The sequence below is a fragment of the Carassius carassius genome, chromosome 31 (assembly GCF_963082965.1).
Source record: "Carassius carassius chromosome 31, fCarCar2.1, whole genome shotgun sequence".
Taxonomy (NCBI): domain Eukaryota; kingdom Metazoa; phylum Chordata; class Actinopteri; order Cypriniformes; family Cyprinidae; genus Carassius; species Carassius carassius.
The window spans coordinates 9,051,217-9,123,305 of record NC_081785.1 but is presented as its reverse complement, the minus strand read 5'-3'; the positions used below and the strand labels follow the sequence as shown (position 1 = coordinate 9,123,305).

Sequence of the window (72,089 nt, the reverse complement as noted above, 5' to 3'; positions counted from 1 at the left end):
ACAAGGCTTTGAGCAGCATTCAACACAAACTATTAGATTTAACTGCTTCATAAGTCAAGAATAAATACACAACATACCAGATCAGACTTGAAGTAACTCATTGAGTTCTGCTCCAGAACAAAGTATCTCCTTTTCCAGTTCTTCATCTGATATAAGATGAAAATAGTAACCTGTAATGATTTCTTTGAACACACACAAACCTAGTTCCACAAGACCTAGTCTAAAAACAGTCTCTCAGACTCACCAGAGCCCCCTGTTTGACACAGTATCCTGCTTTAATAACGGTCTGATCCTGCCCTGCTCTAGTGTGCAAATATGGCGGATGGTTTTGAGGCTTTCTCAAGCCCACCTTCTCTCCTCCAACACTGTGTCCCACCTCTCCATCCTGCTCAAAGAGGGGAACATGGGAAAAATCAGATGCATAAGAACGTGCAGAAAAAGCACAAAGCTCTGCAAGTTCAAAACTAGTTTTATTTATTTGTCCTTTATTTTAATACAACTGCTTACCTAATTGAGAAGAACTGGGAAGCTACATACCATTGTTTTCATTTAATTTGTTAATATTTATAACCATTATTATTAGTAATAGTAGTACTAGTAGTAGTATTACATTTTTAATTTAAAACCATTTCACCATTATCATATTAGTTTTTGATATAGTATTAATATCATATTTCATTGTTTAAATCACTTTGTTAATATTAACATTAATAATAATTATATTGTATTATTATTATTATTATTATTATCATTATTATATTAATACAATTTACGAATATTGAAGTTTTTACATCAACAGCATATCTTTTTCTTGTGGTATTAAAATTACATGTCATTGCTTTAAATTTGTTAATAGTAGCATTTCATAATAATATAATACTGTATTTGTGCATTATCTTCATTATATTTTAATGAAATGTAATAATATCTAATATTTGTTAATATTTAACTTTATAAATAAAAAAGCATTGTTATTAATATTAATATGATATTAAGCATCATTAGTACATTACTGTATCATTAATGTGGTATTAAAATAGTTACAGACAATCATTCAATTTATGGTATTGGTAGAGATTAAAATGTTTGTATCATGACAACCCTAGTCTTGACTGACAGACAGGGATAAAGCAGGTATATATTTTGTGTTTAAGCCTTCATTAGTGAGATTACCTGTGTCTGTGTGACGACAGCCACTCCTGCAATGATCTCGGTCTTGTATGGGACCTGTTTCTTGCTTCCATTTGAAGCCAACCTCTGACTCTCAGAGTGAACAGCATCAGAGGACTTAGGAACCTGGGAGAGACAACAAAAGTTAGAAAAAGAAAATGAGAGGGAGTTTTCAAGAACACGCAAAATCAAGGCAGCAGCAAAAGACTGAAAATTCAAAGCAATGCAACAAAAATATGGAGGGAAAAAAACGTGAATGGAGCACAGACGAATTAACCATCAATTGTGAGACTCACAGGATAACTCAACAACGGCTTATTGTGTACCCCTTCAATCCTTCAGCCCACGCTCCAAGAGTGTCTGGCCTACAGTGAGAGCTTTTCCTGCCATTGCATGTGGAAGTGTGATATATTAGTGATACAGAGAGAGTGAAAAAGTGTAGAAGAGAGACAGAGACATTGTAGGGTACATGTGTGTGTGAGGGCATTCTAAAGCTATGATGACTCAGAAGTGAGGGTCGTTCAAACAATACAACTTCCCATTAGTCAGCCAAGTGACTCGCAAACGGAAAACGCCATCAGGATGAGGAACGCAGAGCTTAAACAGAATAGAGGGTGTTTTTTTTTTACTTTCAGTTTCCCGTGTGTATGCACGTATGAGAGGCACATGTACTCAGAGAGGGGAAGATGATCACAGTTAGGAAAGTTGATGTTTATTGCACTGATGCGCTTTCTTCCTGAAATATGCCTGTAAATGCTTGAACTTTGTTATTTGGGTTACCTTTAATAGATAAACTCCCAGACAAAACTAACCAGATTTTTTCTCAGAGTGAAGAAGTCTGTAATGTTGACAGAACCACTGACACTGACTGAATGAACTCGTTGAATGCTGTCATTGTTTTTTTGACTGTTCCTGTGCGCAGGAGTCTGGGATATCCGATTAGCATGTGAGTTTGTTTAAAAGCTAGATAACTTAAGGCGGGCGTACACGGTGCGATTTTTGCTGTCGTACGAGTTCGCATGCGATTTTTTTCAATTGTGTGGAAATCGCGTATGCTCGTATGGTCGCGGCTCGTATCATTTGCGATGAATTACGAGCCAAGCAGAGTGGCTTACGAGCACTTCCCGACCTCCCGATCGTTTTTAAACATGTCTAAAAAGTTCGTGAGCTATCGGTTTGAATTCGTGACATGTGTGCAGTTGAACGAGCCGATTTGTTGATTTATCTGAAGTTGACCAATCACGAACTAGGAAAACCACAGAAGAAGAAACACGAACAGGGCAGCGCCATGGCGAATGTGGACTATTGACCAGGAGGATAAACTCGCTGAAGTCTGACAGGAACAGCGAGCGCTGTATGATGTTTCTAGCAACGTGTACCATGCTTTTTAGTTCTCTCTCTCTCTCGCGCGCGCTCTCTCTCTCTCTCACACACGCATTATGTAGTTTACAGGGACTCTCCATAGACGTAACGGTATTTTATACTGTATATCCCCATACACTACCTCTATCCATTACGGAAAATGCATGTTTAAAATTTCTATTAAACACCGTATAGTATTTTTTTAAAGCCATTTGGTTTACGAGGGCACAGGAATTGTCCTCACAAACCATGTTTACATTGTAATACCTATTTCAGATATTTATAAACCTACAAGAACACACACACACACAGGGTGACCAAACGTCCCGGTTTCCTATTGCTGAAAAATAACATGTACGTGTAGGAAACAGTCACGGCTTGTATCAATATTGTATATGCAGTTATGGGAGAGGGAGAGCAGTTATATTAGGCGCGTTCGACTTGAAGCAGCGCTGCACAGAATGACATCACCTGTATGGCATCAAAGTACCGCGAGAGCGATTCGAATGCATTGGATATGTGTGCTCTCTTAGCGCTCTCGCGGTACTTTAATGTCATACATTCTGTGCGTGCAGCGGTGCTTCAAGTCGAACGCGTCTATCAACTTCGTGCGATTGCTTCTGGAATTCGCAGGTTGTAAAATCGTGTCGTATATCATCTCGTCCGTACGATTTTCAGATAAACTCACTCGTGCCGTGTGCGTGGACATACGATCTTCCGACCATCCGAATTCGCACTGTGTACGCCCGCCTTTATTCAAACAATACAGGACTTTAAAGAAGCTTGAAAGGGAGACAGAATAGCTAATTTAATCTATATTTGCATGCAATGGAAACAGAACACAAGGATGAATAAACTCTATTGTAAAAAAATATATATATATGTATGTATATATATATATGTATATATATATATATATATATATATATATGTATATATATATATGTATATATATATATATATATATATATATATATATATATATATATATATATATATATATATATACACATTTACAGTATGTAGCAAAGACACACAAAAGTCACTGTAAAGACAGCTACGCTGTAAAAAAATAAATATATATATTTCAAATAACCGCTGTTCTTTTCATCTTCCTAATTATCAAAGAATCTTGAAAAATTGATAAATATTTCTTGAGCATCAAATCAGCAAATTAGAATTTCTCAAGGATACTGTGACACTAAAGATTTGGGTAATGACTGGTGAAAATTAAACCTCATGACAGGATTAAATTAAATATTAAAAAAAATATTAAAAGAGAAAACATTTATAATTGTAATAATATTTGTTTTTATTTGTGTTTTTACTGTATTTTTGATTCAACAAATGCAGCCTTGTTGTGCATACAAACATCTATTTCAAGCATTATTATAGTATTTACTTATGTATGGTGTTTATTTATTCTGATGTAAATAAATTATTATATTACAGTAAATTTCAAATGCAATGGAATAAAATTATTTATTATGAGAATTAGGGCAGCACAATTTCAATTATTCCTTTTACTCCCACTTCATAATTCTGTTAAATGTGTGATTGGTTACAATACACAATTCGTGTTATTTGTTAATTGTTTTTAAAAAATAATTAAATTTGGGGGGTTTAGGGTGGTCTATTTTTGTATGGGGTTATTTGCATATAGATGCATATTCATGCTCACACTTGTGGATTTTGTGTGTTTATACTCACTGTGATTTTGGTTGCATTATTGAGTGCGTTGACCCATTCCACAAGATCCTGCTCATCATTAGCCTGCAGAAAGAATTTCCTCATTCCTGCATTGATGACTGTACACAGACAGAGAGAAAGAGCTTAAACCCATTTCCAATAATGTAATAGCCATAACTCTAATTGTGCTGAGTAGTTCTGAGAAATATCAGTGTATCAGAAGGAAAGTCTCAGTGTATTTTTAAAATGTCCATAAATCCCAAAAATCCCACAGATAGCCTGTTTTAGAGCCCAGCTGACTTTATGGATTATCTGCTCATGCTCAGTCAATTAGGTAGAGCCAATCAATTTCAGACTAAAAAGCTACAGCAAAACAGAACTTTTCAATGTTTTCAATGTTTTTCTGGGATGAAAAGTTAAATTCTAGAATTTACTGCATCACATTAAACTCCATTGTGCAAGTGCAATGTTCATTATGCACAGCTGTATTGAAATGTTTTGACTTCTACCAACAGTTCTCACTCATGTTAGTAACACCATTCCATGTCATTGTATGGTTCAAATTTTGCCAATAGCATGAATTTCTAAGTGTTTATATAATTTTTTTTTTCTCACAACGACATTTTAAAAATGACTGCTTTTTGTTTTTTCGTGACTCAACTCAAGATGAAGGTCATGAATCACTGACAATCTTTAACTCAAGTGAGCTGTTGCAGATGGATAATTGAGTGAGTTGAACCCAAGAACAAGACCAGAACGGTTTTGTGAACTGAATCAACTAATTCATCTGACCCAAAAATAAGTTTTTGTCATTTTAGAGTGTCACAGCCACAGAGTAGCGAGGTTTTTTTTTTTTTTTTTTTTTTTCTGTCATTGCGCATTTCATAGAAGAAATATAGCTATATGTGCATGGAAGACAATAAATAAATAACTTATAAGTAACAAATAATGAGTGAACTATTCCTTAAGCTATATCTGGTTAAAAGCAACTGTTAAAAAGTTAGAAGTACTGGTGGTTATTTTTGAAGAACTAAACCAATAAACAGGATTTCAAAAACACTTCAATATGAAGTTCAGGTTACTACAGAAGCATCCTGCAAAGAGCAAGATTCTAGAAGCACATGTGCACACATCTATCAAGTGACCAGACCACTGTTTCCTGTTTCCACTCATGTTGCACAGAAGGTTACCATGTGCACTGCAGTAAGTGAACATGCAAAGCAACACAAATGTTTGCATGTATAAGCTGTGAGAACAAGTATGGGCTCAAAATCATCTCAAAGTGTGTGCGAAACTGAAGAGTAGGAAAACATTTTAGGCTGAGCACCACTGCATCAACATACTACTTTGATCCATTCGCAGAAGCAAAAAAGCAGTGCTTACAGTAAAAAGATGATCTAAAACCAAATTTTTTTGCTTTCTGTACAGCACCTAGCCAGGATTCAAACCACAAACCCTTCAGTCAAGAACCGAGGCTTGAGCTGATATTTTCAATTACTGTTCACATTAAGCGAGATGTACAAAATAACATGAAACTGGTATATGAATAAGATAAGAAGAAAATGTTTTCATATCTTATGTAGTCTGACTGTAATTTTGATTCTCGGAAAGTTGTTCACATTTTCAAGCTATTTTAAAATTGTAAATGTATAAAATATATTAAAAAAAAAAGATATATTATTTGTGTGTATAGAAGTCAGAAAGTCTTACCAAAGCAGTATTCAGCTTTTGGCCTCTGTTTGGTGGCATCACTGACCTAAGAAAAGAATGGAGGCCTTGTAGCAATTTCTCAAAAAGCAATGAAATAGCAGAATGTTTGAAAACTATTGTGAGTGTGAAATGATGGCAGCTTACCTTGGATATGTAGGCGAGACTGAGAGAACCCACGTGTTTGGCACCTACAGGCAGGTTCTAGAAGACCAAGAAACAATATCACTCTCAGATAGTAAAACAGAACCTACATTACCCAATATCCATTTAAATTTTAGACAGATCATACCTGTGGGTTGTCCATGTACCACACCAGACTACCCTGCTGCGTGTCCAAGATGAAATATCGTCGCAGGAACTTGCCACTGTTCTCCAATTCTTCGATGTCCAGGAAACCGCAGATGCGGTTCTGCCGGTCCACGTAAGGCATGTCCCCCTCTCTTCACACCACTCATTCCCCTCTCTCTCTGATATCAGTAACTGTTAAAAACAGAGACAGAGATGGAAAGGGAGGAGCATGAGATAGGATACAAAGATTGGATAGAGTGAGAGAGGTTAGTCAGACTACAGTAAATAAGCTGATGCAGTTATGTGGTTGTAAAAATTCCCCTCCCTCCTTGATGACCCCTCTCTCTTCCTTTCGGTCCCTTTCTTGTGCTTTTTCAGTTGAAAAATATTTTCTTTCTCTGATGTGTCAAAGTCTTCGGCAGAGGATATGAATCACAACACTGCCTTGCATTAGTAACTAACAAGCCCATATATTCTTTTTTTCTTTTTAATTAGGAGGAAGGGACAAAGTACAACCATGGTAAATTACCTAATAAAAACAAAAAAAGTATGAAACAAACTATATATGACAAATTATATAAGAAAATAAGATTTTGGAATAATCACAAAATGTATTTTCAATTAAAAAAATATATATATATTATAAAAAAAAGAAAGTGTGTTATGGATTCCAAAAAAATATTAAGCAGTACAACTGTTTTGAAAAATTGATAATAAGAAATGTTTTTTTGAGTAATACAATAATATAAAAACATTCTGAAGGGTCACATGGCACTGTAATGGCTACTGAAAATTCAGCTTTGCCATCACAGGAATAAATTACATTTTAAAATACAATAAAGTAGAAAACAGGTATTTTACATTGCAATATTATTTCACAGTATTACTGATTTATTGTATTTCTGATAAAAATGTAGTGTACATAACTACATATTTCTGCAATATGCACTTTCATGCGCGTTACATAACATTCAAAAAGATTCTGACAACACATGAATATGGCACATAATATGTTGGACTGACAAAACCAAGAATATATCCACCATTCTCCTCTTGTATTCTGAGGGCAGCAGGGGCATTAATGGCATGAGTGTAAGTCATTAACAGACAAAGGCTGTGAAGGAAGACAAGGCCTGCTGTGTCAATGCCCCGCAGAGGCAACAATGACCATGAGTCACTTGACCAATTAGCATGGAGCTTTGTTCTGCTCCACCCTGGGTCCCAGAGCACAGAATCAGCCTTGTGTTTTGGAATGCTTAGGCCTATAGGTTCTAGAGAAGCCCTGTTCTTCTAGGTTTTAATGTATGCAGGCCTGTACCATCATAAGCAAAACATGATGTATAGAGCATCTGGGTTTGAAGTTTGAACAAAAGCACACATTCTCATTCTGAGCTGTTATCGGCTGATGTGCTGCTTATCAGAGCCTGCAAAAAGAGGGCATCATCTGGAGAGGATTCAGATCTCGTATTCTCACTCTCCTCCTCCTCATTCATTTAAGATTGGGCAGATAGTCTCAAAGACAGGTCTAGTCACGTTCTAGACAGGATTCATTTTGTTTTAGACTAGACCAACCACATTAAAACACACAAAGAAGTTAAGAGTCCAACTTTTGGAGATCTCTTTTGGATCTCTGGATCTTAGACGTGTGTGTGTGTGTGTGTGTGTGTGACAAGGTTAGAATTACATGTTGTGCGCACACACACACACACACACACACACACAGGAAGACACTTACTACAAGTTTAGGTTGGTTTGCATGCATATATCCTTATTTGAATCCCTGATTAGAAAACAAATCTGCCATTTCACTGACAAAGATGAACGTCATAGATAAGGCACATGAAACACCACTTTAACCTGGACTGTGTGTTTGCATGTGCACGGCACAAGACATGATACTCTCTGCAACCTAATTCACTCGTATTATTATTAGACATCAAAAGTTGGCATATTTGTGCAGCGATTCCGGAAAAACATACAAGAATGCACACCTCACACATCGGTTTTGAACCAGGTGAGGTTGTTAGAGAGGTTGCACTAAGCTCTTGCCCTTGAGCTCGTTTCAGCAATTGCAAACTTGCACAGACACATTAAAGTTATTACAGTTTTTACATTTTCAAATTTTGTTATTATTTTAAAGGGTTAGTTTGTCATCAATTACATTCACCATTACCTGTCACCATGTCATTCCAAACCCAAAGGTTTTATGTTTGAAACTCACATGGCGATATTTCTTATAAAACCTGCTAGTTCTGTCCATCCATTAAAAGTCCATCCAACCAAATCTTAGAGATATATATATATATATATATATATATATATTCAGAAGACTTGGATTAAACTGCTAAAACATTTGATGGAACAGACTTTCAGTGGATGGACAGAAACCTCTCAGATTTCATTTAAATATCTTCATTTGTGTTCCGAAGATGGAATGATTTGGAACGACATAAAGTTGAGTAACTGTTGACAGAATAACATTTTTGTGTTAACTATGCCTTCAGCCTTTATTTTCACCATGACTTTACATTTCAGTTTAGTTTTATTTCAATAACAGCTTAGTTTTCCAATATGAATATATAGGCTAATAGCCTACATATAATATGTATATACATGTGTGTGTGTGTGTGTGTGTGTGTGTGTGTAATATATTTCAATTTTATTTCAGTTTATTGTACCAATTGTAGTGAAGGAATCTGGAACTAACATTATTGCTAAAACAAGAAAAATCTGAGTTTTTTAGTTTTCTAGTTGCTTTCATTAATATATATTTTTTCAGTTTATGAATATATATTTTTAAATCTTAGTATTCAATAATGAGCCTGACATAAACATAGAAATGCATATGTAGACTGTGCAAATCTATAAAATATATAGAGATGTTCCATCTGTATTAAACAGATATCTCAAGGACAGAAAAAATGGTCTCTCCCTCTTTCCTTGATTTCTCTGTTTATCAACTAACCATAAGATAAACTCCACCAACATCATGAAATAAAAAGAAGGCTAGAGTCAGGTGGTAAAAATTTTGAAAGCAAAGAATGCTTCTCTCAAATGAATGTAAGGTAAATGCATTAAACAGACCAACTCTCTATGTCAACTAAAATATTTAACAACATCTCTATCTACAAAAACATGATCATGGAATGTGTAAATGAAAGATCATGCTGGATGCGGTCAACATATTGTTAAAACAAATCCAAGTGTTTGCTGACCAATCCATTCATCCGTTTTCAAACACACTAACAAAAAGTGATGTCTTCAAACACCATAGCCTACATTTGAATACATTTTAGGTGAGATGTCCAATTGGTTGGTCTGTGGTAAAAGACAAGCCAAAAACACTGACAATAATACAAAACCATAACTAAGTACAACATCGGAGATGTTGCCACAGCGGTTGGTTTAAATGGTTGAGTTCTCATACCCAACTTCCATAACGTTTCCAGTTGTTTGTGGTTTAAACACCAAGGACTGCACCTCTAATGACCCCTCTGTCAAGCTCCTGATGTTCCCAGATGACACCACACTTATCGCCCTTATCCAGCACAGTGACAAGTCTGCTTAAAGAAAGGTGGATAAAGTGCTGGCTGACTGGTGCAGTTAAAACAACCTGGAGCTTAACACGCTTAAAACTGTGGAGATGATAGTGGACAACTAATAAAGTCCTTCAGGCTTATTTGATAACTACATGGTATGTGTGTTGGTGAAGGGTCAGAACAAAACTCTGTAGGGTCTCGGCCCTTCAGGAATTGAGTTTAACACCCCTGCCTTAAAAGATTGCAGCAGATAGTCTGGACTGCTGAGCGAATCACTGGTACAAACCCTCCCCGCTCTCCAAGAACTACACTCATCCAGACTGTCAAAACCATTCTGGACCCCTCACAACCAGGCCACTTTCTCTTTGAGCTGTTGCCGTCTAGTCGGAGCTACAGAGCACTGAGCCCCAGAATGGCCAGGCATAAGAACAGTTTCTTCCCTCAAGCAATCCATCTAATCAACAATTAACTTGGCAATAATCCTGTAATACACAACTCTATTTATCCTATACATTTATTTACTTAAAACATCATTCTTCTTATTCACATTTCTTTGCATTTGTACATATATATGTACACAAAAAAACCACCTGTTGTCTATTTTTGTATATTGTGTATTTTTGTATATATATTTGCTGTGTATTATATCCTATTTACTTATTCTATTTTTTATTTTATTTCGGTGTCTTGTTGCTGTAACCTGTTTGTGCTTCTGTTACCTAAACAAATTCCTCGTATGTGTAAACGTACCTGGCAATAAAGATCTTTCTGATTGTAAATAGGATCATTCAGAAAAGCCAGATGAGATCAAATCGAAATAAGAACGAAAACTGACAATCAATCCATCAACACATATGAGATTCAAATCGGTCCTTGCTTAAAGAGCTCGACATTTATGATTTGATATTATTATTATGGCGATGGAAGCATGCTCACAGTTACTATCTAGCTCTATAAGATAAACATCATCCTTGATATATGATATATTAAGTATATTTGGATAAACATTGTTATTGTATTACTAGGATGTGCGTCTAAAATCCACGTCTGTCAGTTAGCAACAGCGCGGAAAAGCTCAACCTCGCCCCGTCTCCATTTAATCCTGCCATGAATCTACAGCAGGATCCGTGTTTACAATTTGACAAAACTCCATATCCATAAAATAACTCACACAGAGACAGATGTACGAATAAGGGTCATTTCACAAACTACTCACTCCGTTTATTACCGCTGAAGTGGTTCGGTTCAGCCCATCTCCTGCTCGTGTCCCCGTTCGCAAACTTCACGAGTGTTTTTTTCCTGCAGGAGCGGAAGTGGCTGGATACGTCATTGCGTCAGGTTGAATGGGCTATTTTTTTTTTCTTTTTTTTCTGTTCTCTCATTTTCATTCTCTCATATAGGCACTTTTAAAATAGTAATATTTATATTTTTGATCTCTTCCTTTAGTTGAATAATAAGCGGAGAATCAGGAACGTGGCCCACCCACGAGGTAAAGTTTAAATACACATTTTCGCTTAGTTACTAAAATAAAACTGGTAATTTAAATATAAAAATAGTATATTATGCAGCTCTAAAGCCTTTTTCTTCTTTGCCTAGTTTTGACTATATAAGTGATGAATGAAAGTTTTAAGACAAACATGATCAGAAGAGAAAGATGGAAGCTCTGAATATCCTTCTCTGTCTGCTTCTAACTGCCTTGCAGGGTAAGATTGTTATTTATTGACAATGGAAAATTATTTTAAACTTGTAGAGTTTATGGATAACAACTACTGACTTGCATCAGTGCATCACACATCCTGTGTTTGTTTCAATCAAATAATATATATTTATTTATATAGATGATATTTTCATATGATGTTGAAACTTAAATTCACATGATTCACATATATAAATCGATGACTGTCTGTATTCAACGGGAGATCCTTCATGTAGGATATATATCTGTCCGTCTATCTGTCTGTCTGTCTGTCATCTTTTCTGTCTATCTGTTGGATGGAATAGTGTTACAGGTTTATATTTTATACATAAAAACCAGGTCATCTTGTAAGCAACATTTGGTCAGAGCATTGAACCAAAGTATAACAGCATACAGTTATTATGTCATCACATACCTGTATATCATACTATGAACACAGAAAATTATCCAATTTATGCAAAACAGCTGCTTGTTGGAACATTATGTTTCACTCAAATAATATATAGTTTCTCAGTTCATAAAGCCAACATGAAAAAAATAAAAAATAAAACAATGTAGAACTACTGAAACAATTGTTAATAGAACCATTAGCATCAATTGGAGCCAGAGATCAAATTGTTAAATTCTTACTCATAATAATGGCTAACATCTCTTTCTCTGTTCTCTAGATGCCTATTCATGCAGGTATAACTGTGGATATGACTTTGGCTCTTTTTCATGTGCACACTCTCGACAGTACTATAGAAACTGTTGCTATGACTACGACAGTAATTTTCTCTAGAACCAACACTTAAAAATCAAATGCTATATACACTAATCTGTCTTGTATTCAGCATATGGGTCATTTCCAAAATTGAAATTGATTTCTCTTCCCTTTATACGGCTACTGCTCAGTGAACAGATACAACAGGTGCATCTACATCTTTTTTATCTGTCTGTCAGTTTCAGACCTTTTTCTAGTTTCCTGAGTGTAGCGGTAGGCTGATATTTTTGTTTCTCTCTCTACTAGATTTACCCTCCTGCATGTATAACTGTTGATACAACCTCAGCAGCTGCTCATGCAATTACAACGGTCACTATTATTGCAACTGTTGCTCTGATTAAGACAGTGAGTTGATTAGACACTTCAAGATATAGATAGATGCACATATCTATTGTATTGCATATATTATCCTCTGTGGTTCAAGAAATTAAACTGGATTCTAGAATTTTTCACAAACTTTTATTTCTTCCATTTATACAGGCTACTACTCTAAAACAACTGACTAGCCAGCTACAACAGGTGCACCTACAACTGTCTTATCTGTCTGTCAATTTAAACCTTTCTCTGGTTTGGTAGATTTTGATGGAGGCGGATGTTCCTATAGTAATAAATCACTCACACGTTAATGGCTTTTGTAGTTGTACATGTATTAATATCTTCATTGCTAATATGTTTTTAAGTGACATTTTAAGTGTTTTAAATGACACTAATAACATTAAAAACACAATGTCATATACAAAGGCAGAAATTATTCCAACTTTGCTCTTCTAACAAAATGTATACATTAATCAGTAAATGACTCAGTAATGTGAACATAACACACATACTGATGAAATCTCTCTCCACTAGCTCCCTCCTGCATGTATAACTGTGGATACAATCTTGGCAGCTGCTCATGCACCTAAAATTGTCATTATTATGGCAAATGTTGCCCTGATGAGTTCCTCTTGATTAGACACACTTTAAAATCAATTACTATACACACATTTACAAATCTTTTCTACAGTCAATAGATTTAGCTGAATCTGTTTTCAATTAAGTGGCTTTAATTTTAATTATTAATTTCCTATTGATCAGACAGATGATTTAAGATAAAATACTGTAAACACAAATCTTTCATGTAGTGAGCACATGGGTCATTGAATTTCCCGTGATGAAATGCACTTTGCTGAATCAAAGCAGAATTGTGGCATTACTTTTCTTCCTACATCTGTTTTATCTCTGCTGTTTACACAGACTACTGCTCATCAACAACTGAAATTCCAGTAACCTGGTCAGAAACAACAGGTATTGCTGTAAATTCATTTGAATTTAAGTGGCATTGATGGGATTAATTGCATGAAATTGATCAGAAAAATTTCTGTAAAGGTAGTAATGTGACCTGTTTGGCTTATTTAGCTAAGCATACACACCAATATTTAACACAATAACACACACACATACAGATTCAGTATGTCTCAAACACCCGTTAATGACACTAAGTAAAATCCGTTCCTCTCTTTACTATAGCAGGTCCATTCTGCATATATAACTGTGAATACAATTTCAGCAGCTGCTCATGCAACTATGACTGTCAGTACTAACTGCTGCTATGACTTTCACTGTAAGTTCCTTAAAAACAGGGGAAACAGTCCTTAACCAGTATAATGATACTGGATTATGTTTAATGTAATGTTTATACATAAAGTGAAAGCATACTGTGACCAGGGGCTGATTTTTTTTTTTTTTTTGTAAATTAATATTATAAGACTTAAACATGATTCGTCTGGTTCATTCTCATCCAGTTTTATCTCTTTCTCGTACCTAACAACATGTGCTTTCACTTTTTTTCTAGTAATACCTGAGGCTAAATTAATATAACATTTGTATCTGATTCTGATGACAATTGTTTGTGAAATTTTACACATTTCTTTCTTTGTGATCTCCAGTTTCTCACCCTCATTGTTGAGGACACCTGTATAGTTCTGGTCTGTTATCCAGTCCAAACTACCCAAACTATTACCATGATAATGCCTACTGTGTGTGGTGTGTCTCTGCTCAGCAAGGACAGAGGATCTTCCTGATATTTGCTGACATTTGCTGATGTGCAGTAAGTGAGAGATCAGTGGTGACTGGTGGAATCTATGTTCGCTATCTAAAAATGTTGATGACAATATCATATTTATACTTAATGCAATTCAATGTAATTCATACAATTTAATAAAATTATCATAATACTATAATTTAGTTTTTAAATATATTATTTAATATAACTAAAAATGATTATTAAAATGTTATATGTACTTTAGGAGTAGTTTGATAATTTAGGATTTCTTTTAGTTTTATTCATGCAGTATCACTAAGAACCTGCAGGTGTAACCCTATACAATTTTTGAGATACATATTTACCACACAATATCACCCAATCTCTGTCTCTCTCTTCTTTTAGATGATGAATGGTTATGTGTCCTACACCAACAATGTGCAGGCCTCTCAGTCTCAGTCCGGTGAAATCACTCGTCAGTCATAGTTCCTACTATTACTTATTGAAGTAATATGCTGGATCTGTACGCTGCTTTTGGTACGCTGAACCACCAGATTCTCCTGTCAGCCCTATTGAAAAATGGCATCTCAGGAACTGCACACCAGTGTTTTGAGTCTTACCTCTCAGATTGGTCCTTCAAGGTATCTTGTAGAGGAGAGGTGTCCATGTCGCAACATCTAGCTACTGGTGTGCCTCAGGGTTCAGTTCTTGGACCACTTCTTTTCTCTGTGTACATGGCATCACTAGGTTCTTTCATTCAGAAACATGGCTTTTCATATCCCTGCTATGCTGATAACACTCAACTCTACCTCTCATTCCATTCCAATGATCTGATGATAGCTGCTTGCATCTCAGCATGTCTAACATTGTTGGATGACAGACCATCACTTTCACCTCAACCTGGCTAAGACAGAACTGCTTGTGGTTTCAGCAAACCCATCACTTTATAAAAATTTCACCATCCAGTTAGGCTCATCAACCATAACTCCTTCAAAAACAGCTAGAGACCTTTGAGTTATGATTGATGATAAGCTGAATTTCTCAGACCACGTTCCTAAAACTGTCCGTTCCTGCAGATTTGATTTATACAACATTAGGAAGATCAGGCCCTTTCTTTCAGAAAATGCAACAGAACTATCAAGCTCTTGTTCAATCCAGGCTGGATTATTGCAATGCTCTCTTGGCAGGTCTTCCAGCCACTTCTATCAAACCTCTACAATTAATCCAAAATGCAGCTGCAATATTAATCTTTAATAAACTGAAAAGAATGCACGTCACACCTCTGTTCATCAATTTACACTGGCTAGTAGCTGCTCGCATAAACTTTAAGGCATTAATGTTTGCCTACAAAACCACCATTGGCTCTGCACCCCTTTACCTAAATTCATTACATCAGTTATGTGCCCACTAGAAGCTTGCGTTCTGCAAGTGAACGACACATTATTGTGCCATTTTAAAGAGGGACAATATCACTTTCGCAGACTTTTTCATTAACTGTTCTCTCCTTGTGGAATTGTGCCCAACTCAATCCAAGCAGCTGAGTCCTTAGCCATCTTCAAGAAATGACTAAAACACATCTGTTCCGTCTTTATTTGACCCTCTTACTCTAGCACTTTCTATTACAGTATATTTTAATTCTACGTTATCTATTTATCTTCTTTTTATTTAAAAAACACTAGCTTTCAATATTTCTATTCTATCTACTTGTTTTTCTCTGTTTTATATAAAACCTACGTGCACTGCGTTAGGCTAACTGAGACTTGTCATTTGCACTTATATATTGTTGCTCTTTTACAGTTTTGATTGCTTCTATTGTCCTCATTTTTTAAGTCGCTTTGGATAAAAGTGTCTGCTTAATGACTAAATGTAATGAAAAGTAATATAATTGTGATCAACTTTTATATTGTCTTTTAATTAAACAAAACAACATAGATTCAAACAAACAAAACTGGAAAGGGGAAGCAACAGACACATCAATAATTTTACAACCTGAAAAAATAAAATATATATATATTATGGTCATTCTTTTATGTATTCCAATATCCTGGTAGAAAAACATTGTCATGCATCGATGGTACTAGAGGGCTATGAATCCAAAATGTTTTTGCACACATGTGCGGAGTAAACCAATTTTGTATTATTGTCTTCTTTGCAGCTGTAATACCAGCAAACAACATTCTCTTCTTTAATAAACTTATACAGGAGTTAGAATCAACATTGAGAAGACATAAACCTGGATTAGACATGTAATCAAGAAAAAAAAGGATAAAATAGAATTCACATGTGTCCATAAATTGACAACAATTGGACATTCCTAAAACGTGGAGAATACCTGATGATACCATGTTACAGATATGACAGTTATAGGTCGATTGCAGTCTCATTTTAAATCTCTTGTAAGGAGTTATGTATGTTATATGGATGATGTTGAAATGGATAAGACAATGAGCCAAGTTTTTAGAAGTTAAAGTTAGATTAGATCACACCCTCTCACTGTTGACCGATAAATCATAATCTGTTAATTCATGATTGCAGATAGATTCAATAGAAATAGGCTTTGCAGTGTGGTCATTAAGTTTACTGTATTTTAAAGAAACAGATGGCCAACAGAGGGTGGTGCGATCCAATCCTACATAGGATGAGAGGAAATGGGGGATGCCCAGGGAACTCCATAGGCCTTGAGAGCAGGACATAATGGAAAAAATGTTATACTCCACATGCTGAATCTTGCAGAAACTCTCTACCCACAAGTTATACACTTTTTACTTTCATTGAAAAATGTTTTTGCTACTGTATACCTGGAGTGTTAATTGAGCAGAACTCTTACTCAGTATCCATACTTTCACTGAAGTGTAAAGGCAGTAATTAGTCCAGCTTTGCTCTTCTAACTAAATGTGTACACTAATCAAGTGACCCAATTATGAGTACATTAAACATACACTGATGACATCATGAGTAAAAATTTTTTAGTACTTGTACACCCCTGTGAATGACTTAAAAAATATGGATTGGCCATGGCCCTGCTGCTATTGTTTTTCAAGAATTTGAGAATTTGCTGCCCGTGAAAAAAATAAATAAATCTTACTTTGAAAGATTTTAACAGCTTAAACCATACAGAGGAGGACAGTTAGAAGAGGATATCCTTTTGGTAGATCAATATCCTGGAGCCTGAAACTACATAATTGTGGAAACGACACAACTGGATGCAGTATGAATTTTATATCTGTTGACACAAAGTTTGTGAGTCTGGTGTATAAGAGATTGCAGTACAGATAACGTTCATGTCTACATTTTATGTAGTTCAAACAATACTGTGGGCAGTTCTATGATGCTTCAAAACACTTTTTTTTTGATTGAGGTAACTAAAACCGGTGCTACTGTACTTTCATGCCTCTTGTATCACCACAGACTTGCTCTCTTTTGTTTCATATATTCATCATTTCATATTTTTGTAAAATTGTAACTAACTGTACATTTTGTAAAACCTTTGTTATGTAATGGTGATAACTTTGCATAAGAGTATGTGTTTGATTTAGTTTAATAAACATGATCACTCCATAATTGCAAACTTTGTGTAAACAGACATATTCATAAATTAATACAGAGTCAAGAGTAATAATAAAAGTTGCATAATATGCAGCTGTGTCTTTTCCACGATTTGCTGCTCTATTGATATTCTTCCATCAGAGGATCCAGGATATTGATGTGTCATAAAAATCCTACTTAGGCTGCTTTTGACTATATAAGTGGTAGTTGAATAATTGAAGACAAACTTGATCAGATTAGAGAAAGATGGAAGCTCTGACTCTCCTTCTCTGTCTGCTTCTAACTGCTAAAACGTCTCAGGGTAAGATTGTAATTAACCAGCAAAGGAGAAAATATCTATCTTTTTGCCTGCCTGTCTGTCTGTCAGGTGTGATTTTCTGCATTTACGTTGTTGCTAATGATCATTCTCTGTTTTCTATCTCAATGAGAAGCATCATGTGGTGGCACTATGACAGATTGGATGGGTGAATTTTTCAGTCCTCGGTATCCTCAAAACTACCCTGATAACTCACTGTGCACATGGACCATTCATAGCACAGGGGCGACGACTGTGTTATTGACCTTCACTGATGTTTTGTAGGAAACATATATCACCTCTATCAATTATGTCTCTAAATCTTTTGCAAAGCAATTTAATTAATATAATTTTATTTTATTAATTTAAAAAAAAAAACAATGAAACTTTTTTAAATATTCTGTGACAAAACATGAAGTTGTTTCTCTCTCTTTCTTTCTCTTCTCTTTTTATTAGTTTGGAAACATGCTGTGATTACATCAGAGTATATAATGGTCCGTCTACCCTCTTCCCCTTATTGGGAGAAATACGGGAGAACGAGAACAAACGCTACAACTCAAGCTCCAATGATCTGACTGTGCTTTTCTTCAGCGATGGCAGTGTATCAAGAAGAGGATTTCATGCAAAGTGGGTTTTTGTAGGTAAGCAATTAAATGTAATGAATAGAATAAATGTAATTTTTTAAAACAATTCTGGAATGAAAGTTCGATTCTGGTAATATTTTTTGAACATGCATTTTAGTGACCGGTTCAGTTCATTTCCCTAGAATACATTGTTCTTATGAGGCAATCATTTTTCTAGAGAATCAAAGACACAAGGCAAGACCGAATGCAAGACTCCTATGAGTCGCTTCTTTTTTACTGTATCAGAAACACACCTTACAACTTATTTAAGGCTAACGACTAGTTTATGTAACAATGCAGTGTTGAGTAAGTTACTCTAAAAAAGTAATTAATTACTAGCTATTAATTAAATCTTCATTGGTGTAATAAATTACTGTACTAATTACTGTCTCTAAACATTATTGCAGTACTTATTAATTTCTAAATCCCATATCAGCCTCGACAAGTTAAACAATACAAGGAGAGACATGAACCTACTCTTTTAATTCTTTCAAATAAATTATGTAAAATTGCATAAATTGTTCTTGAGCTGACTGAAGCATTTAAAGAGTGGTTACATTAAAAACATATATTTTAACATTGGATGATCAATTTTGATGTTTAATGCCCTATTGTTTTATGGTTTTATTGTTGTAATTACAGAAAAAGAGTAATCCCTTACCTTACTTTTTCAAGGAAAAGGTCATTAAATTAGGCTGCAGTAATGAAATAATTAATGCTTTACATGCAACACTGCAATGTTTAAAGCTACAAATGAATATTTTTTTTTTTTCCATCATTTATTTATAAACTTTTTAAAGAATTAACAGAAAGTTTCATACAATTTAAGTTATAGCTTTTCCCCCCTTTATAACCCTTTCCGCCAAAATAATTAACCATACATTACATAAAGGTTAAGACAATAATAATACTCATAACATCAATAAAAAAAATTTAAATAAATAAAAAAAAAAATATAATAAAAATAAATAAATAAATAAAAATAATAATAATAATAATAATTAAAAAAAATACAAATACATAGCCAATAATACAATTTCCTAACATATTCGTGGTCCTTACACAATTATAAAGCAAAACTCCAATTGGTTATTAATATTTAACATTGATCAATAAGTGTGAGAGTCTTCATCTTCTCAAAATGTGTAATCATGGGTTGCCAAGTCTTATAAAAAGTTTGGACAGATCCTTTCATTAAATATTTAATTTTTTCTAATTTTAAGTATGACACTAGATCACATAACCACATTGAGGCTTTAGGGGGGCTTGTAGACTTCCACTCCAATAGTATTCTTCTCCTCGCCAGTAAGGTGGCAAAAGCAATAACATTTTTTAATTTATTTGTCAGTGATACTCCATATTCTGGTACTCCAAAAATAGCAATTTCAAAACTGGGTTTTACATTCAAATTAAAGGCCTCATTTAAAGTTTTAAATATGAATGTCCAATAGTCACTCAGCTTTTCACAAGCCCAAAACATATGAAAAAAGTCTACTTTGTCACCTTTACATCGGTCACACAAATCATCAACATTTGGGTAAATTTTTGAAAGTCTATATTTTGTGTAGTAGGCGCGATGAAGGACTTTAAGTTGTATAAGGCTAAGGCGTGCACACGAGGTTGATCCATTTACTCTACTAAGAGCCTCATCCCAAATTTCGTCAGGTATTTCACTCCCTATGTCCTTTACCCACTCACCTCTTGTTCTGTCAATTAAAACATCATTTGAGGACATAACCATCTTATATATTGCTGCAATTTGACCTTTAAGAAAAGTAGGAGATTGTAAAATTTTATCCAATAGTGAAGTAGGTGGCAAGTCAGGAAAAGTTGAGCTCTGAGCTTGAACAAAGTGTCGGACTTGAAAGTAACGGAATAGGTTGGACTGTGACAGCTGGAATTTCTCTGAGAGGTCATTAAAACTGGCAAATGTGCTGTTTATATAAAAATCACTACACCTGGCCAAGCCTACCCTCTGCCATTGTGCATACGTTAAATCTATTTTACCAGCAGGAAACAAATGATTATTACAGAGAGGGCTTAGCATAGAAGAGTTACTGAGTTTATGCCTTTGTCTAAACTGTGACCATATTTTAAGTGTAGAACGTACAACTGGGCTCGATGAGTATTTAGAGGGAGAGAATGGTAGCTTCATTGTTATTAGAGCAGAAAGCGATGTAGAAATACAAGTATTTGCCTCCGCCTTACACCAATCAACCTCAGGGGACGTATACCAACAAATAATTTTTTGAAGATTTGCAGCCCAGTAATAGCCCATAAAATTAGGTAGAGCTAAGCCTCCCTGGGGCCTTTGCTTTTCAAGGAGCTCCTTGCGAATTCTAGGGTTCCTTCCCCCCCACAAGAATGATAGTATGGGTTTATTTACAGAACGGAAGAATGTTTTTGGCAGAAAAACTGGAAGTGACTGAAATAAGTATAAAAATCTAGGTAAGATATTCATTTTTATACAATTTACTCTGCCTGCTAGAGACAAGTGCAATGCATCCCATCTCTGAAGATCAGACTTAATATTACTAATGAGTGGTAAAAATTTTTTTGCATATAAACCTGAGAAAGTACGAGTAATATGGACTCCTAAATATTTAAAACCAGATTGAGAGATGCGAAATGGGAGGGATGCCGCATTGATTTGTAAAGCAAGAGGGTTAATCAGGAAACATTCACTTTTAGAAAGGTTAAGTTTGTATCCTGAAAAACTGCCAAAAATGGATAGTTTCCGCACTATTTTTGGGACGTTTTCAACTGGATTTGAAATGTATAACAGAAGGTCATCCGCATATAAAGAAACCCTGTGCTCCATCCCCATTCGATCAATGCCCTGTATAGACTGCAAGGATTTAAGCATAATGGAAAGTGGCTCTATTGCTAATGCAAAAAGAAGAGGGCTTAAAGGGCAACCCTGTCTCGTACCCCTTAGTATTGGAAAAAATTGTGAACGTATTTTGTTTGTTATAACAGATACTTTAGGATTAGAATACAACAATTGGACCCAGGATATGAATTTTGGACCAAAACCAAATTTCTCCAATACTGCGAATAGATAGCTCCACTCCACTCTATCAAATGCCTTCTCCGCATCCAGGGATACCACCACCTCTGGGACCTCCCTGGATGCAGGAGAATACAGAATACCAAGAAGCCTCCTTAAGTTGGTGAATGAGTGGCGACCCTTAATAAAGCCTGTCTGATCTTGGGATATTATTTCTGGTATAACAGTATCTATTCTAGAGGCCAACAATTTGGCAAGAATTTTAACATCAACATTCAGCAAAGAGATTGGCCTGTAGGAATTGCACTCTAGTGGATCTTTTCCAGTCTTCAAAATGAGTGTAAGAAATGCCTCTGTGAGAGACGGTGGCAATTCTGTATTGTTTAGAGAATTCTCAAACATTCTCAGAAGAAGCGGAGCTAATTTGGGAGCAAAAGCTTTATAAAATTCGACAGGATAACCGTCGGGGCCGGGAGTTTTGCCATTTTGCATTGCTTTAATAGAATCTAAAATTTCTTGCAGCTCAATTGGTTGTTCTAATCTATCTTTATGATCTGGATTAATAGTCTGGGTATTCAGGTCCTTCAAAAAGGTTGACATGCCTGATAAATCCCCACGAAATTCTGAAGTATATAAATTTGAATAAAATGTTTTAAAAGTTTCATTAATTTCTTTAGGATCCACTGTCAGTTGTTGTGATGCGTTGCGAATCTGTGGAATTAACCTGGAAGCTGATTGACACTTTATCTGATGTGATAATAAACGGCCCGCTTTTTCCCCATGTTCATAAAAATTCCCTTTAGACCAAAGCAGATTTTGTTGAGTCTTTTCAATTGATATCTGATCATATTGTGCTTTAATTTCCACTCTCTTTTTAAGCAGTTCATCAGAAGGGGATAGAGAGAGTTGTTGATCTAATTTTTCTATCGAATCAATTAGTTGTTGTAGTTTTGCATTTCTCTTTTTATTACTGGATACAGAATAAGATATAATTTCACCTCTAATGACAACTTTAAATGTCTCCCATAAAGTCAGTGGTGATACCATTTCTGAATCATTTGTGTGCAGGAAGTTATCTATCGCCACTGATATATGTTTGTGGAAATTTTTATCTGCCAACAGAGTAGAGTTTAGTCGCCAAGTAGGGCGCTGTGTAAAATGTTGAATAAAACGAAGGTCAAGAAGTAATGGTGCGTGATCTGATATTATAATTGCTGAATATTGAGTATTTTCCACTAAAGGAAGTATTGTTTTATCTATAAAAAAATAATCTATTCTTGAGTATGAAGAATGGACAGGGGAAAAATAAGAGAATTCTTTCTTTTGCGGGAATAAAAATCTCCACGGATCCAGACAGCCCGTTTGTGCCATGAAAGTAGAGAGAGCTTGGGACATTTTAGACTGGAGCATGGATTTCGGATTCGAACGATCTAGAATTGGGTTAATAACACAATTCAGATCCCCGCCAAAAATTAATCGATGTGAGTTTAAGTTGGGTAAAAGTGAGATAATTTTATGAATGAAATTAACATCGTCCCAATTGGGGGCATAGACACATACCAGGGCAACAGGGGTGTGAAACAAATCACCTGTCACAATAACAAATCGACCCTGAGGATCTGAAACACATTTGGAAGGGTAAAACTGTACTTTCTTATGTATTAAAATCGCTGTTCCTCTTGCTTTACTGTTGAAGTGGGAATGAAAGACTTGCCCAATCCATGTTTTTTTGAGTCTCATATGATCTGATATCTGTAAATGTGTTTCTTGCAGGAATGCTATTTCAGTTTTTAATTTTTTAAGATGAGCAAAGATACGAGCTCTTTTATTTGGCCCATTCATACCTTTAACATTCCAGCTAGTGAACCGAATAGTAGACCCTCCTGTACTATTTGAATCACACATTAATCAATCATTAGGATATAAAGGAATAATGAATAAGACCACGTCTCCATTGCATGCCAGGCAAGTAAAGAAAAAAAAAAAAAAAAAAAAAAAAAAAAAAAAAAAAACCCTTGGCGGTTACCATCCCAACCCAGACGAAACTGAACTTTTCCTATATTTGTCTCAAGAACAAAGACAAATTGCAGGCCCCTATTATCAAACCCCCAGTAGTCCCTCAACTGACTTAAAACCATTCCAACCTATAGGGAGCAACCCGACCGTTACCCTTATGAAGCATTATTAGTGTTTAAAACACTTTTAACTTAACTCGGTGGAGTGTGTCTATGTCACAAAACCATCAGCTTGTTTGAGTTAGGTTTAGAACAACAAACTATTTTCAAAGTCACAAAAAAATTAAAGTATTTATACCTTTTTCAACCGTCTCAAGAAAAATCAAATAATTATCCGTCATCCTTCGCTCAAAAGGGAGACCTTGAGCGTAAGAAAATAATTAAATAAAAAATCCAGGAAATCCTAAACATTGATGCGTTGATCGTAGAACTGTTTCGCCTCCTCCGGTGTGTTGAATATGAAAGTTTCTTCATTAAAAGTCACTCTCAGACGAGCCGGGTAGAGCAATTGAAATCGAATGCTCTTCTGATAGAGTGACTGCTTAATGCCGTTGAAAGACGCGCGTTTCCTTGACAGCATAGCGCTGAGATCTGGGTAGATTCTGACTGGATTCCCCTTGTATTTCGCCTCATGCCGCCTTGACCATCGCAGTAATTGCTCCTTTTCTTGAAACCTGTGAAAGCACACCACAAATGGACGTGGTTTACGGCCATCAGCTGGCTTTTGACCGGGTGATCGATGCGCTCTCTCAAGTGCTGGTGGCTTGTCGAAGACCTCCGTGCCCGTCACCTCTAGCAGCATCTCAGAAATGAACGTAACAGGATCTTGACCGTTTTCGCTCCCTTCTGGAATGTTCACAATCCTCAGGTTTGCCCTTCGCGATCTATTCTCCAAATCTTCAATGCGGTCAATGAGAGATGTGTTCTGCGCTTGCAAAGTTTTTATTGTGTTTTCGGCCACTGTCAGTTTTTCAAAATTCTCCCCAACCAGGGATTCTGTCGCGACCAAACGGCTTTGAAAGCCATCCACAGTCTCTCTCAGTGCATTTACAGAGCTTTGTAAAGGACCAATAGATTCCCGAATCAAGTCAGAAATGTCTTCCCTGATACTGATGCGCTGTTTAGTTAATTCAGAGATCAACTGGTACATGGAGACAGATTCAGAAGTTTCCGTCATGGCCTGTTTTTCGAGATTAGAGGTAGCGGCCATGGTTGCTAACTTACCGGCAATGCTAGCATTAGCTCTCGTGGTCGGTGGGGCTGAGGGGTGCGGTTGCTTCTGCTTAGTGTGACTCATAATTCACCAAGCAATGTTCTAACGCGTATATCAAAAATGACTGACGCTAAATGGTGTGTAACAAGTTTAGTTTGAAAATGTAGGTCGGGAGCCCTTCTTCCTTCGACCTCACGCCTTCATGGCTATACCGGAAGTCCACAAATGAATATTGTAGTACTTTTAAAAAACTTTTTGTAAACCCACTGTGACGAGTGGGGCGGGGCCGAGGGACATGGGAGCGAGGCCGGTGGAGTGATTGGAGATGAGCTACACCTGTTCGACCCACCGGTCTCGAGGCCCACGGAGGAGATGGAAGGATATAAAACTGGAGCGACGACAGTGAAGGACGAGAGAGGACCAGGCCTGGACTTTTAGTTGTGTTTTGGTTTCATTTTATTTGTGCGCACCAGTCGTCCGTGAGGGGCTGGTGCGCTGTTTTGTGTTTATTTTAAATTATTAAAATGTTGTTTGATTGTCCGCCGGTTCCCGCCTCCTTCTTCCCGAAGATTACAAAGCTTAATTCATTACACCCACCTTTTGCAAGAATTTTAAAAAAGCATTTTTCAACGTTAACCCGTCACTTGGAAATGGAACCAGGGAGTTTATTGTGATTCCCATAACTTTGTGATTCCTCTCTGTTTGTTAGATTCCAATTCATGCAGGAATAACTGTGGATACTCCCTTGGCACTTGTTCGTGTGACGACTCCTGTCAGGACAACAGAAACTGTTGCTATAACTACAACCGTGCGTTCCTCTTGATCAGACATTTCAAGATCAATCATTATACACAAATCTCCCTCGTTCTGAGCATGTCTGTAATTTCCTGAATGTAATTAAAATAATTTTCTGATGTTCATATATGTTACATTGAATTTACAATACAAGATTTATATGAAAATGCTCTTCCCTTTATACAGGCTACTGCTCACTGACGACAACTTGGCCAACTACAACAGGTTCACTTGCATCACATCTGTCTATCAGATTCAGAATTATCCCTGGTTTTCCTGGGTGTTTTTGTAGTCATGTATGCATTAATGGCTTCATTGATAATATGCGTTTCTCTCTCTTCTAGATTTCCCCTCTTGCATGTATAACTGTGGATACAACCTCGGAAGCTGCTCATGCACCTCTGAATGTCAGTACTATGACAGCTGTTGCCTCGATTACGTCGGTAAGTTACTCTTGATCAGACAATTTTAAATACAATATAAACAAAAACACAAATCTTTCATGTAGTGAACATATGGGTCATTACATTTCTTGCGATGAAATGGATTTTGCTGAATCAAAGGGAAATTGTAATTTAGTTCTGTCTCTTCTTTTTACACAGACTACTGCTCAACAACAACAGCTGCAACAACAGCAACAACTTACTGGATGAATACTCCTTCATTCTGTGAGCTGAATTTAAGTGACACCAATGAAATTAAACAACCTTTGTAAAGGCAGTAATTAGTCCAGCTTTGCTCTTCTAACTAAATGTGTACACTAATCAAGTGACCCAATTATGTGTACATTAAACATACACTGATGACATCATGAGTAAAAGCTATTCCTCTCTGCTAGCTCCCTCCTGCATGTATAACTGTGGATACCACCTCGGCACCTGCTCATGCACCTCTGACTGTCAGTACTATGGCAACTGTTGCCTTGACTACGACAGTGAGTTCCTCTTGATCAGACACTACAAAATCAATTACTATACACAAATCTCTATTGTATTTTAAGCATATGGGTAATTTCCAGAATTTTAATTGAGTTTTTGAGGTTTATGTATGTAATTTTCATTTAAAAATCCTAAATGTAAAACAAAATGCAGTTTTATCTCTTCACGTTATGCAGGCTACTGCTCACAGACGACGACTGAGCCAACTACAACAGGTTCATTTACATCTTAATTGTCCGTCAAATTCAAAACTCTTCCTGGTTTCCTAGATGTTAAGGGAGGCTGATGGCTTCATGGGTAATATGTGTTGTTCTCTCTTCTAGATTTCCCCTCCTGCATGTATAACTGTGGATACGACTTCGGCAGCTGCTCATGCAACCCCAACTGTCATTATTATGGCAACTGTTGCCCTGACTATGACAGTGAGTTTGTCTTCATCAGAGAGACAGTTTTAAATAAAATACTATAAACAAAAATACAAAATACAAAAATACATATATTTTATGTAGTGAACAAATGGTTTGTTATATTTCTATATGAAATAGTTTTTTTTTTACTGAATCAATGGAAAATTGTTGCATTACTTTTCTTCAGTTTAATTTTTTCTTGTTTCAGGCTACTGCTCAACAACAGCAACTACTTACTGGCCAGATACAACAGGTGATGAATTTAAGTGACAGTAAAGAGATTAAACAACATTGTAAAGGCAATAATTAGTCAAGCTTTGCTCTTTAAACTAAATGTGTAATCAATCAAGTGTCCCAAATCATGAGTACATTAAACATACACTAATGACATCACGAGTAAAAGCTGTTCCTCTCTGCTAGCTCCCTCCTGCATGTATAACTGTGGATACCACCTCGGCACCTGCTCATGCACCTCTGACTGTCAGTACTATGGCAACTGTTGCCCTGACTATGACAGTGAGTTCCTCTTGATCAGACATTTCAATATCAAATACTCTCTAATCTCACTAGTATTGAGCATATGGTTATGCATTGTATTTCCATAAATTAAGTTTTCAGATTTTCCGAATTGTTCATGTAGTTTCAACTTTTCACTTTATACAGACTACTGCCCAAAGACAACCACTTGGCCAACTACAACAGGTGCAAACTTGTTTATTTGTCTGTAGTGTAGAGTAATGTGGTGACCTGCATTTCAAGGGAAGCTGACAATGGAAGGCTGACGGGGCCAAAGGTCTTTAAACAGAGTGAAATTTGACCATGTCAACACACACTATTTGTCTGTGTTAATGTGACAACACACACAAAAGCCAATGAAATTGCTGCATTTGAGAATGTATTTACATATGTGATGCGATGGTACATTGGTACACAGATATACAAACATCAGATGTGATGTTTATTCATGAATATTGTCATAATAATGGTACACTTATGCATTTATTACTTTACATGTACCCACATGGAAAGAACCTATATGTGGATATATGCACATATATGAAACCTATATGCAGTGTATATGCACATATATGCTGCATATATGCACATATATGATAATATATGCTGCATATATGCTGCATATATGCGTATATATACCGTATATATGTTGCATATATGCATATATATGCCACATATAGGCAAAATTGAGGTGCATATATGTGCATATACAGGAAATATAGGTCTCCTGTATTGCTTCTTCATATCCACATATAAGCCCTATACATACAAGATATGTCTTCTATATAGCTAATGGTACATATATGTACCTATATAGGTATATGTATGCACATATATATGTGTACATATATGTACACATATATATGTGCATACATATATATGTGTACATATATGTACACATATATATGTGCATACATATACCTATATAGGTACATATATGTGTAGATATATATATATATGTACATATAATATAGGAAACCGGCCAATTTTATATATGTCACATATATTAAAAACCTATATCAAAACCTATATTGAAACATATGTTTATATAGGTTTTTTCCATGTGGGTACTAAAGAAAGACAGCGAGGCCTGACAGTGATGTCTGATGCCTTAACATGTATCTACACATAAAAAAGAAACGTTCTGTGTCTACGCAGACAAACAGTCCGTTTGGTCAAATTTCACATATTCTGTTTAAAGACTTTTGGCCCCGTCCACCTTCCATAGCTGATCTCACTGTAGTCATGCATCACATACATACATGCATATATATAATAATGGCTTCATAGGTAATGTCTCTCTCTAAAAGCTCCCTCCTGCAGGTATTCCTGTGGATATGACCTTGTCTTGTGTTCATGCTCCGACGAGTGTCAGTACTATGGCAACTGTTGCCCTGACTTTGAAAGTGAGTTGCTCTTGATCAGACAGACACTTTAAAATCAAATACAGACTTTCCTGTGGTCAGCACATGGGCCATGAAATGGATTTTGCTGAATCAAAGTATAATTGTAGCATTACTTTTCTTCCCATTTCAATTTGGTCTTTTCTCTTCATGCAGGCTTCTGTATAGCAACAATTCACCCACCAGATGATCCAACAGGTGCTGCTGCCATTCAGTTCAACTTAAGTAACAATAATGGCATCAGATTTGGTTGAATGCACATATTTTGTAGCTAAATTTACTTTAATTAATAAAGTGAGCCAATAATGTGTACATCACACATATTTTGATAAAATGATAGGTAAATTCTGTCCCTGTCTCTATTAGCACCCTCTTGCATGTATAACTGTGGGTATCACCTTGGCTATTGTTCATGCTCCAGAGCCTGCCAGTACTTTGGTGACTGTTGTCATGATTATGAGCGTGAGTTCCTTCTGATCAGATACACAAATCTTATGAGTCATTGTGTTTAGTGTCATGAAATTGATTTTGCTGAATTGAAGAAGACTTGTTATGTTTCTTCCCCTTTATTTCTTTCCCTTTTGTTTAAACAGACATCTGCATGAGAACAACAACACCAACAACAACAACGTCAACTCACATGGCAGATACAGCAGGTGCTGCTGTCATAATTTATGAATTTAAGTGACCCAGATAACTTTAAAAAGCAACTATTTCAGTTTTGATCTTCTATCAAAATATATATACTAAGAGACTCAATAATGTGTACATTACACACATACTGAAGGTTCCTCTCATTATAATGACAACGAATCATCTGATTGTGCAACAATTTACAAGTGCAGTACCTTCTCAAACTTTTATTTATACATTCTACAATAGATGCATACTCCTGTGAGAATAACTGTGGCCAAAGGCTTCCTCTTTGTAGTTGTGATGATGACTGTCAGTACTATGGCAGCTGTTGCCCTGACTATGACAGTGAGTTCCTCTTAATCAGACCGACACTTTAAAATAAAATACTATATGGTAATAAAATTAGATTTAGCTGAATCCTACTTTCATTTTATCTCTTATCTTTACACAGGTCACTGCTCAACAACAACTACTACTACTTACTGGCCAGAAACAACAGGTATTGCTGTCATTCATTTGATTTTAAGTGACACTGATAGCATGAAATGGATCAGAAAGATTTCTGTAAAGGCAGTAATGAGACCTGATTGGCCTTTTTAGCAAATCATACACACCAATATTTAACACAATAACACACACAATATAGTGTTTTATATATAACACTATATATATAAAATATAGTATATATATATATATATATATATATATATATATATATATATATATAAAACACCCGTTGATGAGACTGAGTAAAATCTATTCCTTTCTTTACTATAGCAGATCACTCCTGCAGGTATAACTGTGGATACAATTTCAGCAGCTGCTCATGCAACTATGACTGTCAGTACTATGGCAACTGTTGCTATGACTTTCACTGTAAGTTCCTCAAAAACAGGTGAAACAGCCCTTATTCACAGCTCAGTATATCAATATGCATAGATATACAAATTATGTTTTGCGGAATATTCACACTGCTATTTTCCATAAAACATACTGTAAAAAGGTGTTCCTTTTTTGTTTAAATTATTATTAGAAAACTGAAACATGATCCTTTTACTTCATACTCATTCAGTTTTATCTCCTTTTTTTCAGGGTATTGCCCATCGTACCCAACAACAGGTACTGTGTGTGTGTGTGTGCAATCCCTGAGGAAAAATTCATGTAACTTTTGTATCCGATTCTGTAGACAGTTGTTTGTAAATATAAAATGTCTTTCTATGTGATCTCCAGTTTCTCACCCTCAGTGTGGAGGACACCTGTATGGTGCTGGGCTGTTTTCCAGTCCAAACTACCCAAACTATTACCATGACAATGCCCACTGTGTGTGGTATATCTCTGCTCAGCAAGAACAAAGGATCTTCCTGACATTTGCTGATGTGCAGTAAGTAAGGGATCAGCTGTGATTCAACTATGGCAAAACCAGTTGAACGGTGTTTGCTATCCATACATTTATTCATACAAATCTTATTGATTAAAACATTGTTCTGTCTTTAATATATTATTATGAAAAACAAAATTGTGCACTGTTAAGAGAAATGTTATTGAGTTTTTTTTGTGCAGTACCACTAATGACCTGTAGGTGGAATCAATTATATGGGTGGTTTAATTTAGAATAACATGTATTAAAGTTCTATCTTTGGTTCTTTCAGACTGGAGCGCTGCTGTAACTGTGACTACATCACCGTATATGATGGCTCTTCCACTGGTTATCCACAGCTAGGAAGGGTCTGTTTCAATGACACCACACACCAGGTGTTTCACTCTTCTTCACGGTACTTGACTGTTGTCTTCAGGAGCGACTACTCTGGTGTCAGCCATGGTTTCAAGGCCCTTTTCACAAGCTCTCTGACTGCAGATGAAGGTAATGTCTTGTGAAATAAAGTTTCAATAATTTCTTGAAATAACTATATTGAACAGTTTTTGTAACAGTTATTTTATCCATTCTGTGGCCATATTTGGGTTTTAATTTTCACCTAATAAAATTAAATGCACTTAAAAAACAGGTAGCCTATAACCAATTGCCTTTGTCTACCCTGTCGTCATATATTTTAATGCAAAAAATTACACTGAGGGAATGAAACTCCTGTATTGCAGGTCGTGTGGATTGTTCCTCAGACAACATGGTCATTGTCATTCAGAGGTCTTACCTGAACTCACTCAGGTTGAGTGAAAATGACCTTTATGTGGATGACCATCTTTGCAGACCCACTATTAGCAGTACTGAAGTTGTGTTCAGATTCCCTCTTGACACATGTGGAACTGCCAAAGAGGTATGATCTAAATGTGTAGCAGATCCTGCCAAGTGCCAATACTGAAAATCACTCTTAATAGCTTCTTGTCATCCTTTAATGCTTGATATTACGGTGTCAGATTAGTTAGACACCCCAAATGTTTACATCATTGAGATACATGTTTACCACACAATATCACCCAATCTCTCTCTCTCTCTTTTCTCTTAGATGATGAATGGTTATGTGTCCTACACCAACAATGTGCGGGCCTCTCAGTCTCAGTCGGGTGAAATCACTCGTCAGTCACAGTTCCTACTACACGTGGGCTGCAGAATGGAGCCGGACACCATGGTGCAGATATTCTACAAGGCCAAGGAGATCATCAATGCCAACATCACAGGAACTGGACGCTTCAATGCCAGCATAGCTTTCTTCACCTCCAGTAGTTTCAGTCAACAAATTTATGACTCTCCATATCAGGTGAACCTCAACCAGCTTCTCTACGTTCAGGTCAAGCTAAACAGGCTTGACAACAGTCTGGATCTGTTCCTGGACACCTGTGTAGCGTCTCCAAATCCCAATGACTTCAAAGATCACTCCTATGTCCTGCTACGTAATGGGTAAGACTTTTTCATTTTTAAATGTGACTCTCCACTACATAATATCAGTGAAATCAACTGCGATCTTAAACAGCACTAATAAGAGTTCTCTTGTTCCCAGTCTAAATATGTTCTTGCACTCATTTGAACTAATAGTGAAAACAACTCAGTTTCTGAATTTGACTGTAGTTCAAACTGTATCCAAATTGTATTTCTCTTCTTTTGTCTTTCGTAGATGTTCCAGAGACAACACATATTATTCCTATACCAGCGGTCAGCACTACTATGCTCAGTTCAGTTTCCAGGCTTTCAAGTTCCTTCGGACTCACCCCTATGTGTACCTGCAGTGTAAGGTAATCATCTGCCCTGATAACGACTACAATTCTCGATGCCGCCAAGGTTGCCGCTTACGTCGCAAGAGATCCCTTGATAGCACCTACCACACCAATACTGTGACGCTGGGGCCAATCAAACTCAAAGGTCAGAGATCTTTCTGAGTCTCACTGTTAAAGCAATTATTTACTCACCTACATGTTGTTCCAAACCTATATATTTTTACTTTTTCCGTGGAGCACAAAAGGAGGATTTTGAAGATTCAGGTAAACAACATGAGTAAAGTTAGAATTTTTGGGTCAGCTATTAATTTAACTTAATCTTAAAACTTCTTATTAAAAATTTTATTTTTATTTAGCAATAAGGTACTAGAGGCTGTGTTGTAATGCTTTGTGTTGTGCATAACAAAGTGCTAACAACACCCTACAGATCTTATGTGTGAGAGAAACAAGTGCAGCCATCTTTAGAATTTTATCTTTAAAATTCCTTTTTTTGTGGGGTAGGGTTTTGCAGTAGCTCTATGGCATCACCATTGAAGAGTATTAGCTGGTGAAGTGGATTTACTTATTGTAAAGTTAAGAAAATATATCATGAGCATTGTCGTATTAGAAGTGAATCTCATAAATTTCAGTAGACCAGGAAGATTTTAAAACAAGAGGTTCATTGATAAATTCGTATAACTTAATCTTATACTGTGGAAATGCAAAAGGAAGACAGAAGACAAGGAGTGCAGCCCTGAAAAGAGGTGGAGCTACAAAAGGGCACAATACCACCAAGCTGCAACCTTTCGGTCTCTCTCTTAAAAACCAACACAGAAGTGACTTAAACTGCAATTCATCGACTGGCAGCTAGAGACCTGGTACAAAAAGTGATTTTGGTCTAAATAGCAATTTTCCCTTTATGACAACTGTGAGGAGGGCATATTTTATTATAACTCGTTAAAATTATATTAAGCCTTAAATTTCTGCATAATTAAGGGTGTGGCCACTTGATTGACAGGTGGATTTCCGCTGCTGTCACCAGCATCAAGCTTGGTGGGCGTGGTTTCAGCATCCAACCCCACCCATGTCCCGCCTCTTTGCCCATTTTCGATTATCCAGAAGTGATGCATTGCCAAAATAGCGTTAGCCAGCTCTGCCCACTTTAAGCTTCAAAAATGCTCTTTAGAAACCTATGGGTGACATCACAGACACTATGTACCTTATTGCTTTTATAATGCATTTACCAAACAATACATGTACTAAAGCAAAAAATACAAGTTTTATTTGTTACTCTTTAAAATCAAATCATAAAAGTAGTACATTCATAAGTAAGAAAGAGTCATAGGGTGCATCTCAGTCAGTTCCCTAGTTCAGTAGTTAGGGCACTGATTAGGGAGTCAGCCATTTTAAGGACTGTCTCAATTGAAAAATCCTACCAGTGCACAGGAACTTTCGCTCTCTTAAAAATACCACAATGCACCGCAAAAACCAGTGAATATCGGTGCTCACTATGCTCTATATAAAAAAGAGATTGGTCCTGCCTATTGTTAAATAATTCCAGGAATGAAGTTCTACAATAGAGGCAGAGTACACTGTACTCTGAGAATTACTCTGCAGGTAGTCATGTCACTGGAAATCGAGTTATTACTGTCCCAATGTGCAATGATTCAGGGAATTTACCAGTGACTGAATTTGTGTACACTCCCTGCATTACATTCAGAAGGGCTCATCCCTATGCCCTAATCCCTTTAAAAGATTTACCCTCCGGAGTGAGAGCTTTGAAGGGTGTAGGGGAAAAAAAACTTTTTTTTGTAACGCACTTCTGCTTTACCTTAACAAGACGATCAAGAAGGCGCCTTCATCACACATTTTGTACACTGATTGACCCCCAATCATCTTATATGTTAAATATAATCTACTTTTGTGTATGTAGCCTAATGTAATATCTATTTGTAATGTATATAGTGTCTATGTATTTGAAACATTAGAATGGACTGATAAAGGTATAAAGTATTTTTGTTCAAGTACAATATCATTTTGACCATAATAATGTACCAAATCTAACTCTATATAGAGTATAGAAAAATATTATGCATACATTTATCGGTGAAGTCGAACTCTGTGATGCCAAACAACTTCCCTGTGCAAAGGATCATGGAGGTCTGAAGTGTCCTTAAGTATACCTTTCGAAATCCTTCATTCCGAAGGGCCCTTTGTTGTGGCCACTTTTACACGCTTCGGTTTGGATTGGAACGACCCTTCAACGTGGTGGCCATGATTGTTTTCATTCCGAAGTGCCCTTTGCAGGGAGATCCCGTTTGGAACGCACCGACTGATTCACGAGCTCGGTATCTAGGGAGCTGAATGAGACTCACGCAACCATTAATAAATAGCATTCCTCAGCCGGAAAAATTTCTGCAGTAAAAAGCTTACATAAACAATTTAACTCCATGAGCATACAGTACCATACCTGAAAAAGAAAATGTTTAAATAATAATCAATAATGTGCACTCCGGAAACTATTGGCTTCCAAACATGTAATGTTACACATCAAACCTTCCTCCTGCATGAGAGGGAAAGGGCGTGGTCCTATAATGAATGAATGATGCAAACATAAAGTCAGCAGGGGTCACGACCTATGCACACTTTTAAATACATTCATTTTATTTTACTTTATTTTTATTGTTTTTATTTTATTTTGGTGAAATATATTACACATAAGTGCTTTTGACAGAATGGATTGTTTATTTTGCTACGGGTGGTTGGTAAGGGTGTTGAGTTTCAGTGTATTCATCGAGGCGGTCGTAACCAGATATGTATACCTATACATACCTATGGTCATAGCCGTGCTCTCGTAAATAAAACAGCTATTGACCAATCAGCATCAAGAATTAGACCGGACCTAACAGTTTTATAAAATGTATTAATATCTACATTTGCATATAGTATTTTAATGTTATTAAATGATGAGCTGGTACATATTGGTATAATTTACTATGCCATCTCTAGCTCTTCAAGTTAGTAGTTTTCTAAATATAACTATGACTCTCTTTGTTCCTACTGTGCAGGAGCCTAGGACAGTGACATGCTTTCACAGACAACATGAGAAGATGAAGTCAGCAGATTGATTGGATCATCAACTACTTTATTTCTGATCTTTATCATTAATCAGTTCACATTATCTTTCCTAATGATGTATTTTTCATCAGTTCATTAAAGCAATCCTTCTTCAAATGCACCTCTTTGTTGAAGCACATTGATTCCCTTGAAATACAGTGAACAGTGAAATACAGCATATATTTTTTATTTTGCTTTTATTGAACCAAACAAGTCACAAAACACTTTGCATTAGAAAATAATTTGATAAAATTAATTATTTTGTGTATAATAAAAGAAGTGGCTGCCTTATACCTTATAGGTATAACCTATAGATAACCTTTTTGGTTGAGAATTAACTGACAGGACAAGCACATTTCAGTAAACATCGCATGAGTCAGGTTTATTGACATTCAACATCAAATCCACCAAAACATGTTATTCAATACTTATCTGATAATTTTGTTCATTATGCAGACAGTTATATGAAATGTTTAAATAGTAGCACCACAGACGCTTCCAAAAATATTACAAATAACATCTACAACATGGCACTGGTGGTAGCGATGAGGAAGAAAGAATGAAAGAGAGAGAACAGTGTGCTCTCACTACCCAAAATAATCTTCAACACTGCTTTAAAAAAACAGTGTATACAGCTATGTGTGATGGTGCTAAGTAAAGAGAAGACCTCAGGCTACTACAGTAAATTTGGACAACAATCCTACAGGGTACCATTTCTCACTGCTAAACAATCAACTTAGCTATAGATTTTCATCTTCAATCACGATCTTGTTGACTTAAGTTATGATTAAATAATGCAGCTCTCTCAAGAAACGAGGAATCATTTGTGATGATAAAAATAAAATACATAAAAAAAAAAATTAATGTGGCAATGTCATTATACTGCATTTAAATCCAAAGTGTAAGAATAGCCATTACATTTACTGTCAGTGAATTCGAAATGTGAAAAATAAAAATATAATAAAAAAAATGTAAGGGTCAACTTTCAGAAAATAACTGTAGGCACTGATTACTGAACTCTGGCACTTATACAAAAGAGTTGAGACAAAATCTTTTCAAGATCTCGAACTAGAATAATCGGGGATGCTAATTTTTGATGTGAGGACACCATTAGCAGCAACATTTCTAACATTTTCAAAGACCAAAAAATGTTTTACACTCTGAATGTGGATTACTGACTTCAGTCAAAGTAGTAAGACTTTAGGGCAAGTCATGTCACTTGGCGGCTATCTTTAAAACACCTCTCAGCATGCAAGTTCAGCTCCTATCTATTTGAATGGGGTAACTTTAAATTCTCCAAAACTGTTCGCTAAGCTTATAATCAAATTTCATATTTGAAATCACCACTGAAACAACCATCATAATTGTTGCTTCCAATAGCATTAAAAAAAGCTTATTTTCACTCAAGACGAGCCAATGCGCATGTGCAGTCCTAAGCGCACGTCTCAAAATGCTGACTGTTTCTATAGCAACCGGGACTTATATTGACAGCTGCAGTGATGCAATGACTTTACCGATTAGCGATGGGCTCTTTTACTCAAAAGGCGGGGCTTCCTTCGATAAAGCTGCCACATTGAGCGTTGCATTTTTTCTCCATTCAAAACTATACAAGTGACACGTCTTGGATTCTATAGTCTTCGCTTCAGCATACCATACGGATAACAGTTCAAATACAATAATTACAAAGAAGGGATTTTGTCTTTGGAATGTTCCAGATAATATAATTTTATTATTATGTAAAAGAGGGCAAAGAAGAGGACATCAATATCCATGTGTCCTTATTTGTGCTGGCCTCTCGCAAAGTGACAGGCAAAATCATAGCTGTTTCTGCACCGGTGTCCGCATATGTTACACTGGAAAGGGTTCTCATAACCATGGCAGCCCATGTGGATGGTGTAAAGGATGTTGTCAGGGAAATATATGTGACAGTGGGGGCAATGGTGGAGCATCTGGGGGTCCTGTACCTGGGTTGGCGTCCCTGGCTGGCTGTTGGTACCACTGGGAGTGCTGGTTCTTTCGCTGCAGGGTCCAACTCCAGGGCTACAGCCGCTGTGCGCAGCTGGTCTGGGCTCGGGGGTGATGGGAGAAGAAGCTTGAGCCACGCTGACAGAGACGGCAGCAGGTGCCATCACAGGCTGTTGGACGAGGAATGTGGGTTTTTCGTCTGGTAGAGATTCTGCTCCGGGAGACACTGGTGCACCTTGGGCCTCCGGTGGTATGCTGGCAAGCTGACCGGCTAAAGTAGAAAGCTGGTTCAGCGGGTTGTCCAATGCCATGTCTTGCTCCTCCCTGGAGCCACTTCCAATTACTCCACTAGCTTGTGCATCCTTTCCTAGACCATTATAGGCCTCCTGATGGAGGTGGGCGTGAGGAGGGAGATCATGAGAGAAGTCACCCAAGTGGTGCTGCTCTGAGCTGGGCTTTTGCAACACCATGGATGGCGGGCTGAGGTTGATGAGCAGCCGGCGGCCATAACCAAGTGAGTTTCCTCTCTTCTGCAAAACACTGAGCATCTTTCGGTGAGAGAGAGCGGAGCGTGCACCCTTCATGGGGAGGAGTTTGTGTCTTCGACGCCGGTGATGTGAAAGGTTACTGCGATCGCTGCAGCGGAAGGAGCAGAGCTCACACTTGTAAGGCTTCTCACCTGTGTGAGAACGCATGTGTGCCTCCAGGTGGCGCTCGTACGCTGAGGCGAAAGGACACAGGTGACATCTATGGGGTTTTTCACCTGGAGGAGGAGATGGAGAACATCTTATGATCTTGGGAAGCTGAAGAAAAGAACAAAGAGTATAAATAAGATGTAAGATCAGTTTTCAGTCTTACCTGTGTGGATGCGAATGTGTTCAATCAGACGTGCAGTGCCTCTGGTGGCATAGTTGCAATAGCGGCACTTGAGTTTACCATCATATGTTCTCTCAAAGCCATCCACCAACATCCCTGAACTATCTTCTAAGGAGATGTCCACTGCAGGGTGCTCTAGGCCATTCTGACCAAGTTCTGTAAGGTAAATATAATAAAAAAATAAACAGAAAATAATTAATATTAAAGGTGCACTAAGCAATATTTGAAAAAAGCTTTTGACCACAGCATCGGACCAAGTCCCAAGATGCACTCATTGGAAATCAGCAGTAAGGGACGTGTCAAGTAATGATAGGGAGTAGGGAGAAGAGAGCACTCAGTAAGAGCATAGGACTGATATTAGCAGATCAACTAGAGATAGTAGATTAAAAAAATATATGTATATTAAAAAGGAGGAAAATTTTGGAGCAACAAAACATTAAAAAGAAGAGCAAGAGGTTGGACTCGCGTAAATATTGAAGCAGATTTCCAGTGGAAAGCTGACAGGGGAGTTCTTCTTTATAGGCGAGTTACGTTGATTTTGCTTTTTCACACAAATGACCTGTCTTGGCTTTTGCTTGAATATGCTGCGGCCGGCTGGCATCGCAGATTCAGCCGTCGTCGCTTCCAGGGTTGTGAACGTACGTGTGGGCGGGGTTATCAAAATAGAGGCGAGATCCTGTTGGGGTATGGGCGTGTTTTGTTTTGGTGCTTTCAAATATCAACATCATTTGGCAAAAATCGCTTAGTGCACCTTTAATATGTGGGACACTTCAATATATGATGTTGTTCTACTAGTTTTGCATTCAGCACTCTTGAATCAGCAGGCTCTGTTCATTAATATGGTACTTTTCTTTAAAAAAAACATTAGAAGTATAAATTCCATGTTGTGAAAACTAATATACGTTAAACTATTGTGTAATAAGTAATAAGAATTTATTATTCAATCAAAAATTATTATTTAACATATATTCCTAAACTTCTCAACTCAAAAGATACAATAATATAATTTTGACCAATCTGATGATTCTGTTAAATTGATTACTTTTATTTTTATCTATTTATTTTTGATTAGCTTACTAAAGCAAACATACCTCAAGCAAATCATTCATTAGGAACCTCACTGCATGTTTAAAATACATAATTACATAAAAATGACAAATAAATAAACTCTTGAATTTTTATAAATTTTTAGACCAGTCTAAAACAACACACAGGATGGTTCTCGAAGCAATACCTCCTTGGAGATCATCACTGTCTTTGGCTCCGATGACAGAACCAGATATCATGTTGACATGTTGGGTCTGCTGACTCAGGTACTCCTGAAAGTCCTTCACAAAATCTAGTGGTTCTGGCTTCTCCTCGCCCATTGAAAGATCTACAACGTCGTCCTCTGCGGTATTAACCGTGACCAAACAGACTGTAAATAAGATCGAAACAAAATCATATAAAAGCAGCTGAAATACAACATACATAATGAAATGCTTGTAGCATCAAACAACAGCAAATTCAAATTTACAAGCAATCCTTAAAGTGTGAATCCAGTCGATTCTTCTACAATGACATGCATCCACAAACCAAAGTGTACCGTGGAACTTCTGGCGGTTGTAACATTAATCAGTTGTATTAGTCTGGCTGTTATCCAGTTGACAAGGTGACAAGCGTTGCTAAGACAGCGAGTGAACGTCGAGGTTGCTAAACATTCCCAAACATTGCGCCATCATTAAAACAACGGTTAACAACAGTTACCTTTTCAAGGGGGTCCGAGAATTTAAACTCACACTCGGCTGTTCGGATGTTCTGACTGACGACCCGTTCTTTAACGAGATATTAGAAAAATCAGACTGGAAAAAGCTGCATAGTGATGCTGGGCAGCTAAAGTCAGCGAGTTAAAAAATAGATTTTAAACGAGCTTTACATTTGACCGACAGTTGGATCGACGTATTTGAAACATATTCTGTGTGTCATTTAAGATTGTGTCATTTGTTAGCAGAGAGTCAAAACCCGAGTTCGGTGAGTGAAAATAATGCTCCGAGACATCAAAACAAAAGAAACCGCAGGGGTGAAAGTTCAACCAGACGGTGCGCCGCTGAAATGATTCCGACTTCGTTGCGATGGTTAAACATTTAGTTCCTGCATGTCACTGTGAGGGTACACAGTGCAAACCTGACTTATAAAATTAAGGTATCTTAGTTAACACAGTATCCTAATATAAGCGAATATAGGAGTGAACTATACATCATTTCCATATTTTGATTTGGGATTTGAGATGTTGTCTTTTTGCCATGTCTCTAAGTGTTATGTAGGATATCATTGTTAAAGTTGTCAAATCAAATAATGTTTTCTTTGGAATATTATTTCAGTTGGCACTCGTTTTAAGAGATTTCCCAACGCTCTAAATATCACTTTCCATCCTGTTAGTCTTTTGTAATATTCCTTTATTTAAAAAAAGAAAAAAAGCAATGTTCTGATGTAATCCTTCAGGAAAGGAAATTATTTTAATGGTAAACAACAGCACAAATATATGTTTTTACAAAAGAGTTTAACTTGATGTTTTGTGGTTCTAATTAGTTCTGTAATGTTTGATAAAATTACAGAAATCAGTGTGATATGAAAATGTAAAAAGACAATTAAACATATAACATTTTATTTCATACGCTCTCTGTCAGTCCCCATTTAGCAGTGACTCACTAGCTCTGTAATTCCATCCTGTTGATTTTCTTGTCATTCCATACATAATTTAGTTAACATTTCTGAAAGTTTTGCGTGCCATTTTAAATGGTTTCTTAAATTACAACTTATACTCATATTCACTGACATTAAGGTACTGCATAACAGCAATGATCCAATTATTTTTAAAACCTTTTAGTATTTTGCATCAAGTACATTGATAATTCATCACCTTTGACCAGATTAGCTAAATACATGGATAATTTCCATATTCAAATGTCATGAACAATTTGATGAGTACTTGAGCCAATTGCATTACTTTAAATAGCATGATTGGCTCATTTATGTTTCATAGCATTTAATATTTAACTAGAGGGGAAGTTAGCCGAAGATCGCATTGCCCCATTTATGTCAGGGTTGAAGGAAAACCATTGAAGATGGTGTGACAAATGACCAGTTAGAGCGAGAGCTTTGGATCCTTATGACACTCTTCAGAGCTGTAATGAGAGGATTCTAGTATAACACTCAGCAATTCATTGCCTGTGTTCATGGTTCAGATAATCAGAGAACAACATACCAAGCTATTGTGGGTTAAAATGTTAACAAACAGTCTATTCGTAGCCTTATTGCAGAGTTAGACATTTACTCCTACAATAAAACAGTTGGGTTATAGCAGGAAAGAATATATTTTACTCACACTGACTGTTTATGTTTATGTAGCTTATTATTTCACACCAGCCCTAAAATTTCATTTTGTAGTTCTCTTGAAATCTGTTAAGATTACTGACTCATAAATGACACTGCATTTGTGTTGTGATCTCAAACAGACAGTTCTTCTAACCAAACATGTCATTGCTTTATTTCACAGTTAGGACACTAGATGGCGCAGGATGACATGTTGTGATGAACATGTGGCGAAATAAGATAGACCTGTATAGCCTTCCTTAAGATTTTTTTATATCAAATTTACTGTCACTCTTTTGCATTGCATTATGCACAAAACAGAATAAAAGTGTTCCGTGTCAGTGTTTTGTTTGATGCATATGAATGAGCAAAGACCTCTTTGTGAGGATGCATCCTATTGATTCAAAGTGCGCTGTTACATTAGCATTATTGAATGAGAATTCTAAATGAAGTCAGACAGGTATTGTCAGGTGCAGTATTTACAGTATGTGGGTTTTACAGTGAAAAGAGGTGTAAACTGATCCAAAGGCAGGCACGACAGCCTGACCTTGTGGGGTTGAACTACGACCCCTGAAGCAGTCAATTACAACACTTCCTAATGGCCTGTCCACACTAATGTTATTTTATAGCTATTTAATTATGCTCAGGTTTCCTGTGAAGCCACTTCCCCTTAAATAATTCAAGCAGGGTGACAGTAATTTGTCAGTTGAAAAAGATTAATTGGGGTTTCAAGTGGGCTTCTTTTCATGAAGCATTGTTGTTTTCAAAGCTGGGGTGCAACAGTATATGCAAGAAATAGTTGCATAAATAATCTATCTATCTATCTATCTATCTATCTATCTATCTATCTATCTATCTATCTATCTATCTATCTATTTATTTCGGTCTGTCTGTCCAAAGGTTGCAATATGACAAAAAATGCCTGGCATCTGATATTTCTTTCTTTCTTTCTTTCTTTCTTTCTTTCTTTCTTTCTTTCTTTCTTTCTTTCTTTCTTTCTTTCTTTCTTTCTTTCTTTCTTTCTTTCACAAACAATTATAGTATCCAAATATTTGATCATATCATAATATGCATCACAAACGAGTAGGAGTTCATTTGGTTTATCCGACTTACAGTTTCCACCCTTTTAACTCTCCATTTAAATTTAGCATCTGACGGGAGTGTCTGAAGCTGCTCCGTCTACAGCTGCTCGGGGGTAAGTCAGACCAAGTTCCCCCGCTGCCCTAATTCACATTTAAAAGCCTCTGAAGGAGCGGGCCCCCTTCTCTCCTCCAAAGCGCTTGATTTATGTGCTGTTTGTGGTTTTATAGAACGCGAAACAATTCATTTTCTCCTGAAAAGGAATTAGGTATTAATTTGGAGAAGGCCCCTTAGCACTTTTTTAAGACTGCAATCATATGCTGGAGTCATTTAAAGGCTGCTGTGGACATTAGCCCCCGAAGAAAGGCTTTTAATCCTGCCTGAAGAGCGCAGCTATAGAAACGGCTGCCCCAACGCCAAATCATTACTGCTAAAGGGTGAAGGAGGACCACGGCTGGATTTATTCTTCACGCCCCCAAGACTATTTATTTCTGGAGAGACCCTATCTTACACCCCCCACCCTTGTGCAACACGAGGCGTGTGTAGAAGCAGAGAAAGGATAAGAAATAGGATAAAGGAAGTACATATTAAGCTTTTCATTTTCCTGCCACTTAATTTCCTCGCTGCCGCCTGTGTAATGAATGTAATTGCTACCTTTGATGAGAACACTATTATCTGAATCACACTTTAAATGGGCAAACAAGGCCCCTCCACATCCCCATGCCCCCCCACCCTCACAAAGAGATCTCTAATTATGCGACAGAACAAGTGGTTTTTCTCAAAGCCATGGTGTTGCGGTCGATTGCCAAAGAGAAGCCCTGGTTACATTTGCACAAAGGTGCAGATTAACGGCAATACACGCGCCACACACACAAAGAAGGGCATTTTTATCATTAATTTCCTGTGTGAGCCAATGAATGTCTCCGTACAGGAAATTCTCGAAAGTCTAATGCCAGATCTCATTTTCTAAAAATCTTGTTCAATCTGACTGATTGGAATATGCACCAAAATCAAATCAATACTGGGCATAATAGGAATAAACAAATGCATGCATTCGAAAGCAAAAAGTAGAGTATAGGGGTGGCATTTCTGTATGGCAGAGTATGGCAAATTGGATGTTTGTGTCACGTACGGTGCTACAGATAACACAGGAGAGGGAACCAATTGCAGGTAAGTCCTTTATTTGAAGGGTAATCCAAAGGGGTAAACAGTCCAGGCAGGGTCAAAACCAGAATATCCAAAACATAAATTAAACAAGAAGACAAGACAAGGCAAGGCAAGGGCAGGGCAAGAACTGACGGACATGAATTAACATTCAACAAGGAACATTAAACAAGGACTCCGTAACACAGATTCAGACAGACCGGGTATAAATATACAGAAGGATAATGAGGGAACAGGAGACAGGTGGGGAACAATCAATTACTAAACAGGAGGAAGGTGACCAAATAAGGGAACAGGAAGTGATAAGGAGACAGACACCGTGAGAAAGGAGGACACCTAGTGGAAACCCAGGGAACACAACCCAGACACTGTGACAGTACCCCCCCTCTACGGAGCGGCTCCCAGACGCTCCACGACAGACACAAAACAGAGACCAGGAGGGAAGCGGACAGGTGGAGGCTCAGGGGGAGGGACGGAGGGCCAGAAAAGAAAAACATGGGGAACAGGCACCAGAATGTAAACACAAAACAGGGAGACCAGGAGGGAGGAGGACCGGAGGAGGTTCAGGGGGAGGGACGGAGGGCCAGACTCACTGAGGGGAACAGACAGAAACATAACAGAAACCAAGAAACACAAAACAGAAATCCATAAGGACATCATGTGGCGCCCCCCAGGGCGGAGCAGAAGACCACCACAGCCGTGTGGTCAAGGCGGGAGCCCCCCAGGGCGGAGCAGAAGACCACCACAGCCATGTGGTCAGGACCAGAGCCCCCCAAGGCGGAGCAGACCTCCGTGCGGCTGGACCAACGGGACGACGAAACTCAGGCCTGACACTGCTCAAGAAGATCATTGGTGACTTGCATTTGCTCATGAAGATCAATTGTGACTTGCCTTTGCCCATGAAGATCAATGGTGACTTGCCTTTGTTCATGAAGATCAGAGGTGACTTGCCTTTGTTCATGAAAATCACCGGAGACTTGACTCAGTCCTTGAAAATCACCAGTGACTTGACTTGACTCTGAAAGGTCAACGGTGACCAGCCTAGTCTCTGGAAAGTCCATGGTACCTAGCCCTGACTCTGGAGGATCAGCGGTGACTAGCCCTGACTCTGGAGGATCAGCGGTGACTAGCCCTGACTCTGGAGGATCAGCGGTGACTAGCCCTGACTCTGGAGGATCAGCGGTGACTAGCCCTGACTCTGGAGGATCAGCGGTGACTAGCCCTGACTCTGGAGGATCAGCGGTGACTAGCCCTGACTCTGGAGGATCAGCGGTGACTAGCCCTGACTCTGGAGGATCAGCGGTGACTAGCCCTGACTCTGGAGAGTTCACTGGCACCTGACTCGACTCTGGAGAGTTCACTGGCACCTGACTCGACTCTGGAGAGTTCACTGGCACCTGACTCGACTCTGGAGAGTTCACTGGCACCTGACTCGACTCTGGAGAGTTCACTGGCACCTGACTCGACTCTGGAGAGTTCACTGGCACCTGACTCGACTCTGGAGAGTTCACAGGCACCTGACTCGACTCTGGAGAGTTCACAGGCACCTGACTCGACTCCGGAGGGTCAACTGGCACCTGAATCGACTCCGGAGGGTCAGCTGAGACTCTCATCCTGTGCAGCGGCGCTGGGCAAGCAGCCATCTTGGGCCATGACTCTGGACAGGCGGCCATCTTGTACTGTGGTGCTGGGCTGGCGGCCATCTGGGGTTGTGGCGCTGGACTGGCGGCCATCTTGTACTGTGGCGCTGGACCGGTGGCCAATTTGGACATTGGCGCTGGGTTAGCGACCATCTTGTGCAGTGGCGCTGGACTGATGGCCATCTTGTGCTGTGGCGCTGGACTGACGACCATCTGGTGCTGTGGCGCTAGGCTGACGGCCATCTTGGATTGTGGAGCTGAACCGGTGGCCAATTTGGGCATTGGCGCTTGGCTGGTAGCCATCCTGGGCAGTGGTGCTGGACTGGCGGCAATCTTGGGTTGTGGCGCTTGACTGGTTGCCATCCTGGGCAGTGGTGCTGGGCTGACGACCACCCCGCCGGAAGAGACAGAAGTGGCTGGGGCATCCCACCGAAGCCGATGCTGCAGGTAGCGCACAAATTCCCAGAATTCCAGTGTCTCTAACTGCGCCATCTCCTCCTGAGACACTGGATCATCCAGCCCGCCATTAAAATAGTCCTTGAGGGCCACATCGTTGTAGCCCATGCCCTCGGCCAGGGACCAGAACACCTGAGCCAGGGCCCCCACTTCATTGCCCTCTTGGCGGAGGGCGATCAACCGAAGGTACTTGGTTCGCCGCTCCGCCATCTTGGCTGGGGAAAAAAAAAAATAATTTTGAATAAGTACACCTTTTTTTTCTCAAACACTATGTCTGTAATGGCTAATGTTTTATTATTTATTATTTAGGCTATATGTCGTCTAGGTCACCGTGATTTTGCCAATATTCCTGGATCAACATCTTCTGATGATCCTGGATCAACATGATTGTCCACAAATATAGACTTAATCCAATCCCTACCCCTAAACCTAACCCTACCCATAATTTATTCCTAAAATCAGTTGGAAATGATAGCTAATTAACAGGGTGTGAAGCACCTAACACTGGCTATAAGCCTTAAACAGATATTTTCTGGAAAGTTATATCTCAATTATGATTGGTTGATTGGAATGTTGTTCCAGGACCAAGGAACAACATTCCAATTAACCAATTATAACTGAGATATAAATTATGATTGAACATGTTGTACTTGGTGAAATAATGCTTGCCATGCCGTCTAGTTGTAGCCAATAGGCTACAGGCCTACTATGTTTTAAATATCCTGTGCATTTAGTGCTTCATCGTTTAGCCTATATCATGCGATTTGGTCCAAGTGTATTAATCAACAACAAAAACTAAGCGCCCATATAGCTACAATAAACATGATACAACCTTTTAAAGTTGATGAAAGCGTATAATGCGATGCAATTGCTGCCTCAGATACAGCTGTTCTATTGATAGACAAAATGCAGATCTCAGTCATTTGCTGGTCAAAAACCTCCATTTGAGCTTGATTTTCATAAAATATTAAGTTGTAGTGTCTGATACAATAGCAACACTGAGTGTTTAATTATTGAATTGTTCCCCCTTTCTATCTCCACTATAGCCTATATATTAATATGTGGCCTGTATTAATTTAAATAACACAGTAGAAGTCACATATACATCCTGAAAGCTTTCATTTTAGCTCCTTGTACAGTATGTGTGCTGCTTCTATCATGTTCTGACTTTAGTATGACACGCCGATCGTCAAACAGTTCAGTTATTCATGAGGATTTATCTTTGAACATCTCTTGGCGCGCACACGGTGAATAGCTGTTTAATAAAAGTGTCGGGCTCGTCCTACAGACGACGTGACTTTACGAGGCGACGCACGATAAAACCGCTGTCACCTTCTGAAGTCTGAACGCGCGCGCGTCCCCCGGTAACGTATTAAAGCATCGCAGGAGACATTTTCAAACGTCACAGGTGACAGCACGCTTCTATTCGGTCGAGTTCTTTAGCCGCGCCAAGATGCAAAAAAACTTTAAAGCAACGTCACAAATGACGAATTACACAATTATTCTTGAATGGCTGCCGTTTTGAGCTATATGCAAAGCCATTTGGCACCCTAAACGTGAGTTATTATTCTTCAAAGCAAGCTATACTTAAATGATAAAGTGATAATCAATTCCTTTGACTATGATGCCTCGCTTGGAGCCTGGAGGAAAAACTACTGATCACTTCTATTGGTCTGCAAATGATGGTACTTACAGCATGACAGATGGCTGGAAGGAGCGCTGTGTGACTTCAGAAAGGTTCATAATGTCTGAAACAGGCTACCATTCGGATCCAGTCAGGCAACAGAGGAATGGGCCAATATTTCTGAGTGAAGTGGCATTTTAGCCGTATTTATCTGAACATCTCTAAACCAAAACCATAGGCACTAATAAAGAAGATGCTGTAATAGCTTTTGACTGGGTCCAGTCGGTCTGGATGGGGAATGAACTGTCCTTTGCTGAAATATTGTGGCCAAATGCCATTTGTACAGCCTGAAAAGTGGGGGCATTTATCCTGACTGTCAGTGCTTGCTCATAGCTCATAGTCCTGAATGATATCTCCCAACTCACAGTTGGCCCCAATACTCGCATTTCATACTCAGAGAGGGGAACTAATGGATGGCACTGTCTGAAGGCACATAATTTAGAGCATCTTCTGTCAAATCTTTAAAACACACAGCTCTACACAAGCCACAAGACACAGTGGAGTGCATCCAGCAACACCACCCCTGCACCTCGCTGCCACATTGGGGCACTGAACCAGGGAGATTCATTAGAAATGGCTTTTGAATTCTCAAAAATCACGCAGGGGTACTGGTATCAGTTGATTTAATGCTGAATTTGGATAGTGTGTAGTTTAGTTTTAGTCTCTTTTGTCACAAATGGTTACATGCGTATGTACAAGTGTACACAGTCTCTATGAAATTTACATCGGTGGAAAGTACATTGTCAGATTAAGTAGATGTTTGTATTTACTTATATTAAAGGGACTTTTTACCCAGTTCATTATTTACTCACCCTCATGACATTCCAAACCATGTATGACTTTTTTTTTATGGTAAAAGACTGTATGTATGGATGTGTGTGTGTGTGTGTGTTAGTATATTATAAAGATTTAAAAAAACTGACTTCAGTAATTTGATAACATTTTCAGTTAATTATATATATTTTCTTCATTTAAAAAAAGTTGCTACCCATTTTTATTTTTATTTTTTGGACCCCAATTATATTCATATGGACAAAATAATACTGAGAATTGTTTTCTAAATATATCCTTTTGGATAGTGCAGAAGAAAGAAATTCCTACAGGTCATAAATATAGTGTGGTGCTATAGAAAACAATCTCTAAAAGAGTTGTAAATGAAGCCAGAATCTTAAGTTTATTGTAAGTAAATCTAAAATCTTAATTAATTATTGTGTGTTCATATGCTGTTTGTGCCTTGTTGATTGTGCGTATTACAAAAATTAGACAGCATCCAGATAGGGCATCTCAGGTTAATGAGAGCTAATAAAAAGACCAATCCAATCGAGTATTGATTATTGATTAAAGCTTATCATTGGCATTACCATGTCTAATAGACTCCTAATCTCTTTTTCAAACTAAAGCAGAAGTTCTGCACCTCAAAACCGGTTCATTTTTTAAATCTGGGTTTCTTTTAAAAACTGTTTTCTATAACGCCATATAATATTTTACCATAAGGAAATGACCCACCGCCCAGTGTTTTCTGGAGCCCACTTTGTACTGTAATTTTTATACAATTGGTCCAGGTTGCTTTCCACATCACAGTGGTTAGTATGTTTTGTTTATACTCCTCACAAGTTGACGCTGTAACAAGGAAGTACTCCATTACCTCTGTATTCTGTTTCTGAAAGAATAGCCCCTCTAGTATTATTCACTTTCCCTGAACTCTGCTCTTATCTTGCGATGTACCCAGTAGGCCTCGTTAGTCACCATATGAAGTGAGTGGCCAGGTCTTAATGGGAGGGAGGAATGACCCTCGACCTCCTTGACCTCTTATCGATCTCTGGGCCTACTGCAGCTGGGCCTCTCTGTTCCACTGCATAGGGGGAGGAATTTAAACAGCACATATTGTATCATGCCAGTGTGCAGTTGGGGAGATCATTAATTAACATGAATTTTACCTGTACAACGGAGACAAATCTACCGAACCACGGAGCAGCACAGAGTTCATGAACACAAACATGGAGCTCACATAAAGGTGCTGCAAAAAAGAATAGATAAAGAACTATAGATAAACAAAAGCCAATCTGTCTGTCTAAATTCTCAGTTGTTTGACATTTGGAGGCTGATGAAGTGATGAATAGATTATGAAGAGCACTGAGTAACCTATAGCAAATGTCCTGATTATAATCATAAAAACAGTTTGGTTTACACAGCTGTCTATTTATTTATTTATTATTATTATTATTTTAGTGAGTAAATGCTCACATATTTGACCTCCATCTTATCATATTCATCTTCACATGTAAAATCTTATATTACAATTATTATTACAACAATATAAGAATATTTTATATATTTGTAAATATAATTCACTCCTGTCTTTCAGTCATTTATAGCAGTTATTCCAGTCTTCAGTGTCACATTATCCTTCAGAAACCATTCCAATTTGCTGATTTGCACCTCAAAAAAAAAAACAGCAGTTATTTGAAAATTAAATCCTTTGTACACTGCATAAATAATTTTTCCAGAAAATAAGAGTACATTTTACAAGAAAAAAAAACAAATCTTTCTGCTTAAGAATTTTGTGTTTAATTGTTACTTTACATATCTTTGTAATTATTTGTAAAGAATTTCTGATTGAAAATTGTTTCTACTAAAATTAAATGTCACTTTTCATAAAATATATATACATTTCACAATTATTGGCAGATTTATATGCCTTTAGCATCAGTTTTTTTCACTGTTTCCGTTTCTGCCTTTCACTACTTTTCTTTTTGTTCTGCATTTTGTGAGGCTTCTTTTCTGTTTTTCTTTGGATCTATCACAACACTGGCTCTTTCTCTTTTCTAGATCCTATCACTCCTTACACATTCACAGCTCTTCTTCTTCTTCTTTACATCTTCCTGATATCAACTTTTTCTTCACCCTGATCTTTGCTCCAGTGTAGACTTCGACAGGAGTCCTGCATGTAGACCTGTAAAGAATTGGCTTTGTGGTTTTCTAAAACGAAAAAAAAATGTTGTAGGCCACATGGGGGAAGTAAGCCGCTAATGTAAGCATGTAATGGTTTTCTATAAATAATCAAATGACAACATGGGCGCAATGACATCTGAGGACTGTAAAAGAATATGTAACCAATTTTAGTGCTATTAAAGTGAAATAGAGAACAAAGTATATAAGAGGTCGAAGAAAAGGTTTCATTTGGAACCAGGGAATAAAGGCTTTATGGCAGCATAGGATATAGCCACTGCCATAGAACGAATAGAATTAAAGCAGGAGGAAAAATGTGCAGTGCATAAAATCAATCGGTCGATAATTGGCTCACTTCTCATGTGTGTGCAGGTGGGTGGCCATATATCTTTTCCTAGGAGCTCTGATTTGATTTGCACTTATGTTTTTACAAATAATCAATGCTTCATTTTGACCACATAACAGATTGTGCCTTGTATAGTACACTTTCATTTTGAGACAGTGACAGCTTGAAATTGACACACAGCAAGATAAATAGGCTCGTGAAAACCATATCAGTGGGAATTTTAAACCTGTGTTATTCCTGTTGCTTTGTTTTTGTTTCAGAAATACTAAATGTACTGTAAGAAAATACAAAATTACAAAGATTAGTTATCGTCATTGTCGTCTATGTCATCATCATCCAGCAAGTCATCATAATCACCACCTATCAGGGTTATCATCATCATTTATTCCCATTCTAAATTAAGCTAATTAAAAGAAGTGCCTGTGTCTGATTCATACACCCATGTCTGTAGGCAGTGACACGCACAGACCTCCAGAGGGACAGGGGAGAAGTTGCATGAGAAGGGCACAATCACGGTTCGGGGTGTAGTATTTGCTAATTTTAAATGTACATAGCATGAGATGCCACATCTTTCATAAAAGTGTTAATTACATTCTTCAGTGATTGTGTGTGTGTGTTTGTGTGTGTGTGTGTGTGTGTGTGTGTGTGTGTGTGTGTGTGTTTGATAGTTATAGCAAGCAGGGGCGCCGGACTGGGGGTAAAACCAGTACTGATTACCAGGGCCCCAAAGGAAGAGAGGGCCCTTGAAAAGTCTGGAATATATACTTTCATTATTTCATTAATATATACTTTCATTAGGACTGCCTATGCATAGGGCCCGGGATCTTGTGCAGCGCCCCTGATAGCAATGGGAGAGAACATCATTTAAATTTGGTTGCCATTGATTTGTGGTCCATGTAGGGCTAGACTGATATTTATGGGCAGAAAATGCCCCTCTGCCCCCAGGACTGGTACAAATCAGATGTGAGATCCAATATGGCCATCAAAAACATATGATGTGAGGTGAATAAAAAGAGTCTCTCAAATCAAATTTCAAATGGATTTGTGTGGTGACACTAACAAGGGCTTTTAATCTTTAATTCAAGATGAATTCTATACTCCTCTGGATCTCATTCGATTTTTCTATTAAGCAGTCCAAGTGAAGTAGGCTTTATTTAGCCAGTTTCATTTTTAGAATAAGATCCCTGCGAATGTCAATCATGAGTACTTTTCCATAGAAGTCTTTCACTGTCTTTTATTTCTCTCTTTCTCTCCTCTAAGACGACCCCCTCTCATTGCTCCCTTTGAGCGGTGGCAATAGCAGCTTAATTATGTAGAAGGTAGGAGATCTTTATTCACTGTGTCCATGCTGATAGCATCTCATTCACTCTCTGTATTTGAGGTTTAGATTTTATCTTGACAGGCTGGCTGACAAATAGGAGTCATCCTACACCTGCACTAGGAATCTGTACTGGTGCTCTGGACAAACGTTATGTGTCTACAATATCTAATGAAGTTAATATGCTGCTTGTAAAAACAATAAATTAATCAATAAATTAATTTGTTAAATAAAATAATAAAATACAATATTTAAAGATATTTTGCTGTATTAGATATTTAATGTATTTCTATGTTAATATAAATAATATATTTTATTTCTTTATTTATATACACACATTTTAGTGTACATATATCATATATATATATATATATATATATAATGATATTTAAATCCACAATATTTCCTACGAAGATCCCTTTCCGGAGCATGACAGCTGCTATTAGCATTAGTCCTCAGTTTAATTAAAATGCATATTTAATAGCTAATGATAATAATAAAATTAATAATGTTGAAGTATTTATATGTAAGCTTGTATCTGTGGACATGACAATGAAATTAGCGCTCCTATAAATGACCCGTTTTAATTACTGTACTGTTTGTTTGATTAATGCACCCCATTACAGCGTGTGTCTCTGTTTCTTCTAGTCAAGAAAGGTCGGTTGCTATGGCCACATTTATATGTGATCATAAGTGGCCCTGAGTGACTGCTCACCATCTCGGCTCCAAACAACGAGCAATAATCAACTCATTAAATAGCTTCCCCCCTCCCCATGTACCCCCACGCTCATCTAAATAACAAATATCAAGCTCTCTCTTCATTCTGCCTTTTTCTCCTCTCCGACCTCCCCTCCTTTAAACCACATCTCATAGAAATGTATTTATATCTCTATATCTACAATCAGGGCTGTGAGTGGGGAAAGAAAGGGAGAGGAAAAGTGGGTTCTGTCAGAAGTGGTGGGGAAGAGTGTGAAAGTAGCCGATTTTCTTAATACATCCCCTGGGAGCAGATAAGTCTATCAATCTGTTAGATTGGAAAGCCATTAGGTGCCCTTTTTTATGCTTCTCAAGCTGTTAAAGCAGAGCAGATTGATTGTTGAGCCTTTGATGGGATATGCTGATCTAATCTCACTGTGCTTCAGTTTGCAATAAATTACACAATTCATTTCCCCCCATTTAGGGGAAGAAAATGACACCTCCAGGCACGCCTGGCCTCTCCGGGCGAAACAGCACACAGAAGCTATTTTATGGTGCCATTTAGCCAGCAAGCTTTCAGCCAACCAGGCCAACCGTCTCTCGCTCTCTCTCTCTCGCTGCTCTCCTCCCCCAAAAAATCGAAGCATAATCAAGGTGTATGTTTAGAAAATTTATTGTTATAATTTCCACCCATAATCTCCTCCATTTTCCTGCAGCCAGAATGAAATAGATCATCATCTGGAAAAAAAAAAAGAGGGGGGGGGGGGATGGGTGGGATGGATAGCAGTTTAAAATTTATCGGTCTTTGATTCTCAATTATAGGTGTTTATGACTTCATCCGTCTTCAGCCACCTCAAACTTTTCCATTATGGTGGAATATTATTTGTACGGAATCCATTAAATTCACAAGGCAGGACTCTAATGGTGGGGCTGCAGTGCTTTGCAGAGAGAAAGTTTTTTGAAAGGTTAGCTTTAGCAAAAGCACTGCTGTTATGACACCAGAAATTGCTTTATTGATGGGCTTCTTCAGAGCCTGAGCATTTGGGCCATTTGTAACGGGCCCCATATCTCTATCTCCCTTCAGACACTGATGAGAAGCCACTGTTGCCTCAACCCGATTACAGCACTGTAATGACACACGGTCAGAACGCTTGGCCCAAGAACGCTCACACCTGGGTATTCTAAGGAATCATCTGTGTGTGTGTGTGTGTGTGTGTGTGTGTGTGTGTGTGTGTGTGTGTGTGTGTGTGTGTGTGTGCGCGTGTGTGTGTGTGTGTGTGTGTGTGTGTGTGTGTGTGTGTGTGTGTGTGTGTGTGTGTGAGACAGAGAGAGAGAGAGAACCTGGACAGGTGCTGCAAAGCCATTCCACAAATTCAGCCATGTCAAAAAGAATGAATGGGGTCTTTTAGCTCTTGGTTGGCACAAGGAAGAAACAGATAATTGCATCGATGTAGGACACTCAGGGTCAGGGGAACCTGACATATCTGTACCTGTAAGCAGCATTTACAGTTCACAAGGTGTCAGATACCACATTCTTGATACTCATACCATACATAATTAGCACAATAAGCATGATTACATAGACCATATATTTAACATGTAACTAAAGATCCTAACTAAAGATTCTATTCTTTATCAAAGTTTAAAGTGCTAGTTCACCAAAACTTAAATTGAATACTATTTCTATCATAGCTCTCAGTAGTTTTAGAATTAAATATCCACTATTTATTTCCACTTTCTGTGGTAGTATGAGCGTAGATGGACAACCTTGGTCCTGATGGTCCACTGGTGATCCAGCTTTTGGACGTGAACTGACCTGTGACCCACTTGACAAGAGCTTCCTCAAAGTGACATTGAATTCTGCTCTTTTCTCCACACCGAATGAGCGTATAATATCTGCTTGCTGATACTTGGCTAATTGGCTAATAACACTGTAACTCAGAGCCTCTAACTATTTCTCAGCCAATCAATAGCTTCACCATCCCAATTAAGGTGGGCCAGGTCAGGGCCAGGCCACAGTCAGTCCTTTACAACTTTAATGCCATGTTTAAATCCATTGTGTGTATTACAGTGAGACGAGCAGCCTGACCTTCAAGCTTTTAATGCCTCGTTTCAATAGTGCCGGACATTAATGCACTGGGAGAGAGCATGCAGTGGTCATTTTGTATAAGTCAGTTAAACAAATCAAAAGATTTTAAAGTGAGGGTGATAATGCTATTTAGAAAACTATTTTAGCATATTAATGAATTTGGCATAAGCCCATATGCTGTTATCCACAGCAACTTAAGGTGCATTCAGGGTATACACATTATTAGTATGGCAAAATCTATATAAATATATATAAAAAAAATATATATATATATATATATATATATATATATATATATATATATATATATATATATATATATATATATATATATATATCTCCATAGAAAATCTGGGTACCCCAAATTTAAATACCATTTACAAAATAGACCTTTAAAATAATTATAATGCTTTTTAGTGATGTAGTAGCTTTGGCATGCCCTAAGATCCAACAGGCGTATGTATACACAATCGTATACACAGGAGATAAAGGTTTAGAATTCATCCTTGCAGATTTTTCACCGTGTGGTGCTTTTCGATTTTATAGGCTACTCATGTCTTTTATCACAATTTCGACCAGACGAGAGAAACTCACAAGATATCAAAACAAAAATCTATATATAATAGCCTACGTGGGCAATTACAGCGCGAAGTTAGCGGTGTTGTTGGGTCATTGTCACCGCACGGCGCGCTTTTCTCATCTCCAGGGCTCGTTAGACGATGATGGATGTAAACCTATAAAGTATCTAAACTGGACCTTTTAACAAACCATGAGCAATACTATCATTTCTTTAATAGAACCTGCTAACCGTGTCATTCCGTTCTGCCATTCGTAATTTTCCCGGTAAAATAATCAATAATGCCACGCTCTGAAATAAATAATCTAAAAGTCATGGAACATTATGTCTTCCCACCAGGCAGAGACACAAAGAGCCGAGACGAAGACTAATATGAAATATCTACACATAGTCTACATGGCACAAGCCCTTAATAAAGGCATGCAGCGAACACTGACTCTACTGTAGTTTGTAACGTCCATTATGATTATTCACGGATAAAACTCTTTGTATGAAACATTCATTTGCTGTTTAGTTACACTCAATTAATTAGTCCTGCCTTAGACCTTCTAAATCTCATTATTCTTTTGCTAATAAATCTGTTTTATTTTATTCCAAGGTGTTAAAAACATAGCCGATATGTATTTTGAAGATGTGGCTGCTATCAGTTTTTTTTGTTGAAATATTTGCATTATATGAGCATTTGTAATTTAGGATAATTAACAATCTTACAAATTATGGCAACTTTGCATAGAAATAACATATTTTTGTAACATAATTTACTTTTCAACCAAACACCTGATGATGGCGCTAGGGAACGATTTATTTGATCTTTGATTTTGATGATAAACATGCAATGAAAGTACACTGGTAAATGATCAAAAGACCGTTTTAACTGTTGCATGGCATATTTTACTTGGTCTTCATTTTATTTTCTATGATAAAACTTAAGCTTCTTACAAACTAAATTGGGCTTCTAGCTGCTATGTCAAACCGACTCAATATCTTGTCTTCACCAATCCTATAATTTAATTGGACTATTTCGACAAAATAAAACTAACCCTATTTACATGAAAAATAACATTGGTATTTAGAAAACTATTGTCTGTGTTGTTTCATGCCACCACTTCTGACAATTAAACTAGCAAAATTCGGATCACGTGCCAGCTTAAAATTAACAGCAGTCAATAATATCATAATCAGATGTGACAGCAGTTCTGATTAAATTGTAACTCCCATGCATTTACTCTTTAAATGTGCTATTACTATTATTAGCAGTTATATAATTAACAACAACAATAACACTGCTATTGTCATCATAATCACCGTTTTATTATGTCCAAGACTAAATTACTCTGTCGATCTAGCTATATTGTTAAAGGGCTTAGTTTGTCTTAGTACTTTTACAGCTGCAAGATGGATTTGATTGGTTTGCTGACTTGACTTACAGTCTGTTTTGCAAGAATGCAGTAATTCTCTATAACCCGTAGAGGACGCTCTCGTCTCGTTCAATTAGTGGCTTTTGGCATCAATTTCACTCTTGTTAATAATTATGGAATCAAAATTATCGTTTTTCATAAGACGACACCAAGAAAACGGTTTTGATTAAAGATGGACGTTGGCAACTTGATGACAGGCCATGTGTTCACTGATGTTTTTTAAAGTGACACTGTGCTGCTGCCAAACAAACTCAACATTTAGTGGCACCAAATGTATGACCTCGTGACCTACTGGTTTAATTTTTATTTGCTGAGATGTTGTGCTTAATTTTGTAGTTCGTTTGTTTTATTTTAAATTGTGCTAAACTTTACAATAAAACTTAACCTTAAAACAAACGAATGTGAAGTCCATAAACTATTAATATTTCGAACTCTGCACGTAGCCTATTGATGGTAAAGAGTTACAAATAAAAATAATAATAATAATAAATAAAAAAACCGGTTCGACCGTTTAAATTTATTGCAATGAAAACAAATTAAATATTTGAGTTTAAAACAGTAATGCTTAGAAAAATGGATGGATGGATGATTTTGATGTGATAATTATTTTTTTAAATACCTGCTTTACCTAAAAATTACCTGTGCAAACATAATGAAAACTTTCCATATTGTTTACAGTATTATATACGAAAGGGTTTCATACAATGTTAAAATGCTGTAACATTTTAGTATAGCTACAAATTCTTGTTTAAGTAGCCTATAGCTAGGCTACTCGTACGAATTATTTGCATCTACAATTCTACTATTAGACATAGGCTACTTGGGTTTGACTTATGCTTTAGTTTATTTGCTTATGTTCTATGCGAGAAAAAAAAAGAAAATTTAATTTTCTTACAACACTGGCACTATTTCTTCTTATTCATTGGTTCAATTCCATATCTCTGCCCCTAACTGCAGTTTAAACCTGTGTATCAAGGTTTTTATGCAAAAATGTATAAGGTCTGTAAACATTTTTTAGAGATACACTGATAAAAAATAAAAAATAAAAATAAAGTCAACTGTAACTTTGCAATGCTCGTGTCCTACTTTTCGCTATTGCCTTCAACGGCGCACCGCTTGAGCTAAATCCTTGTTCCTTTGTGTTAATGGTTCGTCCTCATTTGCCACCTAATTGGACTATATAAGACCAATGACAGAAGAGAACCCTCAGCCCAACAGCCAACGCGAAGGGTCTGGGAGGCCCCTCCTCTCTCCAGACTCTCCACTTCCCATCTCTCCCTTCATCCCATTTGCTATTGTACGTGCCCAATCGCCGTATACTTTCTGCATTTAACTCGGGTGACATTTTTATTTCATCATTAGCATCTGGCGCCATACGGACGCAGTGAGCATCATTTTCACCAAGGAACTCTCGGAAGATGATCAGCAAGATTAATATTGTTTATCTCGCTCCGCATTACTGTCTTTCGTTTTAACGTCAGTGCTGACCGTAAACAAGTTCCCACTAGTGGAAGAGTTTACCAAGGACCTTCAAACTGTAACCTTTTTTTTTCCCTAAATTTTTTTCTTTTATTTTTGTATTATTATTATTTAGCCTTTTTCAGAAAACAATATAACCCCGAATTTCAAGCCAGCATGCCCGAAACAACCCAGGATACATGTGCTTCGGCGAAAGACTCTCCATTTTTCATTAAAAATCTTCTAAATTCTGACAGTAAGCCGCCAAAGCCTAAGCCTATTTTGGCATCAACTAAAGCAGGACTTGATGGCACCTTCTCGTTCTCTCAGGTTGGGGAATTAAACTTTCCTCGCTTTGAGTTGCCGACCCATCGCTTTGCGTTACCGGCTTATCTTGAGCGTGCCTCGGCGTGGTGGTACCCGTACACACTCAGTGCATCTGCGCATCTCCACAGAGCGGAAGGTAAGGTTTGAGCTCTAAGAACAGCCTTTTGTGTCGTGTGCATTGATTTGTTATGATTTATCATATATAATAGCGTAGCTCTGCTAGCAAATGTTGTTGCATACTTAATGCAGTGTTAATGAGAAGCAAGTCACCCCATAGTTTGGAAAATGTTTCTGGACATGTTATAGCCTAAATAATTTAAGCCTACAGGTATAAATTTACATAAGCTGTTTTCGTTCTTTATAAATATGAAAGTGTGATGTTTTGAAATTATCTTATTTTTAAAATACGATGTTTAAATGTGAATACATTGAGATTTGGACAGTAGGCTATACGATCCACACTTGTTTGCACCTGTCATGTGGCAAAGTGACGTGACCTGTGAACTTGATATGAATGTGTTCCTGAAAGAAAACGAATGCTAATTTGAGCTCTCCTACTGTAGCAGCACAAAAAGCGAGGGTCTCCTCACCGATCACAGGCAATGACCGAGATTCACCCGAGCTCGTTCTCAAATCAGACCCGGATGCCAAGGACGATGAAGACGACATCAAAAGTGGAGACGAGATTGTCCTCGAGGAGAGCGACACTGAAGAGGGTAAAAAAGAAGGCGGTGTGGACGACTGGAAGAAGGGTGACGACGGCGCGGACAAGAAACCTTGCCGGAAGAAGAAAACTCGCACGGTGTTCTCGCGGAGTCAGGTGTTCCAGCTGGAGTCCACCTTCGACATGAAACGCTACCTCAGCAGCTCAGAGCGCGCGGGCCTTGCTGCCTCGCTTCACCTCACAGAGACCCAAGTCAAAATCTGGTTTCAAAACCGCAGAAACAAATGGAAACGTCAGCTGGCCGCAGAGCTAGAGGCCGCCAACCTAAGCCACGCAGCGGCGCAAAGGATTGTGAGAGTACCCATCCTGTATCACGAGAACTCGGTATCTGAGAGCTCCAACACAGCGGGCAACGTGCCCGTAAGCCAGCCGCTGCTGACCTTCCCTCATCCGGTTTACTACTCGCATCCCATCGTCACCTCCGTACCCCTCCTCAGACCGGTTTGAGAGGACTAGACATTACTTTTTTTATGTAACTATGTAACTAAAACTATTTTACAAAGACTCGAGAAGAGAGAAAGAGAACAGGGGCAAATTAAACCAAGAGACGAATTATTATTATTATTTTTTTTTAGAAAATAATTAAAAAAGAAAGAAAATAAACAAACAAAGACGCAATATCATGCATTTGAGTCCTACATTTTTTTTATAACGCATAAAAAACTACCCATAAAACTACAAATGAATAAGGAGAATGTTTAGAGGCCTATATTTATAATGTTGATGTTGGTTGGTGGTGAATTACAGTGACTCTGTTAATTTACTGCCATTATTATTATTGACATTATTATTACACCTGCTACGGTTTATCTATGACTATCTATGACTATCTCAAATCAACTTGTTGATACGTCAAAGCAAAGGTTTTATACACATGGTTGAATTTCTTTATAGCACAGAAAAATCTCACAGCCCTGGCACGGATGTGCAACAGGCTACTACTGTCTATGATCTACATATTAAGACAGAGTAGGTTCTTAAATTAAAAAAATAACCGATGAAAAAGATTTTGGTCCCGCGTTCAATGGACAATCATATGGGCTATATCTGACAGAAATTAACCCACAGTTAAACTGAAGACACACAGACACGAAGAATTAAAAACTTTTACTTTTATCTATATTATTTACAGATGTATATGTACATGTACAGATTTAACGAACCAAAATGAGGAAAGGTGTCATTTGTACAGTAATAGCTTTTTTACATTGTATTGCTGTTGTGAAATAAACGGAGACTATTTAAGTCTACATGTCTTGAGTGACTAACCTGACTTTGTGGCACGACTGCTTGAGGCATAACGAGAAGGCTTCTTTGATGTCTCACAATTTATAATGTTCATGTGTGACATGCTGCATGACTAATGCACTCGCATGAATAGTGATAAAATATGATTTTCAGTAAATAATATAAGCTAGGCCTATATATAAAATAAGATATTAACATGGGAGACAAAACTGACATAAGATCGCACTATATAGGCTAATAATTTTAGTCCCAATTAGAGGCGGCGCAATGTAGCCTTTAGCCTATATAACCTAACTATTATAAAATTATATGGAAATAGTTCTGTATTACCTACAAAACAACGAACGTATGCTAGGGATGTTAATAAATTAATATATAATGTATTAATTAAATCATTAAGTGGGCTAATTAGTTTATTTATGAATAAATCATGTTTTTTAGTGCGCTTTGCTAAACATTAAAGAATTTTTTTTTTAATTATCCTTTTTTTTTTTAAGCATATTTTATTCAGTATGTACGATGAGCTAATAAACGGTTCAGCAAACCCGGAATTGTTTCACTAACTTCCAAACAAGATGAAATACTACCCATTACCATTTCAATTACAAGCAGGTGCACCTTTAAATCTGGCGGACTCTACAAGCGATGATTTGCAAAATTGCGTTGCCAATAAGACCGTATAATTATCGGTGAGAGCTGGCGGAATTGCATTAAGAGTTTCACCGCTCTTTGTGTGTGTGTGTGTGAGAGAGAAAGAGAGAGAGAGAGAGCGAGAGAGAGAGAGAGAGAGAGAGAGAGTGTGTGTGTGTGACTGTATGAGTGAGAGAGATAGAGAAGGAAGAGTAAAAACCGTGCTCATTTGTTATGCGTTGTATTTTAGGTGTAAAAGCGTGGTCAAAAACGTAATGAGTTTACTGCTGGTGCTGTAAAATGCGTGCAAAAATTGAAAAACGACCCATTTAGCTGTAGCTACAAACCTTAAGCCTACTTTTCCACTCAAGTGTATATGTCTATATATATAGACTTGAGTGGAAAATGTTGGACAACCTCATTAATAATTAAAAAAAACATTATTATTATTATCATTATTTACCACAACAACAAAAATAGTAACTCCTCTTTAAAACGATACGTCTAAAATGCTCAGATAGCCTACCTCAAACTAATAAATTTAAGGCTTAGCCTAAGGTTCGATGCTTATTTCAGAAATACTTATCCTATTCCGAAAGAAAATATTTTTTATGAATTAAATGAAGCCGAATAGCCTAGTTTGTCACAACAATTACAGAAGTTCTACAGTCAACATGTAGCCTACTACACGCATAAACAGGGACCAGTGTCGAGAGAATTTTAATATGGGTCAGTCAGACTCATTGACAAGTACTGTACTTCCTGTTGCACTCTTCCTCTGTAAAGTCGAAATCAACTCTGCGTACGGTCTGAGCACTCAACCAAGAGCACAAATACCGCCGCCTAATAATCATAACTCCTTTATTGACATATAATATAATGCAAGCTCAGCGCGAGCCCATTACGGTGAATTAATAGATCGCAGAGGCATTATCGCCTGTCGAGTAGCCTATTGATCGGGTAACGTCTGTAAAATATTGTTTCAAATCAAGGGCATTGTTAACAGTTCTTTTTTCCTATTGGCTTACTGATGACCTTGATCCACTGTCATAAACCGAAAAAAATATGTAGCCTATAACTCGATAATTTCCATGTGACCATATTTATGCAAAGAAGAAGGTGGGGTAAACAGATAAAATAGCCTACACTTTGCGCATTAGAAGACAGAACTAGAAGAACAAAACTTTGAACAAATAGTGGATTTAAACAATCCCCTCACATAATTTGTTCACAAGTAATCTCTTTCTGGCTGTAATTATTTCTGTTTGCGTAATAGTGTTTTCTTTGTGAATATGACGGGGCTGTTAGCTAATCAAAGCCTGGCTATTCAAAACGGATGGAACGATTAGTTAACAATTTCGATCAAACACAATGTTTAGTTAGCCGACCTCACATTTTCGAACGGATAGGATAGCAGCTCACTGCGTCACAGGATGAAATGACAAAATGGAGTATAATCTGCCCTATTGAATTATCTTTCGCTGTGTAGGGAAAATGTTTTTCAGCGCTCTGCAAAGCACATTAACCCACAATATCTATCACAACGAGAACGTGAACTCAATCCAATGTATAACGCTAGAGAGGGAGCGGGCCTATCTTTGCTTACTTTCTCGAAATGTTTTGATGTTATTCAGGGAGAAGGATCTCTTCTTTTCTTGACCCACCTTGTCTATTTGCCTTTGTGATTGAAAGCGAGCATCCGATTTCCATCAAAGTTCTATTAAGTGAAACATAGGTTGCAGGGCAGCCTCTGATTGAAACAGTTTAAATTTTAATTGTGTTTTTAATTTGACATATAGTTGCGGAGAGGAATGACACCACAACGCCGAGGGGCAGTCGATTCGCTTAATTTCTCCCTCAGGGATTGATGAGTATATCAGAGCAGTAGATTGGAAACCCATTAAGACTCAATGGTAAGGTTGTTAATTGGATCTTGATGAATAGAAGCCCTTGGTTGAACTATACTGATCCAATCTTCTTGACTTTCTGTTTTCCAATAAATTACCCAATTCATTTCCCAGTCGTAGATTACATAAATTGTACACCTTCAGGGCTTGAGCTTCCCGCCTGCTCCCTCACTCTCTCTCTCTCTCTCTCTCTCTCTCTCTCTCTCTGCAAAACCATTTGAGGAAAAGACCAGCCTCTGAATCTTGAATGAAAATCGAAACATAATCAGCGTTTATACTTAGAAAATTTATTGATATAATTTTCTCTGGTAATTTCCTTATCTTAAAGTTGGACATGCCATATATCATAATACACACGTGTTTAATATTTATCGAAGCTTGATTATCAGATCAAAGGCGCCCATGACTTCATCTGTCTTTCTAGCGGAAAACATTTTTTATTTTTTTTGCCAGAGCTCATGTGTATGTTTGGGAAACACATAGATAATATTGCTCATAATCAATAACAGAAATACAACTTTGGAGATTAAACGCATCTTGATAACACAAACACACACACACACACACACACACACACACACACACACCCACTCAAATGCGCTTTTTTTCACATCAATTTAAACAGCCTTCAAAAAGTTGTGACAATACCACTCTCTCCTCCGCAAACACGTAGAATATATAATACTGTGAGAGGCCTACATTTCTGGTGTAGCCTTTTGTTTTTGTTTAATATGTCTAAACGGCCTTTAAGCCATCCAGCCTCGGCTGACAGGCGCAGCGTATAAAACCGGCTCTTTAACGATCATTGCGGATTTCACGCCTTATGTGAATGTGCCATAAATCGTAGGGCCGCTGTGAACTAGACCCACATATATTACGCACTAAATGGCTATATGTGTGGGCATATGGTCGCTCACAATAGGTCTCTTTAACAACCATTCCAAACAGAGTTGCAGATTGTGACAGTTCAACCACATCGTTTCCATCATCGTGTACAGACTAGTGCACGTGTCCTACTTCCAGGGGCTTACTAGATCAAACTCAAACCCATTGATATGTTTTCGTTCTAGCTTTAATCTACTTTAATCAGACACTCTTCAAAATTAAGGTTCTTTAGTGGTTAATTCAACAAGCACCCTTCTTATAGTTATGGCTCTAAGTTCTTGCCTGAAGTTTTTTTTCTCCATATATATTAGATGTTATTTATTAGTTTTTTTTTTTTTTTGGATATAGGCCTATAGATTTTCATCACAAAAATAATAAATATAATTGCTATTAATTATTTTAAACCAAAATGTAGCTGTTTTTCACTGGTATGGCTCAGTTAGTCTGTGGTTGGGAGACCCATGTGTGCAGGGCATCACTGCCGACCTTTGAAATGTGTAGTCGGGACCGCTCAACCCTGGCTCCCTCTGCTCCATTAGGTGTCCGCGATCTGTCACCACGACAAAGCCAGAGCATTTGTTAAGTGTCGCCAGCCTTTAGAAAACGCTAACGAGAGCTAATGTGGCAGAGCCACAGCTGCCCTCGAGACACGAGTCAGGGGTGGGGCGAGGGCACACCCCCAATCAATTAGTCAATCAATTAAACAGGGTCCTGCCCGCTCTAGCCGACCCATAGAGCAGTAGATTAGCCCACCATAATGATCAAATTAATTCTTAAACGGAGATAATGGACATGGAATGAGTTTATTATTTTCAAGAAAAAATAGATGGGATCCATTAGCTCCTAGACTGCGTGTTGGATTATTTTACCAATTTGCCATTTATAGCACAAGACTAGTGGAATTTAAAACGACTGTTTAATAAGATATATGATTTTGAACTAAACCATGCAGATGACTTGTGATTATGAGGTTGGTTATTGTTGTACGCATGTAGGCTACTTGAGAACTATATGTGCTTGAGATTGCTCGTGCTTGACACCTCTATGGATCAACAGCACGGTCGTCTGTGCAGTGGGATTTTGTTTGAGGATCACAGTCTACGGTGAAATATGTTTGAAAAAATGCTTCTGGATCAGTTAAGCTCTCAATTGCACGGTCAAATATTGTGACAATCTTTTGACAAACAAGCGTTATATTAAAGTTCAATGTTACATTTGTTTGAATTGCAGAGGCCTGTTCACTTGAGCATCCAATACAAGTCGAAGTCTTAAGATCAATAAATGAATAATAGACTAATGTCCATACCTCTATACGTTATCCAGTATACAGAAAAATATTATGTCGATATAGCAGTAGCAGGAAATTACTTAAATTAGAAGCAATAATAATATCAATTTATCAAAGCGGAAAACCAGAGGCAGATATATGACAATGAATAATTATCCATCCGTAGTTCACAGAAAGCTATTAAAATGTTGGTTGTAATTTCTCGTTATACAGTGATATTCTGCAGGCAAACGTCCTTCAAGTAGTCAAGTTGCGAGGGAAAATGACAAAATAATGTTGGCGATCCTACAACTAGACCGCGACAAGTGCATTGTTAACCATTTGGGGTAAATTTACAGTGGAATAAACGGCAGTTATGTATTTTGTTGCGCAAAATACACAGATGCTCTGTATGAGAAGACGTTTTGGTCACTATATTTTACATTTCCTAACTCTGTGTGTCCTTTAATTATATAATGTTAATATACCAACATATTTAAACTCTTTGTATTACATTTGTTACAGCAAAATGTGGCACAACAATGGAAGGCCACGTTATTTATTTATTTAGGCTATTTATTTATTTTCAAAACGGGTCTCTCCAGCATCTGTGGTCAATAAATCATTAATAAAGTATAAATAACATAAAATGCTGAAATGTGCATAACTGATAACAAGCATATAAATAAAAATAAATAAATAAAAACTAAACAAATATGACGGTTCGAGCAGGGAATTCAGAGAATGCCCCTTTCCCCAAAAAATCTCCCTGAAAAGGTGACACTTTTTAACTTGTATTTTTTTAAATAATAATCTGTAAATGTAGCATATTGCTGAATATAATATAAATGTGTAAATGCATGCTTTTTTACATTTATTATTTATAATATTTTACAATAAAATTATATATCTATAAAGCATAAGATTGTTTACCATAGCTATATAATAAAGACACTTACAGTTAGCCAAAGAACAGATTTGCACAGATGCATTTTTCATTCTTTTCACGGAATTTTTTTTTTATTAGGCACTCCTTCGAGCGCTCTGCACTTCTCGTAAGCCATTGACGAACTCAATATTTATAAAATTTGAAATTTCCGGGCGCGCTTTGAGCGCGTGATTGGCCAGCGCCGGTCTTACCTACATGCAAATGAGGGCACGTTCCACCCGCCTTGAGAACAGAGCGCGTGGAAGTGGAGAGGAATGCATTCGAACACTTTTGAGCCCACCAAAAACAAGTTGTTTTTTTTTACCGTCCCAACAACTTAAAAAAGAAAACATTTTTAAATTAGAAGAAAAACAAACCTATGTTTAGAGGAACTTATTACTGCGTTGGCATTGTATCATTTTTAGAAAATTTTGAACTGTTATGAGGCGAGAATGAATAATTCGGAGGACAGCGGAAGCAAGTGCTCGCCTGCCCCCATTTCAAGCTTCACGATCCAGTCTATTCTGGGCACCTCCAACGAGGGAGTCCGGTCAGCTGGAAAGGACAGCCCCAAATCGCAGCCGAGGAAGCGGACGCTGTCCGTGTCATCGGAGGACGACTGCAGCGCCGGAGAGGACTCAGGCGACTGCTACTGCTCTGAGCCCGGTGTACCAGAGTCCTGCAACCAGCACCAGCCTCTGAACTTCTGCCTCAGTAAGTGACGATACCGCCAGTTTCTTTGTATTATTATGAGACAATCGTTAGCGCCATGGTCAATATAGACATTGTGATGTCATGATGTTTAGTAAGAAATTCACTTTTATGAAACGTCTCACTTCACAAGCAGCCAATATAAAACATTAACTGTTTTTGTCAAAATTGTGACTGTTTTGTAATGTTGTCCCAATTGCAACCACTAGAAAAAACTCCAGTAGTGTTTTTATCCAACAAATCGCGCCTCGGTGAACAGGGGAAAGGTCAAATAATTAACCGAATTTAATCCAGTCTGCTAATTGATTATGCCGGCTTTCAGAGACAAAGCTGCATTTCGTCAATTGAGCGTTAAATGTAACACGATTTAATTAATACCGTGCACCAGTACTAGTCATATTGTATTGTTTATTTAACAGGGCACTTGTAACCTTTTAACAGTCGATCAAACAGTCAGAGTTCAAATTTAATGAACTCTTGTGTAAAGTATAGAGTAATGGCTTTGTTTAGCCTAATAAAAAAATAAAAAATAAAAAAATAACACCGAGTGAATTTGATGACGGACGATTATTCAAAGCACTTTTTGTGCCACACTAAAAATAAATGTGTTTGCAGCCATTTATTGAATTCACACATTAGTTATGCATATTGTTCATACGGAAGAAGAAAGCTTTATATAATTATTAAAATGACTGTAGGGTTGTGCTTTCAAAGCACAATTTGATAAGACGAAATTGTTGTTGCATTGGATGCAGGTGCCACAAAGGGACTTCTGCCTGTGCAGAATGGGATCGAACGCCGGCCGCATTTGACACCATCCATACTACCGGATTACAAAGAGGAGCAGGAGCGAGCGTGTGGCCAAATGTCTCCCGTTTCTGAAGAGAGACAACGTGATGGCCAGGACAAACAGAGCAGCTCCGCCAAGAAGAAAACGCGCACCGTCTTCTCTCGGAGTCAGGTTTATCAGCTCGAGTCCACGTTCGATATGAAACGCTATTTGAGCAGCTCCGAGAGAGCCTGTCTCGCTTCCAACTTGCAGTTAACGGAGACACAAGTGAAAACGTGGTTTCAGAACCGGCGGAACAAATGGAAACGGCAGCTCTCTGCGGAACTGGAAGCTGCGAACATGGCCCACGCATCGGCGCAGACTTTGGTTGGGATGCCCCTCGTTTTCAGAGAAAATTCGTTGCTCCGAGTGCCGGTTCCAAGGTCCATTGCTTTTCCTACCCCACTGTATTACCCTGGAAGTAATTTACCAGCTTTACCGTTATACAATCTTTACAATAAGATTGAATATTAACTTTTGCGCACAACGAAATCTCCTTGTTAAAGGAATACACATTATCACACACTAAAACGTACAAAATACACATTTAACTATGTTTGACAAAATTCATGTCTATTTATACCTCTTTATTTGGTGAAAATAAATATTTCTTATTATGCAGCATTTAAACGAGTCCATGTGTAAAACACAAAAGCAACACGGTTCTGTACATGTCCTATAAAATACACCATGTGTATAATGATTATTTTGTACTTTTATTTACATTGCTGTCCCCCAATTAACCAGTTTTACACATTATGAGGAGTGAAAACATTGAAATAAAAGTGTAATCATTCGATTCCTGTCTCTAAAATGAAAACATTTAAGATTTGGAAAGAACACAATATTTTTATTATTATTATTAATAATAATAATATATTGCACTGTATTGTATTTATTATTTCTTTGTAAAGAGGTCTATTACATACACAATGATTGTTGGTAATACCAGCTTAAAAACTGCAGTAGCACATTTTATATATATATATATATATATATATATATATATATATATATATATATATATACTGCTTTCGGTTTCGTCTGTTTATCAGCTCAAGACAAACATTTGTGTAGTGACACTGGGTCATGTAAAGTGTCCCTAGTTGATGCTTTCGCAATTAGGGATAATTACATGTTGCTTGTCACACGAACACGCATTCAAACATTCTCGGAGACAAGCGGAACGTCAAAAGCGCAGCGGGGCCTCAGAGAAACCGCAGTCAAGAATGACAATGCTCACGGTGCAATCTGATAAGATGCTCCCGCTGTCAAGTTACAAAGGGTGTAGTGGTGTCACGTTGCACTGATTCCATGTTCTCTATACCTGCCACGGAGAAAGTTCATTATCAACACACATAATTACTTTTTTTCCCGACATGCTGACAACGGAATCTCGAGAGAAATGCTGTTGCGCACAAATAAATACAATTAAATATGAAGAACTACATTTAAAATATAGTTAGATTATAATTTAAGCATCAGTAAACACCTACCTATTTTTCATAGTTGGTGGATATTTTAAAACAGATTTTTTTTTTTGCTATTTTTAATTGTGATTTATAGACTAGATTTCTTTGAAAAATTCGCACCTCGTAATTTATACCCCCATCCTAAAATCACATATGATCAAAAAAAAAGAAAGAAAAAAAAAAACATCAGTGACTTCCCTAAAGGCAGGATGAATAGAAGATCCTAGCTTGCTAGTTATACTGTTGTTGCTGTCTGTTTGATTGACAGCTCAGACCAGAGGTCAGACTGCTCATTATTTACATGGAGCATAAACTTATGACTTTCCGTGTAAATTTCATCCTTTAAGTGTTTTCACATACACTCCCATTCTCCTCTTCACACACAAATCTGTTGGAGAAATGGCTGGTGTGAATTACAAATTTTAATAGCACAGCAATGAAAATGATTTGGTTTGAAGAGATGGAAGACAGTGTGGAGCAGATTTGTTGAGATGATGTGTTGTGCCTCAGGATTCATCAAACTTGCCAGGCACAGCGAAAAGCAGGAGTAATTCAGTTTGGGATGTAATTTATGAGCAAGGTAATGGGCACTATATATAAAGTGGAGAGGGAGAAAGAGAGTGAGAGAGCAATAGAAATACAGAGAGAGAGAGATTGAGAGAAATGTTTTTCCATTCTTCTAATATCAGAACTGACACTGGTCTAATAATTCAAAAGCAGTGCTAAGAAGAAGAAAAAAAAAAACCTTCAGCATTGCTTACATTCATGCCCCTGCACCATTTTAGACAAAATACTTATAAAAGGTGTTTTTAATAATACTGATGTCTGTGTTTGCATGCTGTCTGTGGACTGTGTCCATATATTTGCTAATTTTCTGTTTTCAAAGTATGCATGTCTGCATTTTGTTGTAACAGCAGCTGAATGTCTAACTGTTCTATAATGAAGGAGTGCTGCAGGTTCGGATTGACATTTGCCATGATTGTCATTCACTACAAACAGCATCTAACAGAAGCTGCTTTTCTCTAAATTAATTTAAGAAAAACATAACAAGGTTTCTAATTGGCATCTGTATAACTTATGACCCTATACGAGCGGCTGAACCTCCAGACTAATGGCTGAAATGTGGAGCATGAGTCTGAACTGATTCTGGTTTATATCAAATCTTAATGGAGGAGCCGAAGGGAAATTATGTTTGGATCGCCCCAGACAATAACTAAATATGAAAGCCACTTAGTAATTTCCAGATACACACTGAGATAACTTTCAGTTGTATGACAGAGTTTAACATTTCATTAATATAGTGTCTTGTATGTGTAAATTGAAAGTAATTTTTTCCCCCAAGTAATGATGAAAACTACTCAGCTTTCCTAATGTCTTCAATCCAGTGAGGGTGATCACTTATTTCATTGGGAAAGGAAGTCCAATACATTCAGCAGAATCAATAATCATGGTATAAAAGTATCTCATACAGCTGAACTTCTCTCAGAGTTGAAAGGTGATCACATTTATCCATTAGTTTACATTGATTGTGCAGATGTAAGAAAGCTTGATTAGCTGTTGTTATAGGTGCAGAACAATTGCTCGTTTTCTTTAAACTGAAATTTATCACAATAAATGTTGCAGGAATTATTATTTTGGAAAATGATTATTTGTAAAGACAAAATTATGTATTTAAAAAACAATTATTTTATATATTTTTTTAACACTTGTTGATTTTTTTAGGAACACCATATAAAAGTAACCAAAATAAAAAGTTTTTGTTTTAATTTGAATTATTTAGTTGAGAATAAGGTAATAAAAAGGTATTTTCCCCCTAAAAATACAGTTGCGTTGCATTCAAACTACTAAACTAATAAATAAATGCAAAGTGCTTCCTTTCTCACATGAAATATTATTGAGATGACGCAGTCACTGCAACAGTTGTTTAATCTCTCTCTCTTCTATCTCATCTGTTATCTTACTCTTTGTCTCTTTCTCTCAGACCCTGCTTTTTCGTACTGGAAGAGGAGGGGTGGGGGTGGGGTTGGGGGTCATTATTCTATTTAAGAGGTACAATTTTAGTAATGGCTTTTGCTGCAGTCCACAGAGACACAGCCAGCCTCCCTCAATATCCTGAACATTATTTGCTCATTTAGTTAAATGATGTTTCTAATTGGTTCATAATTAGTTGTAATGAGGCGGGCCCGAACGTCTCTG

General features: G+C 37.5%; 5 protein-coding genes across 9 annotated transcripts in view; 3 read left to right on the top strand and 2 right to left on the bottom strand.

The window, feature by feature from the left end:
• LOC132111478 (pleckstrin homology domain-containing family A member 1-like) overlaps positions 1-11,078 on the bottom strand; it is a 16,804-nt gene extending 5,726 nt beyond the window's left edge. For all 3 annotated transcript variants that reach the window (XM_059518817.1, XM_059518816.1, XM_059518819.1), the window contains exons 1-8: positions 10,975-11,078; positions 6,221-6,411; positions 6,076-6,132; positions 5,932-5,977; positions 4,243-4,340; positions 1,174-1,296; positions 245-385; positions 78-146 (exon numbers count right to left, since the gene is read on the bottom strand). In XM_059518817.1, coding sequence (XP_059374800.1) covers positions 78-146; positions 245-385; positions 1,174-1,296; positions 4,243-4,340; positions 5,932-5,977; positions 6,076-6,132; positions 6,221-6,361 — 675 coding nt within the window. In that variant the 5' untranslated portion in view covers positions 6,362-6,411; positions 10,975-11,078. The remainder of the gene's footprint in view (positions 1-77; positions 147-244; positions 386-1,173; positions 1,297-4,242; positions 4,341-5,931; positions 5,978-6,075; positions 6,133-6,220; positions 6,412-10,974) is intronic.
• Positions 11,079-18,027: 6,949 nt separating this feature from the next.
• On the top strand, positions 18,028-36,015 carry LOC132111906 (deleted in malignant brain tumors 1 protein-like). Its single transcript, XM_059519530.1, has 25 exons — positions 18,028-18,087; positions 18,218-18,362; positions 18,538-18,722; positions 25,652-25,750; positions 25,924-25,962; positions 26,082-26,180; positions 26,340-26,405; positions 26,576-26,671; positions 26,999-27,097; positions 27,503-27,598; positions 27,746-27,784; positions 28,909-29,004; positions 29,158-29,199; positions 29,368-29,463; positions 29,595-29,657; positions 29,884-29,982; positions 30,089-30,136; positions 30,418-30,513; positions 30,730-30,756; positions 30,868-31,018; positions 31,287-31,498; positions 31,732-31,907; positions 32,097-32,488; positions 32,703-32,947; positions 35,850-36,015. The coding sequence occupies exons 1-25, from the start codon at positions 18,033-18,035 to the stop codon at positions 35,855-35,857; spliced, it is 2,769 nt and encodes a 922-aa protein (XP_059375513.1). The 5' UTR covers positions 18,028-18,032; the 3' UTR covers positions 35,858-36,015.
• Positions 36,016-36,253: 238 nt separating this feature from the next.
• LOC132111486 (zinc finger protein Pegasus) lies at positions 36,254-40,829 on the bottom strand. Of its 3 annotated transcripts, none has more exons than XM_059518831.1 (4): positions 40,486-40,829; positions 39,974-40,156; positions 38,722-38,895; positions 36,254-38,626 (listed from the first exon to the last, which is right to left on the bottom strand). In XM_059518831.1, exons 2-4 carry the CDS (start codon positions 40,104-40,106, stop codon positions 37,677-37,679), a joined length of 1,257 nt encoding a protein of 418 aa, XP_059374814.1. In that variant the 5' UTR covers positions 40,107-40,156; positions 40,486-40,829; the 3' UTR covers positions 36,254-37,676. The 3 variants fall into 3 exon arrangements, with proteins under 3 accessions (XP_059374814.1, XP_059374817.1, XP_059374816.1); XM_059518834.1 differs by lacking the exon at positions 40,486-40,829 and adding an exon at positions 40,325-40,456; XM_059518833.1 differs by lacking the exon at positions 40,486-40,829 and adding an exon at positions 40,256-40,455.
• A 17,908-nt stretch (positions 40,830-58,737) lies between these two features.
• On the top strand, positions 58,738-60,573 carry LOC132112049 (homeobox protein HMX3-like). Its single transcript, XM_059519642.1, has 2 exons — positions 58,738-59,428; positions 59,856-60,573. The coding sequence occupies exons 1-2, from the start codon at positions 59,143-59,145 to the stop codon at positions 60,461-60,463; spliced, it is 894 nt and encodes a 297-aa protein (XP_059375625.1). The 5' UTR covers positions 58,738-59,142; the 3' UTR covers positions 60,464-60,573.
• Positions 60,574-67,198: 6,625 nt separating this feature from the next.
• On the top strand, positions 67,199-69,198 carry LOC132112048 (homeobox protein HMX2-like). The gene is made up of 2 exons (XM_059519641.1): positions 67,199-67,595; positions 68,348-69,198. Exons 1-2 carry the CDS (start codon positions 67,334-67,336, stop codon positions 68,893-68,895), a joined length of 810 nt encoding a protein of 269 aa, XP_059375624.1. The 5' UTR covers positions 67,199-67,333; the 3' UTR covers positions 68,896-69,198.
• The last annotated feature ends 2,891 nt before the right edge of the window (positions 69,199-72,089 follow it).

What these genes read in the sequence shown, in the direction of transcription:
- LOC132111486 (XM_059518831.1), bottom strand. Translation starts at nt 40,106, where the DNA reads ATGGGCGAGGAGAAGCCAGAACCACTAGATTTTGTGAAGGACTTTCAG. An exon ending in CAGTGATGATCTCCAAGGAG is followed by an intron (nt 38,896 to 39,973) that starts GTATTGCTTCGA and finishes TTTACCTTACAG; the next exon opens with AACTTGGTCAGAATGGCCTA. An exon ending in ACACATTCGCATCCACACAG is followed by an intron (nt 38,627 to 38,721) that starts GTAAGACTGAAA and finishes CTCCTCCTCCAG; the next exon opens with GTGAAAAACCCCATAGATGT.
- LOC132111906 (XM_059519530.1), top strand. Translation starts at nt 18,033, where the DNA reads ATGGAAGCTCTGACTCTCCTTCTCTGTCTGCTTCTAACTGCTAAAACG. An exon ending in CTGTTGCCTCGATTACGTCG is followed by an intron (nt 26,181 to 26,339) that starts GTAAGTTACTCT and finishes CTTTTTACACAG; the next exon opens with ACTACTGCTCAACAACAACA. An exon ending in CTGTTGCCCTGACTATGACA is followed by an intron (nt 27,599 to 27,745) that starts GTGAGTTCCTCT and finishes CACTTTATACAG; the next exon opens with ACTACTGCCCAAAGACAACC.
- LOC132112049 (XM_059519642.1), top strand. Translation starts at nt 59,143, where the DNA reads ATGCCCGAAACAACCCAGGATACATGTGCTTCGGCGAAAGACTCTCCA. An exon ending in GCATCTCCACAGAGCGGAAG is followed by an intron (nt 59,429 to 59,855) that starts GTAAGGTTTGAG and finishes CTCCTACTGTAG; the next exon opens with CAGCACAAAAAGCGAGGGTC.
- LOC132112048 (XM_059519641.1), top strand. Translation starts at nt 67,334, where the DNA reads ATGAATAATTCGGAGGACAGCGGAAGCAAGTGCTCGCCTGCCCCCATT. An exon ending in GCCTCTGAACTTCTGCCTCA is followed by an intron (nt 67,596 to 68,347) that starts GTAAGTGACGAT and finishes CATTGGATGCAG; the next exon opens with GTGCCACAAAGGGACTTCTG.